General features: G+C 34.3%; 6 protein-coding genes, 1 long non-coding RNA gene and 1 pseudogene across 7 annotated transcripts; 5 read left to right on the top strand and 3 right to left on the bottom strand.

Moving 5' to 3' along the window:
* Positions 1-847: 847 nt before the first annotated feature.
* Positions 848-1,429, bottom strand: LOC133174638 (uncharacterized). The gene has a single exon (XM_061309736.1). The coding sequence runs from the start codon at positions 1,427-1,429 to the stop codon at positions 848-850; it is 582 nt and encodes a 193-aa protein (XP_061165720.1).
* A 2,757-nt stretch (positions 1,430-4,186) lies between these two features.
* On the top strand, positions 4,187-7,844 carry LOC133174637 (uncharacterized; annotated as a pseudogene).
* A 2,735-nt stretch (positions 7,845-10,579) lies between these two features.
* On the bottom strand, positions 10,580-14,777 carry LOC133174689 (uncharacterized). The gene is made up of 4 exons (XR_009719173.1): positions 14,732-14,777; positions 12,957-13,027; positions 11,085-11,249; positions 10,580-10,636 (listed from the first exon to the last, which is right to left on the bottom strand). It is a non-coding gene; the product is annotated as an uncharacterized LOC133174689 (long non-coding RNA).
* A 12,034-nt stretch (positions 14,778-26,811) lies between these two features.
* On the top strand, positions 26,812-40,272 carry LOC133174635 (parathyroid hormone/parathyroid hormone-related peptide receptor-like). The gene is made up of 14 exons (XM_061309735.1): positions 26,812-26,835; positions 27,478-27,571; positions 29,455-29,565; positions 30,220-30,338; positions 31,437-31,537; positions 32,012-32,177; positions 32,983-33,145; positions 33,505-33,565; positions 37,396-37,477; positions 38,245-38,330; positions 39,043-39,093; positions 39,189-39,315; positions 39,895-39,936; positions 40,167-40,272. The coding sequence occupies exons 1-14, from the start codon at positions 26,812-26,814 to the stop codon at positions 40,266-40,268; spliced, it is 1,329 nt and encodes a 442-aa protein (XP_061165719.1). The 3' UTR covers positions 40,269-40,272.
* A 4,694-nt stretch (positions 40,273-44,966) lies between these two features.
* On the top strand, positions 44,967-46,813 carry LOC133174426 (uncharacterized). The gene has a single exon (XM_061309548.1). The coding sequence runs from the start codon at positions 44,967-44,969 to the stop codon at positions 46,677-46,679; it is 1,713 nt and encodes a 570-aa protein (XP_061165532.1). The 3' UTR covers positions 46,680-46,813.
* Positions 46,814-47,708: 895 nt separating this feature from the next.
* Positions 47,709-51,688, top strand: LOC133174634 (complement C1q tumor necrosis factor-related protein 3-like). The gene is made up of 2 exons (XM_061309734.1): positions 47,709-47,844; positions 51,276-51,688. The coding sequence occupies exons 1-2, from the start codon at positions 47,709-47,711 to the stop codon at positions 51,686-51,688; spliced, it is 549 nt and encodes a 182-aa protein (XP_061165718.1).
* A 5,737-nt stretch (positions 51,689-57,425) lies between these two features.
* Positions 57,426-58,263, top strand: LOC133174674 (cerebellin-1-like). The gene is made up of 2 exons (XM_061309764.1): positions 57,426-57,573; positions 57,813-58,263. The coding sequence occupies exons 1-2, from the start codon at positions 57,438-57,440 to the stop codon at positions 58,223-58,225; spliced, it is 549 nt and encodes a 182-aa protein (XP_061165748.1). The 5' UTR covers positions 57,426-57,437; the 3' UTR covers positions 58,226-58,263.
* An 8,122-nt stretch (positions 58,264-66,385) lies between these two features.
* Positions 66,386-68,018, bottom strand: LOC133174672 (serum amyloid A-5 protein-like). The gene is made up of 3 exons (XM_061309761.1): positions 67,812-68,018; positions 66,751-66,861; positions 66,386-66,621 (listed from the first exon to the last, which is right to left on the bottom strand). The coding sequence occupies exons 1-3, from the start codon at positions 68,015-68,017 to the stop codon at positions 66,477-66,479; spliced, it is 462 nt and encodes a 153-aa protein (XP_061165745.1). The 5' UTR covers position 68,018; the 3' UTR covers positions 66,386-66,476.
* Between the last annotated feature and the right edge of the window lie 4,071 nt (positions 68,019-72,089).

Genomic DNA, 72,089 nt, shown 5'->3' with positions numbered 1-72,089 from the left:
AAATATTTGGTAAAACTCCGGAGCTTCTGGGCCCTCACCAGCAGGCACGTAGTATCAGGGGAGCCTCCCCCCTACTTATTCCCAAAACCTAACCTTTTACTATTGAAATTGTACATTGAAAGGGTTGGACCCCCCCCCCCCCCTGTTTTTGCACCATTGTTAAATCATGGTAATTTGGTAATGTATTAATAAAAATTTGGTTTGTGAAAGATGGATACCCCCCCCCCCCCCTCAACAAACACACACACACACACACACACACAAGAAATAGGACTTCGAATTTTGACAAACTTCCTTTTTCGTCTTTGCTTGACAAAATTTTTAAAGTCGTAATTTTTTCCTGGCTGGCAAAAACTATATTACGTGCCTGACCAGAGCCCTTAAACACTGGGTGGGTGGGGGCTCAAGACCCCCCCCCCACCCACCCAACCCCCTGCCGTTCTCTGCGTACACATCATTTCTATTCTGGCTACGCGCCTGACTTCATATGGGGTTTTGCAAATTGTAGGAAGCAACTTTAGTATACTGGACAAAATTGTGGAAGTTACCGGTTTACGTCCATCAACATGCACATTCTTTCGGCCCAAACCTACGAGGATTTTTCTGAGTAAGAATGATTGTGTTGAATCAGGAAGATTGTGAAGTTTACAAAAATAAGATATCTCAGAAATGTAAGACTTAACTGTGTTTGGGGAATACTGCTTATATGATAGGTAGAAAACAAAATCCACTAATTTATTTTAATGGGGAGGCCAGTCTTCTGTTCCAAAATAAAGCTTGCGAAAATCATTGAAAACGTTTAATGCAGTGTTACACAACTTCTTAGAACTGTCAGAGATAAAATAGCTTAACAGCTCTCGAGCTCTATGTCGTAGATCGCCTGCAGAAATGACTGGGGAATTAATGTTGGGTGGTCCTCCGCCTCTGGGAAGCTGGCCCGGAAACGTGACCACTGCTGTCGAGAGAGAGAATCGGCTTTGATACTATGCAGGCCTATGATATGTGTCGCCTTCAACTGAATGTTATACACTAACCCCCGAAGAACCAAATTCCTAAGCAAACGCATGACCCTTTTTGATTTGAATGTCTTAGAATTAAGAATAGATACAAGGGCCTGGTTATCGGTGTGAAGAATAACTTTCTTGCCAGCCAATTTTCCACCCCAGATGTCAAAAGCCATAACTATTGGTACTAACTCTAAGAATGTAATGTCTTTAATGATCTCTAACCATTTCCACTGTGCTGGCCATTGCATGCATGCCCATTGCTTACATGTACCTAAAATAGCACCACAACCTAACTCAATATTTTCTGCACTATCAGTAAATAACTCCAAGTCAAAATCATTTGTCCAATCCACAATTCTGTAAGAAGTGACTCCATTGAAATATTCTAAAAACAGTAACCAAGTTTTAATATCTGCCCTCATTTCTAAACTGACCCTGCGCTTGTGATATGGTTTTGATAGACAGAACATTCTATCCTTAAAATGATATTGTCCTACGGACCCGGTTTAACGATAGAATTCGTTCCTTGTATTGGCAATGTTGCAAAATAAACACGGGCGATAACTCGAACTCTCTGCATTTTCTATGAACAACCCAGAGAGTTTCGAATGTCAACATGGCATTAAATTTGAAGAGAGGAAAAAACGTTGAGAAAATGAGTTGAATTTTCGTATTTATATGGATTATTTTTTAGGTTAAAAGGCATAAACAACCTCAAAAAGGTTTGTTATTATTAATTTGGTAGTTATTTTCAGTTTAACTCCTTTTGTATTCTTCAAAATCATTTCGGAGTGGATCCACTCCGATTTGCTACATTGCAAGTATATGGGACGTATTCTAAGGGCTTAATTTGCAAGCATGTCTAATGCGTCATCAAATGACGAGTAATTAACCGAGCAATGCTCCTTAATAATAAAATCATTGACGCTAGACCCAGATGGGTAAGACAAGTGATGAATCAATCTGTAAGAACCCCCCTTCTTCTGTACCATACCCACTGGGGAGAACCTAAGATTCGGCAGAGGGGCTGATCAAATGAACCTGCAACTCTGCCTGACATGATCTCATTAATAACTAACTGAATGGCGTCAAACTGTAAACCAGACATGGATTTAAGATTATTACAATCAGTGGCCACTCGAGGCCCTTCATAACACAACCTAATTCCAAATGTAAATCCCTGCAAGAGTTCTAAGGCCACCAAGCCAAGTGGGTAATTTGCCAATAATTCACTTAATTTGGGCACATTATAGGGTTTGCTGCAATATTACTGAGGTCTAGCTGACTGGGTATAAGGGGCTCTAATAGCTGAACTTGGTTCTGTGAGTCTCCTGGGTAGCTGAGGCCGCCATGTTGCTTGCAGACCACTAGACCTAAAATTTAAACTAGAGCCTGAGGATGTCTTGTGTTTAACGTAGGGATGGTTTTGTGAACGTATCATGCATTCGTGTTTGTATTGACATGCGAGTTTATTACACAGGCCCTTGTATTTAAATTCATAACACTTAAGAAGGGAGGCCTGAGGCGAGGAAATCTGGGAGCACTGTACATGTACAAGAGCCATAGCTCCTGGTCAACTACAGCAAATGGGAGGGATGGGTTAGCCTCCTTCTTCAGCCTAAACTGAATATCATAGTCACGCCACCCGAGTGTATTTACCTTACTTGCCCCCAACCTAATAGTATGAATATATTTAAATACCTGCTCTCGGGATGGGCTGAGGTATATACGGGTTGGGCATACACCACCTTTTGGTCCGTTAACCCCCACTTGGTGGTCGATTACCTGAATGATATACATGTATTACTAACCAAATGGTAATCTTTTTTCTTCGCGCCAATATTACAAAAAAAAAAAAAAAAAAAAAACAAGAGGCACATGGGCCACAACTCTCACCTGCGTAACTTTGGCCTTGCTGTTTTTCACCTGATCCCCCCTTGTAGTACTTATCGTGGCCCTGCCCTACCCCCGGGGATCATGATTCAAACAATTTAGAATCTACACTACCCCAGAATGCTTCTACATAAGTTTCAGCTTTTCTGGCCCAGTGGTTCTCGAGAAGAAGATTTTTAAAGATTTTTACTACATATTTCAATGCAAAACTTGGATTCCCTATTGTGACCCCGCCCTACCCCCCGGGGGTCATAATTTGAACAATTTAGAATCTACACTACTCCAGGATGCTTCCACATAAGTTTCAGCTTTTCTGGCCCAGTGGTTCTTGAGAAGATTTTTTAATGACCCAACCCAATTTTTGTCTTTTCTTGATTATCTCCCCTTTGAAGGGGACTTGGCCCTTAACCCAAGGATGCTTTGTTCCAAGTTTGGTTAAAATTGGCCCAGTGGTTCTTGAGAAGTTGAAAATGTGAAAAGTTTACAGATGGACGGACGGACAACGGGTGATCAGAAAAGCTCACTTGAGCTTTCAGCTCAGAGCTAATAAAGGAAAGGCGCAGTTGCACGGACATCGGGAGATGTTCTCCTACTAGCACCCAGACTATAAAAGGCGAATCGAGCAACATTTCATGCGTAAAAATCGAGAGAAGTGGAGAAGAACACATCAACCAAGTAAGTAAAACTGTTGTTCAGTCTATTGGGTTCTAATAACAACATACCTCTTAAACGCTGCAAAATTTTTACTTGGGATCTTTGTTTCACTTTCATAGTTTGCTAAACAAAGCGCCTTATTGACCGTGATCGTCTCGAACTAATCAAAAATCCCGTTATAATTAATTGCAACAGCAAAAACGTTTGTACGGCGGATCTATAGTGTAAAAAATATAGAAAAATTTTGCATTTATGTTGAACTCCTTGTAAATATGGATTTAACAGTTTGTATGAAATATAATTAAAGATATATATATTTATACTGACTTGTTGTTTATTTAGAGATGCCATTTCAAAAGAAATGTAGCATCAAAAATCATGCAACATTTTCCAAAGACTCGGAGGAAAAAAGTATTTTCAAAGTGCAGGGGAAAAGTGAAGGTAGAAGTTATAGAAAAATAAAAGGAGGAGGGAGAACTCAGTTTAATGGCAATTTACATTTGCGAAGGATGCGTTAAGTATACAGAGGTATGTTTTTAATAATCGAAAAGGGGGGTGTAAATATATATATGTTGTATGATTTTTTTTTAATTTGAAGATCAAAAGAAAGACTACGATGTCTTTCCTCTGCTATGTCTCAGGCAAGATTAATTCCTAAACTGAAGAAACCAACCATTGTGGCAGAATTAATTCAAAAGATTGAGAGCGGGGAAATTGATGACAGTGATTTAGATTTGATCATGACTGCAATTGGTTTGTTTGTTTGTTTAACTTTTTTAAAGACGTTTACTTCTTTACTTGACTCTCAGGACCATTGAGTTCTTGCGGGCATGTAGAACTGTAGCATCGAGAAGGGGGGTTAGATGGTTTTAATTTTTTGACGACAACTTTTAATACATTAACAAGGTGGAATTTAACTATACAACTATACTGCAATAAAAAAGGGGAAAACTATATTCAATGAAGATTTTCATACTCAATTAAGAGTGAAGCAATATGATGGGAAAACGGGGGGGGGGGGGGCTTCCCTCAATATTACGTATTTTTTGTACATTCAGTGAAAAAAATACGGTGATAGAAAACATGTATTTCACTAATTTTTCAGGTAGAAACCAATCCAAAAAAATGTATGATGATAGTGTAGTTGCAGGTACGCTGCACCAGAGCGATGAAACATTAAAACATTTCGATCCATCAAGTAAGATCCATTTACAACCCTATGAACACATTTTAATGTATTGACCATATTTTTTTTCCATCAGGAACCAGAGATAAAACAAAGGATACCAAAGGAAGGTTCAGTAAAATGTTTTCCTTTTTTTCTTGTTAAGAACCTCTTTGTTTTCTTTTCTAAGGCTACATGAATGAGAGGAACGGCCCTTTACTTGCGTTTTTTAAAGGGATGATAGGTGGAAATGGAGAATGCCATCATCATTGCTAATGCAGTAGAAACCATTTATTTCCTACAAAAGAGAACATTTATTGGACCACTTTCTTTCGCCAAGGCTCTTCTAATCTGCTCTAAGACAGGTGCAGTTTAAAATCTGAAATAAGATGATGTATATTAAGTACAATGCATACACTTAATGAAACACATTTTATTTACATTAATTTGTCATTTTTCTTCATCAATTCCTTAATACGTTTGATTTCCATTACGTTTGATTTCCATTACTGGAACTAGTCGCCCGCGTGGCGCAGTGGTTAGAGCGTCTGCTCTAGAGTCGCGAAGTAAGGAGTTGATCCTTACGTCGCGGGTTCGAATCCCACTGTGGGACGTGGAGACCGGTCCTTCGGATGAGACCGTATAAACTGAGGTCCCGTGTCGCAGTAGGTGCTGGCACGAAAAAGATCCCTCACTGCTCAATGGCCGTAAGTGCCGAGGATAGGACAAAATTTGCAGGTCTCCACCGGCAAGTGATGGCGTCTCCATATGAGTGAAAAATTCTGTAGAGGGACGTTAAACAACATACAAACAAGCAAACAAACAATGATATTTTTCTTATTGAGATTTTTAAACTATTTTTTTTTCAGATACACATTTATCTCTAGCAGGCATGTAGGAGAGCCAGCTGAAGTAATTGCTGTGGAACCAATTTTTGAAAACCCATGTCCAGATGAAGCAGTGGAGAAGGTTATTACTTTATTCTTAAGTATTCAAATTAAAAAATACATTTTTGATATGTCAAAGCAGCGGTTTTCATTAATTTTAAGGTACTGGGTCATCTACTGGAGGAGGCGGGTGTTGGAGATTCGAGACAGTGGACTGCTGCAGGGTGCAAGGCTCCCCTACGTCCTTGCCTCCCGCATTATAGAGGAGATACATGTATATATTTGTCCCACCTGCCGTCGGCAGTTTGAGAGGGACGAGTTCCTGTCTCATATGGATGACAGCAAACATGCTGATGATCTGGAGCATGGCAGAAAATACAGGAATGCTCTGATGCTAACAGGTGTAAATTTATTTTGAATTTCAATTTTCCATAAAATGAAAAGAGAAAAAACATGCATTATGTGAAACATAACAATTTTTCCCATTTTGCAGGTCACGGTCATTTCGAGATTAATATGACCAAAGCTTTGTTTAAGCTTTTATGGGATGTTTGTTTGGCAGAGCTTGCCAAAATGTTGGGCTTTAGAAGTCTAAAGACCCTTGCTTTATGCCAGTCTGCCCACGGTATATACTTCTGTTTTCGTATGAAAATGAGTTTATAACAATTTGTGTAGATGAAACATACACTTTTGATTATTAACATTTTTTCCACTCCCATTCTTCTTCTTAATAAAACGTTAAATCGTTTTGCAGATCACCATAAAATTTAAGCTGGCAAATGTTAGAAATTTTTCTGTTTGCCATGCCTGCAGAAATGCTTCTTCCTTATGTGCGACAGTCAAAAGAACGTGGGCAGATCCCGTCAGTTCAAGGTTTTCTTGACTACCAAAGGACCCCTAATGAAAAATTAATGCTTAAAATTGTCTTTGATTTCAGCCTTGCCCTTCATGTATTTCGAGCAGGCGTCAGACGTAACAACAGTGAGGTAATTCTTGCCAGCAGGTCAAAATTCTCACCGTTGTTCTTTGGTCTGAATATGCCATTCTACATGGAGGCATATATAAGGGACTCCATGATTCGTGTGCAATGTCCATCAGCAGAACATGATTTCATTGCAGAAAATGAGTCCTACACTGTGAGTGGGAACGAGAGTAAGGGTGAAGGGGGCAACTTTGATCTGGAAAACCTGAACAGAAAAAGTAAGAGCTTCATGCCACCAGACCTCCCCACTGATGAGAAATGGTTAACCATTTGCAGAAATATTGAAAAATTAGACCTGGGAATTTAAAACAAAATTGCTGAAATTATTTTATATGATAATACTGTAATCTTTTTCATTTTTAAAAAAATATCATGTCATTTTGATTTCCAGATCAGACTTAACAGACTAACAGAAAAAGACACGGAATACATATACACTTATGACATTACAGAGGAAATCACAGTATTCAGACATATCATTAGGGAACGCCAATACTTGCAGTAACATTCACTCACCACATTAACAAATAAGCCATTAGACAGCAGTTTTTAACATTTCTAAGAACACGCACAAAACAACAAAGATTCACATTACACACACATTACAACACACAAACTTTCATCCACACAGAAGCACACACCCATTTTCAGTTTGCCAGAACACAGAGAGAAACACACAAACATTGCAAACAAGACGAAAGATGAGATTACTGCACACATCGAGACACAGTTGGACATCCTAAAATCAAAGACCCTGAACCAAAAATGGAAAAAGATGAAAACAGGCAAAAAAAGCTCTTTTATTGGAACTTGTAAAAGAACTCCACGAATTACAGGAGAATCAAAGCGAATCCAGAATCAGATTAAAGGTATTGAATATGTAGATGTACAACTATTGACATTTTTTGAAAATCAAAATTTTATGTTGGAGAATTTATTTTTTCAAACCTGAATGTTCTGGACAGTAAAATTCAATGTTTTTGAGAGCTGTTTTCCTATACGCCGTAACCCCCATGCACCATGCATGCCTCCAATAACGGCAATCTTTTATCTCATACCCTACCCACAATTTGCTCTCCGATTGTGCCTTTCCGCATATGCAACAACATGACTCGTCTATGCCTCCCTAAAGGGTTGACTCTGTTGTCTGGACACCAACTTCTAAAGTGGATGGACAAAAAGAAGAAGTTGATGGCTGTGAGGAGATAGTTGTGGACGAGGAAGCGGATGATGTAGAGGAGGATGATGGAAGCTGATACTGTAGGCTCCTAAATATACATATATAGGATTTAAATCCAACGATTGATAAATATATTAAATTAAAAATACTTCAATTGCGTATATTTCATATATTTTATATTTTTTTCAGACTTCTACCTTCTTGACGTTTGGGCTGTTATACTCATAAAAAGCTCCAGATGGTGCCTTGATGGTTAAGGACACTTCTGCCGATGTTGCAGTGTACAGATCTTGGACCTATGTGATTGTCTAATTTTTATATACAAATATGTCTTCATATTATTATAAATTATGAATCTTCTTATTTCAATGTACATCGTAAAGTTTAATTATTTTTAATTTATTACTATTTGAATTTTGAGCGTTGTGATAACTCTAATACATTTCAACTGAATTATTTGTCGTTTGATTTATATTGATGAAAAAAAAATCAAAAAAGAAAAAGAAAAAACAAAACAAAACAAACAAAAAAACCAAACCAAAACAAAACAAAACAAACAAAAAGTTAAAAAAAAAAAAAAAAAAAAAAAAGAACAAACAAACAACCAAAAAAAATGATTGAAACTGTTTGGAAATTTTGATCAAGATCTCCCTGCATTTTAGAAATAGAAAAGAAAAAGCTATAAAATTGCTATCCTTAATTGAAATAGAGGACAATTAAGGTAAGGTTTGCGATTACAGGGAGATAACTCTCATGAATCACTTAAGCGTTTGAAACCGGTGAAATTTAAACCAGCGATACTAAGCATTCAATGGCTAATGAATTTCGTCTGTCAAACACCATGACATGAACATGATGGGAACAAACAAAGGACATTTGCAGTAGAGAATCGTATAACAATTTAAAGTGCAGGAATCTCAGAAGAATTTAGCGGACAAATGTAAGACGTTTAGCGTGATGCACGATTGATGACGCAATAAAAGAGGACTAGTAAGTTTATTTTCAGTACGGAACTGCGCAAGTTGTACAGTTATTCAAGTCAGGAGGAGCAAAGAATCAGATATATTGTAAATCTCTTAAACACATTAAATGACATCACGAATGAAAGAAAGAATAGATGTGGGAGCATCCTGTTACACTCTGCATGGTGTATGCAGTATGAGTATGCACTCCGAACAGGGAAGAGAAGTCGCTGAGGATTTGACAGTTTGATATAGTTGCATCAGACAGGTAATTATTTAACTGTTAATTTTAAGTATTCGTACTTCATAATCGCTTATTACAACTACGAATTACGGAAAGTTGTCAATGACCTAAACGGACATAAACAGTAATGAATGAAGGGTGCATGATCAGGATGCATGATAATCCGAGATTCCTCTGACTGTAAACCCTGCTTTTATCTGTTTATATTGTGACATGTGCAGCGAATCTCGGATTAGGTGCATGTGACTAAAATCCTGCAATGCAGAAAAAGTTGTCATGCAATTTTTTTTTTTAAATATTTCTCTCAATTTTTTCAATAGAATCGGAAAAGCATTTTCATTATTTTTTTTTATGAAACTGTTTGAATTATTGATTGACACATTATTTTTCACTGAAAATTAGTTCTCATAGAAAAAAAAAATTGGAGCCCAAATCCATTTAAGAAAAATATCAATACTGAATGCAGTAAACAAATGCTCTAAATCATTTAGTCAAAACACAGGTTGGAATTATGACATAATACAGTTGAGCTTTTTTAAAGTACAGCTTGTATTTATTTTTTCCTCACCAAGTGATACATTAGTATAATGTGGATCAGGCCCATAGGCATCTTCGCTAGCCAAGGGTTTCTGATCCAAAATCCACTCTACAGTAGATTTCGGATCGGAAACCCTTGCTAGCGAAGATGGCCCATAGGAAGCACTGGGTGAAATAAGCAGTTTCCCATCATGGGAAACTATATGGAAACCACACGGAAACCTCACGTTTACATCATGTTTCCTAGTGGTTTCCGCAGCGGATGCCAGGTTATTCCATCAAGTTTCCGTACCACGGAAACTACTACGCTCCGATTCCATAAGGTATCCCAAACCACGGAAACCTCAGGAAACCTGAAGTTTCCCGAGCCTCCATGTAGTTTCCCATAATGGGAAACCTGAAGATTCCACTGGTTTCCATAATTAGGAAACTATGTGGAATCGGAGCGTAGTGGTTTCCATGGAATGGAAACTCGATGGAATCCTCAGATTTCCCATGAACGGAAACTAGAGGAAACCTCGTGATTCCGCAAGTTTCCATGACTCAGGAAACTATATGGAATTGGAGCGTAGTGGTTTCCGTGTGATGGAAACTTGGTGGAATTATCTGGTGTCTCATAAAAGGAAATTACTGGGAAACTTCAAGATTCCCTTATTTTTCTGAGACGGGAAGCAATGTGTAATTGTGGTGTAATAGTTTCCATACCATGGAAACTACAGGGTAGGTTGAGGATTTCAATTTCGAAAAATGATTGACAAGCAACTGGAAGCTCAAGGATCCCTGTATTTTCCATGGTAAATCTTTCTTGTCTAGAATGTGAAAAGAGAACAGCAGGTTTAAATCAAAATAAATATTATTAATTTCCTTGGTAAACTGTGTTTTCTTTTCAAAATCTATCAAGAAAATGTATAAAAAGGAAAAAGCATTATCAAATCATATGTTTAATTATTCATTTGGTGTGCAAAAACATTATTTGAAAATGATATCAAAATAAATAAAATCATATATCTTGGTACACAATGAAGTAGTCTTTCACATCTAAGTCCATTCAAAAAAACTTCATTAAATACTCTATACTTCTTTCAACATCAGCTTCCTTTGTATTTTCTTCACATCATCTGCGATCTGCAATATATTTTCATATAAATTATTATTTGATGTAAGAATCGTATGCTTGAATATTATTTAGAAATCTTACAAGATCACTCAATGTTCTTTAATGTACCAATATCAGGGATTATAATTAGTTTCAGTCTTTAAATTTAATGACATGAAATCCGAATAATGAACATTACATAATAAGGTTTAAAGCCAGAATATTAAAGCAGGTATGATTGAGAATGTGACCATCTCGTACATGTAGAACACTGCTTTTAGTTGAGTGAATTGGAGAAATGTGCTCTGGACAAGGATATTACAAATCTTTTTTTTTTTCATATTGACATTTGACCTAGAAATTTTGTTAAAGATCACTAAAAACCCTTCATCCCATGGCACACAAGCCAGATCATACCAAGGGAGAAAAATTATGCTATGGACAAGGACTTTAAATATAGTGTGTTTTGATACTGACCTTTGACCTTGATAATTGGTCCAAGGTCACTTTTTACCCTCCATCCACAGGCACTCTATGAGTTAAATTTGAGTGAGATTGGGCTAAGAGGAGAAAAAATATACTCAGGACAAGTGATATCAGATGGACAGACAGATCATCTCATGGCATCTGCAGAACAGGACCCTAAAAAACAATGCACATACATGTTAAGCTATATCCATACAAGTCAATATGAATTCATCATATGTTGCATTGCATACACATGTTTTAATCATGTTTAATACCTTATGAATAATTTCATGTTGCATGTACACTCAGTTTACATACAAATAATCTAAATTTCATCAAAAACGACCAACATATCAGCCATTCAAGATTTAGCTAATCAACATTCAATACAAGTTCTATATGCTATACCATATGTACAGACACATACTAGTATTATTTACCTTCATTCTAAATCTTGTTTTATGTCATTGAAAATTAAGGCGATAGCCATTACCGGTAGCCAATTTTTACCCCCAATTTACATACATGCATGTTGTAATGTTTGTTCAAAACTTCTCATTTATAAATATTACCTTATAGTATATTAAGTTAACATATACCTACAGTTAAAGCTTCAAAGTGTTTCATTGAATATTTTAGAAATTACAGTCATCAAAATACTGACCAGCCAGAAACCAGTAAATTTTTATTTTTCATTTTTGTCTTGTTTCATTTAACATATTTCAATGTTAGAAAGTTTTAGTAAGTTATAATATTTACTACTTTAACATAGCCATATGGCTGAACTTTGGCATCTCTAATACCATAGATATGTTGAAGTAATTTGGAAGTATTCTTTAAATATTTTACTCCTGATATCTCGAATCCTCAAATACATGTACCACAAAATAATTTTAATTTAAATTTGAACCTTGACAAAAGGACTCTTAAACAAATATTCATTATTCTTAAAATAAAGTCTACAGGATACAAAATTATAAGTTGCTCAACAATGATCATATCAATAATATCTGAAAGAGTTGATCATTTCCTCTTGGGGTGAAAAGGGGGGGGGGGGGGGGAGGGGGCTTCCTCTGTACAATTTAAAATATCCTTACTTTGTGTCAACCTTGGCTAAAATTAATGGTTCTTGAGGAGAGGTTGAAAATGTGAAAAGCTCACTGATGAATCGACAGTTTGATGGATAAAAGACAAAACAAAAGGTGATCAGAAAAGTTCACTCGAGTTTTTAGCTCGGGTGAACTAAAATCCTCACTGCATGGTGTATATTATGCTAGATATCATCCAGACAGAAAATTGAAGTGAAGTGAAAAAGACTCCAAGCCATACAATATCATAAGGCCAAACAAAAAAATAAGTTTGTTTACTGTTACATGCTGAAATAAAATAGGGTTGGTAGGTAGGATTTTTTTTTATTTTATTGAATTTTTTTATACACAAATTCACATGAATTGGTTGAAATACAAAACAGCTTTACTTCTGTTTGGGCTTGCCATATAGGCGATAGACAATATCTTTCTTGCCAACTGCCTTACAGCTACCACACAATGAAAAAAACTTTCTTGTATTCCTTCTTTAACTCCATGTTGCACTAACTATTTCTAGTACTTTCGATTCAAACGCTTGACCGATTAAGATGCATGTAAAAGTTAAACTGACGATTGAGTGACTTATGGATTTTTACAATGAAAAAAAATTTGGGTTGGCTATTAGATATTGGGGGGAGGGGGGGCGTAAACAAACATTTTTTTTTTATTATGCCTAACCTGTTGTAGTTTGCAGCTGGTAGTTCAACATTCCAATTAAAATTGGAATCAAGTTCTTTTCTTTTAATGCAATTGTCATACATGCCTATTTATGATTGAATTAATTACCACTTACCACATGATCACATCTTGATTCATCATACATCTTTAGTTACTGGTTCTCCTTTAATGTCAATTTTCTTCTCTCTGAAAGAATATATTATGTACAATTACTACACTGTATTGCATTCTGATTTCACTTATAAGACCAACAATAAACAAGAGTTCTAGGGGCCACATTGCTCACCTGAGCACTTTGGGTAGGAAAAAGCATAAATCAGTTCAGTATTTAAAAGTTTATATATAAAAGTGGTTCAGAGGGAAGGGGGGGGGGGGGGGTATGAATTCTACACTTTCGAAGGATGCTTTTGAATTAATATGATACATATTAGCATTGCTGTTCTTAAGAAGAAAATTTTTATTGATATATTCCTTTTCTTCCTTTTTACAGTGAAGATGATGAAGGAGTAGATCTTATATTTGGGGTGGGGGTGGGGGGGTGGGGGGTTACAGAGACACTAACGAACAAGCACAGACATATAAACATTGCCTGAGTTTTTCAATTGCATGGTCTTCAAAAACTTATTGATGGTATAAGTATCAAAAGTTTTAATTATAACCAGGGGCAAAAATTTGAGATAACTGTAAAAGTGCTTTCTCTGTTATGTCCTTTCTAAACTCCCCCCCCCCCCCTTTTTTCTACACTGCATTTTTCGCTGATTTTCCTTCATTGTTTACTTCTCCATGTGCTCCAGTGCTAAAAATAGCGCCACGCAATGTTTCATAAAACGGGAGGTAACTCTATAACCTATACTTGGTGATTGGAGTTCGTGTGCATTTTGTCAGAAAGATAACAAATTAATATTTAAAAAACGGAGCAAGAGGAATTTGAAAATTAAATACAAGGGGATAGGAAATTACATGTGTACAGGAAAATTAACTCTAAAGATATTGATAATCAGCTGATTGACTCTCAATTGTCACACTTCACGGTATACAGGTACATTGCCGATCAATGACTGTGTTTGTTTAGCACAGTTCGCTTTCTCTCGAGGTGCATGCCAGTCGTAGTATAAACACAATTAACTACTCAGTTCATTAAAAATAAAGTGTCAATACTGAATGCAAGAAAAATTTAATCATGGCGGTCGTTCATTTTAACCATGGCGCAGCTTGTTTAACCATGGCGCACATAAATTTAACCATGGTGGGCCGCCATGGTAAAACCCCTTGTGGAGAACAAAAATTTCAAACAAATGAGGATTCACTTATTTTTACAATTAGACTTCTATGATGTTGTGACCACCATCAATAACTGATGATTGTTACTCAGATGATTCATTTGCACTACTTGAAATACTATCAAAAATGATCAATATTTGTACATCTTGTAGACTTATTATTTTTAACATTTTCAGTAAATCTCTCAGCAGGTCACACATGAGAAATTTGTCTTTTGAACAGTAAACTATTTCAATTTAAAATCTATCACTTGATTGTTAAACAGTTGTTATATTATTATAGACAGTACTTTTAAAACCAATACATTTTCCCTATACATATCATCATTATGCATATGAATAAGGGTTGTGCTATGACTTTGTAAGATGTATATGTACTCTAGTTACAGACAATCTATTTAAATTGTTCTTATGATTCTTCATAATTTCTAATTTTATCTGCCAAATAAAGGCGGCTTACAATAGTCAGAACTCTCTCTTTTAACTGTTTAAATTTCCATCGATGATGATGTCCTTCGTGAATAATCTGATAAGTTGAGATTGCGGACACTTTTTGTTTAAATATTGATGACTTAATCGTAATTTAGTAGGAGAAATAATTCATTTTTACCTTGTCGTTACATCATAAAAAGTTCCAGAAGTCCAATAGTACAACAAGTTGCATTCCGAGAACACATGTATTCAAACCGGATATAACTTTGTCTGTATTAACAAAGAAACCATATTCGGTACAAACATTATTATCCGATTTAACAACGAAAAAAAATTTCATACACTATTCATTTATTTATAGAGAGAGAGAACTATTATAGTAATTAAGCATTCATTTTCATTAAAAAAAAATCTACAAAGGCGAAACGTTAACATACAACATACAGCATGGAAAAAGACAAATGTGGTGCCATAGGGCCTAACTATACAAAGTCTACTGATCTATACATCAATGATTGAACGTAAAACACTAAATATTGTATAATTCAAGTTTCTCTTTCCGTTTTTTCAATGTGTAAACTAACATATTCAAAACTTTGATACCAAACTTTTCAAAATGGCGTCAAAACGAATGTGGTCTTCGATGGGAAAGATTTGTTCTGCCCAATATTAGTATTATTTACCGTAAAAAGTATATAAAAATATACGTACACTAGTCCTTGGTTGTTGATCATTGCATTTTTCTTAGTTTTAAAGACACTGGGTGGCGAAAACATCGTTAACTTTTCACATTTGCACCTTACACCCGAGTCCATCTCCGTCTTGCTCAACTCCAAAAATATGGCGCCTCGTGAAAATTGACCAATGAAATTAAAGCCTCTGCAGAGCGATGCATTATGGGAAACGGAACCTGTTTACGTTAATTATGTTTGAGGGTAATAAAAGTTTTTATATATAATATAATTTCCCTATTACGATGATTATGAGTTCATATCCTTAGTGAAGTTCTTCACTAATCAAAGAAAGGGGGTGTTCCTCAATAAATTTGCTGATAATTAGTATACTTTAGAAAACAAAGCGGTTTTCTGAGGGTGACCAGAGACATTTCATGTTTCTGGTGTGACCCCTCAAATTATTTGACTTGGGGGGGGGGGGGGGGTACGTGGTGCCCATCCAAACAGAAAATGTCCGGTTATCCCTTTATATGTATACATGTATACATGTTTTAAAATTTGAAGCGTCAGGAAATGAATATTAGTTGAGGACCGTAGGAAATAGGGAAGGGGGGGGGGCATAGTGGACATGCCATACGTCCCTAAACATATTTTTTGCAGTATAGAAAACAAAGCTTATTTTCTGTTGCGCCCCTCAAAATAAACGTTTGATGACTCTTTATCAGCTGTTTATTATTTTGTGACAAGAATGTTGTCCTTTGAAGTCTGCCGTAAATTTCGATATTTGGCATGCAAATGAACTACATGACATGTATACAGAACAGTATTTTATTTTTAGTGATGATGGAAAAGTTCGGTGTCAAAAATTGCTAGTTAGTAGAAGGAATCAGGGTATGTTAGACTAGTATACACTTGTGAAAATCAAGACAAAAAAATTTAATTACCAGCAAGGACGATTCCAAAATAATAAAGATTTGATGATTTTTTTTCTTCTTGTTCGGCTTTAGATACTTTTTTGAACCCCCTCCTTTTTTGATTTCGATTTTAGCCTGATATCAATAATAATCAGTGGACGAAATTGCTGGACTTTTTTCTATTTGCTATATTTTACTTCAAACATCTTTGCCTTTAGTTAAGATAATTCTCAACGTTATAATGTATCAGAATTTTTCACATTAAATCTGAAAATTGATTTATAAAAAAAAAAAGGAGAGTAAACACAAGGTGAAAAAACGAACCAATATCTAAGCAAAGATAGGGAAAACAGTATTTTAATTTGGAAAACACCGGTCCGTAGAATGTGGGGGGGGGGGGGGCAGGGGGTGATGAAAGTAAATGGTTATGCTCTTCTTCTTCTTCTTCTTTTTTGGCTTGTCAGATTTTTATGGAAGCCCCCCCCCCCCCCCACTTTTGAAACTGTTGCTACTGACCTGAAACACATAATTAAAATAAGCTCAGAATTATTGTAGGTAACCTACAATCATGTCCATTGCGTTCAGAATTTTAGTCGTGACTGGTAACAATTTGTCAATATTTGATCATCTAATTTGTTGGAAAATAATGCCCGGTGTATACTCGTTGATGTGCAGGGCTGTATATATATACGTGGCTTTAACCAATCAGCCAGTACCGCCCTGTATCTTTCATATATAACTTTTTTCTGGTAATTTCTGGTAAGGTTTGCTAGTTAAGAACTTTCTGGTAAAGTTTGTGCCCCAAACTGAAATTATACAGGCCTGTGGTTTGAGTAGACAGTTTTAAGTGCAGTTTTTTTTTTTAAATAAGTAATGGTACATGTAGGGGTATAAAAATCAAGAAATGGACGGCAAATATATAAAGAAATCTTTGTACATGTAGAAGTATTGACAATCGCCACATCAGTATATTATACCTAAATATCGAAAGAAACTATTTTCTCTCCATTTTTTGAAGGAGGGAGGGGGCTTAAATTTGAAAGGAGTAACCTTCTGTTTAACATAATACACGATTTAAAAATATTAAGTTTTCGCTAAGCATCTACGTGTAAAACAATTAATAAATTATTGCTTTTTTTTCTTCAATGAATTGCCTTAGCACGCAGTTCTTCAGATGTTGTTCTTAAGGAAAAGAAAATCATGTTGTATAAATTTAGAGCCAGCATTGGTCTTTGTGTACAAAATGGCTAAATTAAATATACGTGCATGTATGCATTTAAGACCAACATTATTGCAATTCCCTGCGAAAAATAAAGACATTTACTACATCAGGGTCTGTGTACAGATATAAATAAAAAAAATAAGTTATTTAGTTAACATTCATTAATTTTGTATATGAATATTATTCTGCTGTATTAACAATGTCTCTGTAGAGGACTATATACGAATTTCACACAAAACATTAGTAATTTAGTTCTTATGTTGTATAATAGATCTATCTGCATCCTTTCTCATAAACAATTTGCGAATTAAGCAGGCAACAAAGTTGATAATTAATAATTCTTTCTATGTTTTCAATATTCAAAGTTTACATTGATGTCAAACAAGGACGATTTGTTATTTACCGATTAAGAAATTTTATTTCATTTATCTATGCACTTACAAATTTGTTTGAAAAAGAATTATGATTTAACACATAACGAGAATTTAGATTTATTCTAGACCGATAGAAAAGTATATATAATTTTTAAACGGTTAGGAAATTTTGTTTTTAATCAGAAATGAAAAATTAAAATACAATTCTTTTTTTTTCTTCTCTCATTGAACATCTTAAAATTAATGTAGCTTATTTTATCAATATTCTGTGGTCTTATTGACAATTTAAATTATTATTTTTTTAAATCAAATCATCACCTAAACTTAAACTGAGTTTGTGGAGACTATGTGTATGTACATGCTTGACCACAGCCCATTGTTCCCCTTAGGTAGAAAACCCTCTCAAATCACATAGAATATACAAAAAAAATACACAGTCGCAGGTGTCTTCGCGACACGTGTCTCCACCTGTGGCACGTGAGAACAGGTGCCCGCGATTACAAGGGTTAGCGCAATGATTGAATTTTATCTGAATAGTTTACACTGATTTTTCTAAAATTAAAAGTTGTATTAAATCTTCTCTTACTACTAATTCCAATTCACGTGTCTTTATGAGTTTTACCGAGACTAAAATGTTAAAAAAAAAAATTATTTGTCACAGAATGTTCAATTTTATTACACAGAATTACACAAACAGGTTTTTTTTTTTATTATTCTTTTGATACACGTTTCCAAAATGTCTATTATCGGGAAAATAGGTGTAAACCACAGCATACGTGTTTTCCATATCTGGAAAACATGCAGGAAACTACAGGTTGATTGCTTCCATATCGGGAATATACGTGGAAACCACTACTGCATGTTTCCACGGTTTCCCATATTGGGAAACTTACGGGAAACCACAGGTTGATTGTTTCCATATCGGGAATCTACGTGGAAACCACTATGTGGTTTCCATAAAATGGAAACTATATGGAAACTACTGATGTCACGATTCCCTTATGTTTCCATCGGGTTTCCAAATTTGGGAAACCTGGCTTTTCATCCTGTGAAGCAATTTCAGCTTCGGGGGGGGGGGGGGGGGAACAAAACCCAAACATTTTCAGCTTGGGGGGCACTACCAATAATATTAAAATTCCTTGAAAAGCCAAAAAAAAAAAAAAAAGGGTCATCGGACGTTATTATTGAGGGGGCACAAGCATATAGTAGCTATGTTTTCTATATATCGGCAAAATTACTGGGGGCGGGGGTACACCTCCATCCCCCACCGGCAAAATTATTGGGGGCACACCCCGGCCCCAGCCCCCCACCGGTTCCTACGGCCATGTAGATAGTTTTAATTTAGATTGAATGGTTTTAATGAGGGCCTGGGAATACTTTCTCTGACTGAAGTTCTATTTTTATTAGTATCTCATTTTTTAAATAAAAAGAGATCCATATTATGCATGACTATTTATGAATAATCTTAGGGTGTGTTTTAGAAAATTCACTCATCAAGCTTATATAATTGCATTCATCTAATTCAATCTGTAGAAATGTATACATTTATTTTTATAATAGTTGTACCATTATTAGTTATAAAGTGAGTATGTTGGAAATTCATTCATTTCATCTTTTTTTCATTCCTTTATTAATTGAAAATGAACACACAATTTCAGATTATGGATCATTAATTGGAAAAGAATCAGAAAAAGTACTTCAGCTCTTGCTTAGAAGATCTGTGTCATCTATTATAGTAAAGACCATTATATTCCAGCTCATGAATGTTCAAGAAAGTTGGTTGGATTGAGCAAAGGTATGGAACCAGATATGCCAATACCAGTGGCCCAGAATTTGGAGGAGACTGGTTACCCAATAAATGTTATCCATGGAAACAATGATTCCACAACAACATTCTATTACAATCCTTTTTCCTTATATTTAAAAAAAAATAAGAGTCTTGAGATGATTACAGTGCATTGCTTCTCACTCTTTGAACTTGTATTCACTAAAATAAATGTATGAATCAGATGTATTAATTCAACATGACATATGTCTGCTTAACAAGTTTCTATGTAGCATTCAAAAAGTGTTTGTAAAATTTCATGTAAATTGTTGTAGCAAAATATCCATAGATAATGGACAGAATATATATCTGTGTCATTATGGCATTGTTATTTTTTCCTGTTCTTGTCCAATATTCATGTCAGTGTAATAACTTTGCAAATTTTACAATTTGACTGATATTGGAAGTATTTGCACTGTAAACTCATTAAAATATGAATTTGTAACTTGAAATCCAGTGTAATTGTTTTCTTACATACAGCTGCATTTATCCAGAATCTTGGACTGATCAAAGTCGCCCTCATGGTGCAGTGGTTAGAGCGTTTGCTCTAGAATCACAGAGGAAGGAGTTGATCCTTGCATTGTGGGTTGGAATCCCACTGTGGAGACCGGTCCTTCGGATGAGAACATATAATCCGAAGTCCCGATCGCAGTATTTCCTGACACAGAAAAGATCCCTCACTGATCAAAGGCCGTAAGTGTCGAGTACAGTCTAGATTTGCAGCCCTCCACTAGCAAGTGGTGGCGTCTCAATATGAGTGAAAAAGTGTTAAACAAACAAACGAACAGACTAATAAAATGATTGATATGTACATGTAGATATATGTTACTGCTGTTTAGATAGCAGCTACCTGGATACAATGAGTGCAACATTTCACTCAAATGATAGCATGTAAAGCCTCACCAGTTATAGATGAGTAAAGGCATTAACTAAGGATGCCTAGAAATTAATACATGTAGTTGAAATCTTTTGGAATGATTACATGTAAATCAACATGAGATCCAAAAGCTTTTATTGGTTTACTTAAACTTGTTTTCCAGCAGCAGCATATTAAGAAACCATGATGAACAAATACATGTACATGTATACACACCTCAAGCACGTTAAAAATACATGTATTTCTAAAAGGTGTTGAAACATAATTCCATTGATTATTTCATCAATAATATTGTAAACTTTTAAGGTGCTTTAAGAAGGAACTGTATACCAAGAGTCTTTCCATGAACTGATTATTTAGTAACATAGAGGGAGTGTTATTGTGGTCAATTTTTTTGCCAAAAAACAATTTCATATAAAATTTAGTATGACGAGTACACTTTCTCAAAATCGTATCAATGTTTACTTTAAAATTCAGAAAAGTCTGATTTTTATGTACAAAACCCCTTATAAAGCCTTTGTTTCCATGGAAACGGTATTGGGGATATTCATATTTTTTTAGTTCATTGTAATGAAAATAATCCAATTAACAATTTCTTGGATTTTCGTGGAATCGGTAGATATAGATAATGGTGATTTTTAATTGTTTGTTGCCATGGCAACGGTTTCACTTTATTATGGAAAATTGAAAAAACCTCATTTTTACCCATATTTTTACATTTTAAATAACAGAAATAAAAATTTAAGATTAATTAAGCATAAAATATTGTAACTCATGTCATTTTAGTTATTTTAATATGATAATATATAAAATAAATCAATTTTTTCAATGAATATAATTAAACATGTAAAACGTCAAATACCTCAAATTTGGCGTCTTTTACTCAAAAAACGGGACGGGCAATATCTTTTAAAATCATGTTAAATGATGAAGCTATTCTTCCCAAACAAATTGGTGTATGACATATGTACAATTAAAAATAAATAAAATTTGGAGGGAGTCGCAAACCTTACCTTAAACATAAGGGGGAGGGGGATCAAACGAATGTTTACTGAGCATGACATTGCATGTGTACACACCTTTTCAAGAAGGGTCTTTTCCTCTGTTGAATGAACGCACCACTTTTTTTTCTTTTCGGTAAAAACTTTGGTGGGGTTCCTTTCGTTTTTTTATTTCCTTCAATATGCTCACCTTACCCCCTCTAGAAACTTTTTTTCTACAGTATGCAAAATTAAGATACATTACTATTGCTGTAAATTTTTAGTTATTATTATCACGAACGTATCGCCGTAGAAAATTGGAGCTTTTGACCAATATTAAAATAGATCAAGAGATTTCATTGGCTGCAATTGTTTATGAATAACCCGGAAGATGGGGGAAAAAAGTAGATAGGTTGGAAAAGGAGCCCATGTGAACATGAAGCATTTGGAATCGTTTTTAAAGTAACAAGAAATTAACAATGCAAAAATGTTCCTGAGAGTGGGTGTTTGCTCGGTATAGGTAAACTTTGCATACTTTTGCGCATAAATTTCCGCATGCAATTATTGAAAAAATAAGTTTTTTTGATTATAAACCACATTACTTACCACTCAGTCATCTTCATGCGCCTTGTTTATATACTGACGTGATTCGAAAAGCACGGAATTTAACTCTCATTTTGTTAGTAAACAATGTATACGATTTGGTTGATTGACCACCAATTGTGAGTTTAAGTACCAGATGGTGGTGTGTGCCCAACCTGATATATGGATTTAAAATGAGAAAAGCATCTGTCCACACTTGAATGTCGTTAATTACCCTTGCTTTAGTTTTTGGGACCAAGGTGAAGTTACCCTCTTTCATAGAAAAATATTTTGTCTCGTCATTTGGGTCAACCCCATGTGAATTTTCGACCAACAGGCCCAAATTGATGTAGTCGCCATTTACAATTTAAAGTTTTAATCTATTTGGCACTCTGTAGCCTAAATCGTTATCATAATTTGGTGTTAATGCAAAGTAACTATCATTTATAATGTCAGGTTCTGTACCTGCACTCTGTTCCTGTGTGATATTGGTAGCTTGCAGTGGCTCTGTAGGCATGGGGGTCTGCTGGATCTGGTCTCATTCTGCTTGCTACTCAGAATATCTGCGACCGCTTGCGACACTTGTTGCAGCTGTTCGTTAGATAATGACATATTATAGCTTCTGGTTGACCTTGAGCGGGAGGAGTCCCATCATTCCGCTTGGTACGCCTGCTTGGCAAGGGCGTTGGGTCACGCTTCCTTTTTGGCATTATCGTTAGGTGCTCTTTATGCATAGGCGTCGGAACGGGGGGGGGGGGGGCTTAGCCCCCCCCCTCCACTTTTTTTTCAAAGATAGGCATAATATAAGCATTGAAAATTGGGGCTTACCTTTTTTCGTTGGTTTAGCCCCCCCCCCCCCCACTTTCAATTAGCCACCCCGCTTCAGACGCCTAGGTTATGAAATACACAAATGTAAATGTTAAAATTTGACTGACCAAAGAAGAAAACAGTTTGTATTTAGGAAACAATTAATGGAATTTATACTTATATATATGACCATGTGTGCCTAGGCGAACGGAAAATATTGAATCCAATCAAAATCAGAGAATTATTCAAACCATCGACCGTGTTCAAAAAGATAAGTAGCGAGCGAACACAATCTACGACGCTCCACAAGATTAAGACAATAAAAAGAAATTTTACAAAGGACAATGGTGCACGTGAAAAAAAAAATATCAACGCCTAAAAAAAAACACGTTTTACCTCTTGAAATCAACAGTGGCTGTCAGACCCCACTCAGTGAAATTTTGCAGAAACTTAATTTTTTGCGCTTCACGTCACGGGTTTTGGTGCTTAGGTTTGACTAATAACCCCAAAACCCCGAGGTTAGGATGATGCTAATACCAGGGCGGGACCCGAAGGATAACCCCGAACGACAAAATACCATGTATTGAGAAAAAAAACCCAAGCCTAGTGACGTTTTGATAAATGGATTTAACTTTGAGTGGTTAAATCACATTAATGCTGTTTTTTTTCAATGATTTAGCAACCATCAAAGTACAATATTCATCTCGCCCTTCGGGCTCTGTGAATATTGTATTCCTCGAAAAATTAATCATTGTATTGACCTCAGAAACAGCAATAACTTTATAGTATTTCCTAAAACAGTCTGTAAATATATGCATGTATTATCGGTTAAGGATAAATATACATTGAAAATTCAGATAATAATTTCGATAGATGAGAAGGTTTATTATGTACATTGAATAAAGGTACAAATGTCAATATATGAATGATTTAAAAAAAAAAAAAATAAATAAATAAAATACTGTGTCAAGAATCTTGAATTCATCTCAAAGTAGTTTTATGCTATGTTTGTAATACTCATCAAATAGAAGACGAATTCCATTTCATTCGTCAATACCCTAGATATCTAAATTTAAGAAAAAATATATAAATGAATATCATTACAAATCGCCAGGTACATTTAAATTAATCCAATTGTTGGATACAAACCGCATATCTACCTTGGTTGGTTAAGGGAAATATATCCATTACGCTGTAATATTACGTATCGAAGATCTATCGTGTTAACCTAATTTCTATCTGTGTAAGGTTTATATTTTCAGATGTCTGTACATTAAAACAGCATCGCTATATATTGTATTATAACTTTGAATTATGTATCGTACTGCTTTATTCAATATATTATTGTATTGTATACTATAAATGAGTGGAACTATGGGACTGAGGAACACTTGACCAGGGGTTTCACACCCCCCCCCCACCCCCCCCCAATTTATGCTCATTGAGAGTCTTAAATTTTGTAATATATGTTATTATATGTTATTTTTGTAAACTGATGGGCTGTATTGCCCAAAGTTATATATTCTGAATAAACTTAATATACAAATTTACAGAGTTACAGGATTAAAAAGCAGATATTATAATTGTCATTTGTTGCAAAAATTGTCAAATGAGGCATGGGATGAATTATGTTATTGAATGTTTGTTATGACAAAGGTGTCAGTAGCGGAGAATTAAATGCTAAGTTCACTGCTATTATTTACATCAGTTTCATTGTGCTGTCCATGAGTGAAGCATATGAAAAACTAATCCTTGGACTTTACCTTTTTTTTAAAATTCCAGATATCATGAGACAATTTCTAGATTAGCAGTAAATTTACTTTTTAAAGCAAAGCAGACTTTAGTTTATTTCCTATCAAGGGCTAATAGGGAGGGGAGAAAGCATTACAATTGTAGATAAAGATGAAGACAGTGATAAATTATTAGATAAAACAAAATTTCAGGACTTTTTTTTTTGTATGGACAGAACAAGTTGTGTTTTAAAATGTAACATTATGTAATTAAAGAAGTAATTTCTAAGCGAATTAATAAATATAAAAGGTAAGGTTATGACTTTGAAAATTATTTTTAAAAAAACTGGCAATATCGACTTGAATTTTGTCTACCCATTTACGTAAAAGAAATACACAATGAATCAAAATAAAAAGGTGTATGTTTGACTCTATGAATACACAATAAAGTCCAGGCTAGAAAAAAATGAGTAAAATAAAAGCAACCTTCGTTAGATCCTCTTTGTACTTTCAGAATATTTGATTCGATGTAAATACACCTTTTACTTCTTTTTTTTTTTTTTTTTTTTAAAAGGGGATAGCAGAAATTTATTCTTTCCAATATTTCGTCTACCTGATCACGGCGGTTGTGACCGATCGACAGTGGATGCTTACTTCTTCTAGACACCTTATCCCACCTCTGGAATTTCAAAGGTTCCATGTTTTATGCCCTGTTCAGAGATTTGTATTATTTGAAAGGTGTTTTTTTTTTTTTTTTTTTTTTTTTTTTTTTTTTTTTTTTGTAGGTCAATTCTTTAGTTTTACCTTTTTCATTTCAATGTTCTTATTTTATTCCATTCATTCCAATCCATTCAAAATTCTAACAAATATATTGAAGCTGTTGGAAAAAACTTCGATTGGTTGGTTGATTAGATGTTTTACTTTCCATTCGAAAATTTTTCGCTCATATAGAGACGTCACCATTTACCGGTGAAAGGCTTCAAATTTAGACCTATACTCGGCACTAAGAGTCATTTAGCAGTGAGGGATATTTGTAGTGCCAAAGCCTGCCGTGACACGGGGTCTCCGTTTTTAAGGTTTCCCTCGATTGACCCGCAACTTTTACTTCAAAGTTCCAAGCGCTTGGCGAAGGAAGAGTTGTTACCTATTTTTTATCGACCTAGGTCAGTTGACGCCGGGGTTTGAACCCAAGACCTTCATGGATGAAGCTACCGTGACGGAGGGAAAACTTTGAAATTTATCAACCAAAACACGCATTCATATAAGTGTGCAAAAATATTATAAACAGGATAGAGACACTTTTGATTTCTTTTGGAATATAGAGTATTTATAGTTGAGAAATTGCAAGGTATGCAAGAAATCGAAGATATTTTAGAATGTAACGATACAGAAAAAAATCAGATCAACACATAGGGCTCACGTCGGATGAGACCGGTCGACAGGGGATGTTTACTCCTCTTAGGCACCTGATCTCACCTCTTGAATTTCCGGGGGTCTATGTACTATGCCTTGTTCACAGATTTGTATTGATTGTAGGATTTTAGATATCGATCACTGTTCTTTATTTTCACTTCATATTTGCTAATGATATTGTTTTCTTCTAAAACAACATCTATGATATGAGTTGAAGAGATTTCGTATGAAGATAGTAGTGCGATAATTTTAAGATTTCATAAAATAAACTCTACTTCATACAGATAATTATTTTTATATGCATCTACATGTATGTTGTTTGTTCAAAAAACACCTTGAAATATTTTCTGGTTTAATTCAAGAACATTCTGAATAATTTTCTTTATGGGATGAGTCACGTGCATATTTGCAGTGGCTATCTTTATGACCATAATAATGTGCGATGTTTCATTAGACAATGCACTTTATCAGCATTTTATTAGTCCTAGCAGCTACATGTAACATGGGTACCGATTTATGCTGGGAGTGAACCGGGGAGGGGGGGGGGGAATGAATGAGCCTCATGGCTTGGAGAAGGTTCTAACTTACTAGTATTAACAATTTTTTTGCAGTTTACCATTGTTCCCTCCATACAAAGCCGGGGGAGACAGTACCTTAAAAGGTCAGGATTTTGACAGTGGCATGACTGTCATAACAAATAGCTTAACACCAACGGTTGCAACCGATCGTTATTATATTTTGACAATTTTGTCACCCAATGCTGTAATATTCATGGTTATAAAATGGGCCCTAATCATACAAACACAATTAATTTGAAAACTATTGGATATATAGGTGTGTTCAATATAAGTGTGCTCAATATGTCCTCTATCATGGAGAGAAAGGTAAGATAATTATGATTTGTTTCCAAACCCTCTGATATCTTAACATATACCTAAGTTTATGCGTATTAATGGTTTTAAAATCAAAGGTATTCCACATCATAAAGAAAGATGCGTTCTTTTTCAATAAATTTTTAAAAAAAATGGTTAGGAAAATTGTGAAACGATAGCGCTGGCATTATTGACCTTTATTTTGTCTTATTTTATTAACATTAAAAATAATATACAATGAGTCATAATAAGAAAGAATAATAATAATAACAATATAATAACAATGCGTCATTATAAGAAAGATGTACATGTATGTTTGGCCATCGATATTTATAATTCAGGTTAAAAGAGAAACAAGTACAAAAAAATTCTAGTTCGTTATTCTGTGTATTTTCAGAGTCTTGATTCGATGTAAATATACCTGTAATTTTTTTTACTTTTGAAAAAGTGGACGGGAAGAGTCATATTCCATCCAGTTTTAATATTCATGTTTAATTATCTCATTTTTCATTCAAAATACTTAGTTACATATTCTTTTAAATATATTTAAATTTAAAAAAAAATATTTTGAAGTTACTCAACAGAAAAATGGAATCGTATAAGAGTAAAAAAAAAAGCAATGAATATAAATAGAGACACCATTTATTTCTTTAGGAATATAGAGTATCGTTAGTTGAACAATTACAAGGTATGAAAGAAGCAGAAGATATTTGTAATGCAACAATACAAAAACACGGCCCAACTACAGGTAAGATTATTTATCTTACATCTTATTACGAATTTGGAAAGATTTTTGCCGTATTTTGTTCTGTGTGCACGATTTCTCTTTTCAACGGGTTTGAGTGAGATTTTAAAAAGGAAAAGTTTTAAGTTACGGAAGATTTTGATATTTGCAGATCCATCAAAAAATAAGAATTAAAATTTAACTTTTTTAGTTTTCCATACTAGCCATCTGTTTTCAATATATCTTACAAATCTGTACCTCCGAAGAATATTTTTTTTGGGAGAAAATATACTTTGAAATATCAACCAGATATGATTTTAATTCATAAAACATATTTATTCATAAATTTAGAAACTAGTTGAATGAATATTACAATTATAACATCTTATATCTCAATGGACTTCATATTCTTATAAATATAATTTAAAGTGAAGTCATGTATACAACACACAATTTTGTCAAACACTACAAAACGGATATCTGGTTTTATAAAATGAGTCCCAGACATATGAAATAAATTTTAAAATAAACGTGACTTTAAAAACAAGTCTGTGAAGTATTCGAGGTGTCTCAGTTGAAAACATAACTGAAGAATAATACGAGGGGTGATCAGAAAGTTCGCCAACTAATTGAATTACTTCCATAAAAGAAATAAAGTTAGTTTTCAGTGTTTACTATTTTTTAAAAATAGTCCTCTCCGATTTTAATGCACATATGCCACCGTTCTGCCCATGCGCAAATCACGTGATCCAGGCGATCACGTGACATGCTACGTAGCGTTCTGTTTACAGAAGCTAAAAGATTTTTCCGAGTCTTATATTTCTTACCATGCAATTTATTTTTTATAACAAGAACAGTCCCTTTGTCAGAAATATCCAAATCTCGGCAATAGGATGGGTGGATAAGTATATCCTTTACCAGAATGAGCATGGTGACCATCAAAACCCGAGTCCTCTGTCTTGGGAGCGTCATTTTTTCAATGTGGATAAAATAAAGGCGTTTTCTATTTATCATGTCTGATATGTTTAGAGTCTAAAGTAAACGATATTTTAGGGATTTGATAATTATTTGATTGTTAAAATATTCAACCATTTTTCTAACTGTCATATACCGATCTTTCGTAACAAATTGCTCAACTACGGACACATCTCTTCCACAGCTTGCTTTCACTGGGCAACAGAACAAACATCATTTTTAACCATCTCCCTTCCTTCACCAAAACAATAAATCCAATGAATGATTGAATTTCTGGCAAGTCTTTTGTCTTCATAAACCTTGTACAAATTATTAAAAGCTACAGATAAGGAATTTCCAAGATGTACGTCAAATTTTACAGCCGTTCGTTGCTCGAGTACGACTGAGTCAACCATTTCTTGTCACAAGTTATCTACATATTGATGTCATTTTCACATTTTTCACATTCACAAACATGAAGTAAAACATTACATATCACCTGCTATGTAAAGAACGTTTGTATGACTATATGTGTGCCAAATTTCATTCTGATCTGAATTGCAGTTTTGTAAATTTAGAGATAGTTCCCGAACTTTTTGATCACCGCTCGTAAATGTCTGCTGACAAATAACTCAAAATTTTTATAGTTTTATGATACATGTACTTTTTTCATATTTCGATTTTTATGTATTAGAATTCATTTATTCTTATAATTTTTTTCCTTGTGGACTTCAGTTTATTATTATTAATATAAATATCTTTCTTCTCGTTTTTTTTTTTAAACATTTTGTTTATTTCAGTATTTCACTGTAGTACTAATACTAATACAATATTGGGAAAAAAATCATCAAGTTTCAAATGAAATACATTTTTAAACTTTATCCTTATGTATTTACATAATGAAAAAGACAAGATTGATGTGGATAAATTAAGTTGACTTCTTTTCATCACAGACCTACTATGTCCTCCTGTGTGGGATCATATAATGTGTTGGAGGTCTGCAAAAGCAGGGACAACCGTGTCAGCTCCGTGCCCTAGTTATATAGACAGATTCCTCGTCAATGGTTAGCACAGATTTAAATACTAATGTTCTACTAAATTATATAGCGTATTTGTATCCATTGATCAATGATAAGAATCAGAATTACTAATTTTTAAATGCAAATGTTCTACATCTTATAATTATCCGTGTGTCAAAGATCAGGTCCAAAGACCATAAGCTAAATACAGACTTGTAAAAGTAAAATTTTCGATTTTGAATATTTCATTTTTATTTAATCATTATATTGGGGAAAAAATGTAATATTCAAATGTAAACACGTGATGATTTCAGAATTAAACTAATTTGAATTTGACTTTAAAAGCCTGATCTCAGTTTATGATCCTGGAAAACCAGAGATACTTGAAGTTCGACAAATATATAATAGAGAATCCCAATCTTTTAGCTGTGTATCGGTAATTACGACCTACAGGCACATTTTAATAACTCACTTTCGCCAAAGCTTAAGTAAGACCCCTTAAAAATTCAGATTCTTGTAATTTACTCCAAGCTGATTTAAAGCAAAATCAAAATAGATACTAGACAAGTTTATATAGCCATTTCTCATTTCTATGGTTTCAGATAAATGTAGATTTTTCCTAAGAATAATAAAAATAAAATTATCATTCTGTGCATTATAGGGGTAAAATTGCGAAATAAAATAATCTGTTCATTTTAGGTGTTGCGAAAAGGACATGCACGATTGATGGTACGTGGTACATAAATCCACATACGAACAGCACATGGACAAACTTCACTTATTGTATGGAAAGTGAAAATAGTCGAAACTTATTAAAAGTACGTTCATGTATTATGTACTGGATACTTTCAAGAAAATCACGCATTATATTTTTTGTTTAGCCCACGAAGAAATCTCTATGATAATGGGGCCGATGATCAGTACAACATTTCTTACCTTAATCTGAATTCTCTCCACGCCAGAAGATGCATAAGGACGTAACGCTCTCTTTCCATTGCTCTTCATCACTAGCTGCTGGTAGTATTTCAGCTTGGCCAACCAGCTGCATTCCAAATAAGCTTCATTACTATACAGTCATTAATTGATACATGCTATACATACTTTTGCAAATGAAGTGCATAGATAATGAATAGAAATTATGCTGAATAGTCGATTTAAACAACACAAATTGTAAGTAGAGCCAAAACAGACCTCTGAAAACAGGTTGGATCAATAGCCATAGAGGAGTAAGCATCCCCTATCGACCGATCAAACCCACCGTGTGCTCTCGCCATACGATAAACGGGGCTAAAAATCCGTAGATCAGTGAAACAAAGTAACTTTGTTAACAGTTTATAGTTTTATGAATTATGCATGCAAAAATTATTCCGAACGATTTTTCTTCAAAAGGGATTTGATAACCACGGTAGCTAAGTCGGTAGAGCGCTCGCTCCGTGATAGAAAGGTAATGTGTTCGAATCACGGCCGCGACTGACCTATAAGTTGATAAAAAATAGGTAGCAACTGTTCCTTCGCCAAGCACTCGGCACTTTGAAGTGAAAGTTGCGGGTCCTTCGGGTGAGACCTTAAAACCAAGGTCCCGTGTCACAGTAGGCCTTGGCACGATAAAGAACCCTCACTGCTCAATGGCCCTAAGTGCCGAGTAAAGGTCTAAATTTGAAGCCATTCACCGGTATATGGTGACGTCTCTATACGAGTGAAAAATTATTCTCGAACGGGACGTAAAACAACATACAACCGATCTATAGGGATTTGAAATCGAGAGAGAGAGAGAGAGCTCTAGACTTTAAAAATTACATGTATCGGTATTTGTAAGCTTTGTTAAAGATGACAATGCATAATATCTATTATGATTTCTATTCTGTTGCATGCTTTCAAATTTATTAAAAATTAATGTTCACGTTATTTCTTTTCAGAAAAATCTAAATCATATACAGACTATTTCTTTGGCAGGCTATACGCTTTCTATCGTATCCCTTATTATTGCGGTGATCATGCTTCTAAGACACAGACACAGGTGAATATTCAAGTAATTAAGGCCACTAGCCTCAATTCATGAAAATAGATCCAAAGTAAAATTTAATTAATATTTAAGTAAAATAAATGACTTTAGCAAATAATATTTTATTCAAATTTCTGACTCAAGTCCTTAAAAGTGAATAAAACATATGGATTTATAAGGGTAAGGTGAAAATCTAGAATATCATAGAAATAAATGATATTCAATGCTGTGTACCTTGATATGGAACTTATTTAACGCATGGGACAGCAGTCTTAAAATATATTTTGTTGAATGCAAAGCACTGTGAAAATATCCTTTTTGATATATTCTCTGTGAAAATATCATTTGAATTCAATGGTTAAATTACAATATTTAACAGTTGAAAAATATAATAAACATACATGTTTACATTTAAATATTGTTTATTGAATAATAAGAAATGCAATATATTTAAATAACTAAGATATAATAAAACAATTCATATTTCAGCATAGGCTCTAATCGACCGCGGTCGAAGATAACCACTCTACATTTAAACTTGTTCATCGCTTACGGCCTAAGATACATCACATCACTTTTGATGGAACACGTATTTTCCAGCAGCACCATTAAACAACAGGCAGGGGAGATCACTGAATTGCAGATTCAAAACTCGGTCAGTAATGACAAGGACACTATATCATTAATATGGTTTTTATATGACATGCGTTGTGCATGTTACAGGTTTATACGAAACCAAACAACGAGAAATACTTGTTGGTAGGTTTGTTAGTAGGGATGTCAGTTAACTGTAGATATGGATTAATAATTAGGAAAAAAGTGTGCACAATTGCAAAAATGAAAAAAGGTGAAAATAACTAACAGTAATCGCACTACGAATCCTGAACCGGTCAAAAACAAGAATCCCTAGAAACACCAGGGGATCAGGTGCTTACGAAGAGTAAGCAGTCACGGTCACCGATCATACCCGCCAGGAGACTTCTGTACTTATGGGGTAAACGGAGCAATTCGTAGTCAAAATGGTAAAGAACCAATTGCCTAACAATTGTTGGGAATATCAGTCAAAATATGTGTTCAAACAAGGTCATTATATCAACCATGGAATTTGATTTATTTAACTGACTGGTTGAACTGACTTTAAAAGAGAGATGGTTGAAACCCCTGTAACATCAACGTATTTGTCAGTAGCCTGTCTCGGTGTAAAAAATTGATCGTACTCAGGGCATGTTCTTCAGTGTCAAATCAGTTGGAAGACATCAACGTCATCTGCAGGTGATCGTGAATATGTGGAATATTACTACATAGTTAGGGACATTTGACCATGGAAAAGGTGGTTATCCTGTTTGTCGTATAGTAAGATGTTATTTGGCCATTATGATCATCTGTCTGTCTCTCTCTCTCTCTCTCTCTGGGAGGTAGTATTTGTAAGATAAGTATTACGTGTAAATATGTATTTGTAGCATTGGGGGTGTAAGCTGACCATGACGTCTTTTGTGTACACTCTACTAGCCAGCACTGTGTGGCTTAGTGTTGATGCTTCTGTCCTCGTGTGGATGATCTGTTGCAACCCGTTGTATTTTCAAAAACGAAACAACATTTTCCCTCATCTTTTAATAGGATGGGGTAAGAAAAGACGTGACATCACCTTTGCTCATTGTTTTTATTTATGCATATTTCTATATCTCTTCATATCTTAAAAAACAATGTATTTCAATATCATAGCTTTTCTGGCTTTTATTTAATATTATCTTCAAATGTCTTTAACATAAATAAATTTCATACATACATGGTTTACGTTTAGAAATGAATTACATTTTGCATTATGTACCTATTTCTTTTTACGTAGTTGTTTAATAAACTAAAAAAATATTGTAGGGTGTACTATTTATTGATATATTTTTTGCTTTGATTGGAAGGACAATATCTGTCAGAAACACTTTTTCTTGCACTAGTGTTATACTTGATTATTAATTCATTTGTAGGTGGACCTTTGTTTATTGTCATACCTTGGGTTAGTCTGCGGAGTCTCTTAGATGATGAAATGTGAGCCTTTTTTTTTTTTAAATATTCTTCTTTTCTTTGTTTCAAGTAAGATGCTCTTTTCATCGGCATTTCAACATTCAATAATGAGATCCACCGAAAAAGTGATTAAAAGTGTTTTGTTTCTATCGAATTATATGCACGCCAAAGTCTTACCTCATCTTTTTTCTCGACAAAGACTTGACGGAATATATTTTTTATTTCACTTTTTTTGCACACCTGTATGGTGCTGGCTTTTAAAACACAGCAAACGGTTATTTTTCGTGTTAACTTACAGAACTTTTTATATTCTTCTTGAACATTATATTTCCTCAGATCGAATGCTACGTTTATTTGTCATTTGTTTGTTGTTCGTTTTCATTAATGTATTCATGAAGTTGAAATCTCATTTTGCTGACATGTAAATCAGAAATATTTACATCAACTGAATATATTCTTTATATCTTTTGAAAACCGATTGTCGTTAACAATTAATTAACTATAAACAAGTTAGAATTTAAGGGGTATTTAACGCCCATCTTTTTGAAAAAAGTGTTTTCTTCCATCAATGTCAGAAGGGAACCAATTTTACAATGTATTACGTATTTTCACCTACATCATTGAAATAGTATTTAGGCATAAACAATAATATATATTATTCTTTATTTATGCAGGGGTCAACGGATGTAATCATTGCAGAAAAATACATATTCCGCGTAAACGGGTTATGTATTTCTTTCTGCAACGTGGCAACCGTTATCCCTGTATTAACTTACAAAGTAAGCACTTTATTGCTTAGATGAATGCAGATGGATCTTAATGCCAAAAAATAATAATAATAATAATAATAATAAAATTGCTTGCGCCTTTTTTTAGTCATAACCATCAGTCTCAAATCCATAGAATTTATATTATTTTTTCTGTTATCATTTAGTTCTAGTGCGTGTAGATATAATGTTGGTACACGAGTTAGTTATTTAGAAACATATCGATAAATACCACATTAGAATTCATTTTCGTACACAACTCACAACCGCAATAATTTCTCACAACTGCTCGAATAATTTTTGTATTATGCAACAAAGAAAGAGCAATTGTGTTTTGTGTTCAGGAATTTACTTTCAAATCAAAATTAAGAAACTTTAGTAAATTAGTCTACATGTGCGCATAGTTGTTAAATAGACAGAATTTGATGAAGAAAAATTTCAATATTTCATTAGGTCCTTCGGATGAGACCTTATTATAACAAGAGGCCCAAGGGCCTTAACGGTCACCTGAGTATAATACAACAATTTAGAGAATCCATAGAGTATAAAATGAACTGAAAAGTGAAGCTTTGTTGCCCAAAAGCAAGAAAAATAGGGTGATCAGGTTCAACAAAATAATTAGTCTAGTGTTCATTAACAGTTCATAAATTAGGTTCTAATCTGTTCCCCATTTATCACTATCACCATACAGTATATTAACAAACTATCAATGCTTCTGTACTATTTTAATTCCTTGTTGAAATCTCTTACATTGGACTCTCTTGGTCTTTGATGAACATTGAATAAGACAAGTTATTTTTGTCTCATTTTTATTTATCTATTACTTACAAGTCTACCTGATCATTAAAACTATGAAAGTACTTTTTGCATTATACAATAAAAAATCTTGCAAAATTCTCTTATTCTATTAACCTTTCAAGTACATTATTTACAGTGACTAATTATCAAAAGTAAATGGCAAAGGGGAATAACTCCCCTCAGTAGAATACAAATTAATAGAGCCCTGGCCAGGACCAGAACACTTGACAAAATGGCCCAGATGTTCAAAAATATTTATTAAAACTTTTACTCTTTTTGCCTCTGATATGCCCAGGTGCAGAGAAGATTTTCAAAGAAATAATGCAGTTTTTACTACAGATTCACTACATTATCAATAGAGCCCCCCCCCCACCTCCCATCCCCACCGAGAAACACCAGAGTCTCTCACCCTGGGACCAGAAGTTTATTCATCATACATGTAAGTAATCACTTTGTTTATCTGATTAACACTAAGGAGCAGACAGGATTATTTAACAGAATTAATGCATTTTCACTACATTATCAAGAGCCCCACCCTTACACCAGCACATCTGACCCAGGGGTCATGCAATTCACTACTCTGGAAGAAGTAATCATGCTCATCATAACTATACACTTAGCTTCTTTGCTTTTTAACCAGAAGCAGAAAAGAATATTTTCAGAGAAATTTTGCTTTTTCACTATATAATCAATAGAGCCCCCCCCCCCCTTTTCACCAGAACCCTTGACCCTGGGGCCATGAAATTCACAATTTTGGAAGGGGCATACTTGCGTATCATAACAATGTACTAATAGTTTGTTTAAATAATACCCAGGCGCAGAGAAGAAGATTTTTAAAGAAATAATTCACCTTCACTATAGGATATATATGGCCCCGCCCTAGCACCAGAACCCCTGATCCAGGGTCCATGAAATTCACAATTTTGGAAGAGGCATCCTTGCTTATCATAACTATGTATTTAATTTGTTTAAATAATACCCAGGAGTAGAGAAGATTTTTAAAGCATTAATGCATTTTCACTATATGATTTATATAGCCCAGCCCTAGCACCAGAACTCTTGACCCTGCGGCCATGAATTTCACAATTTTGGTAGAGTCACCCTTGCTTATCATAACTATGTATTCAATTTGTTTCAATAATACCCAGGAGTAGAGAAGAAGATTTTCAAAGAAATAATGCACTTTCACTATATGATTTATATAGCCCCGCCCTAACACCAGAACCCCTGCCCCTGGGGCTATGAATTTCACAATTTTGGTAGAGTCACTCTTGTTTATCATAACTATGTATTCAATTTGTTTAAATGATACCCAGGAGTAGAGAAGAAGATTTTCAAAGAAATAATGCACTTTCACTATATGACCTATATAGCCCAGCCCTAGCACCAGAACCCCTGACCCTGGGGCCATGAATTTCACAATTTTGGTAGAGTCACTCTTGCTTATCATAACTATGTATTCAATTTGTTTCAATAATACCCAGGAGTAGAGAAGAAGATTTTCAAAGAAATAATGCACTTTCACTATATGATTTATATAGCCCCGCCCTAACACCAGAACCCCTGACCCTGGGGCCATGAATTTCACAATTTTTGTAAAGTCACTCTTGCTTATCATAAATATGTATTCAATTTTGTTCAATAATACCCAGGGGTAGAGAAGAAGATTTTCAAAGAAATAATGCACTTTCACTATATGATCTATATTGCCCTGCCCTAGCACCAGAACCCCTGACCCTGGGGCCATGAATTTCACAATTTTGGTAGAGGGCTCAATGCTTATTACAATCATGTCAACAGTTTGACTGCTTGATGTCCAGGAGTAAAGAAGAAGATTTTTAAAGATTGCATTAATTTTGGTGGTTTTAGCCCCACCCCTCAGGCCCCAGGGGGGCAGAGACCATGAAATTCACAATTTTTGTCCCCCTTCACCCATAGATGCTATATGCCAAAATTGGCTGAAATTGGTTGAGCGGTTTCAGAGAAGAAGCTGAAAATGTTTAAATGTTAACGCACGACGGACGACGCACGACGACGGACAAAAACGGATAGCAATAGGTCACCTGAGTGACTCAGGTGACCTAAAAACCGAGGCCCCGTGTCACAGTAGGCCTTGGCACGATAAAGATCTCTCACTGCTCAAAGGCCCTGAGTGCCGAATATAGATCTAAATTTGAAGCCCTTCACCGGTATATGGTGACATGTCTATATGAGTGAAAAAATTCTCGATTGGGACGTAAAACAACATACAATCAATTAATATTTCATTTTTTTCATTTATTTTTACAGGTGTTGGATGACGATCGATATAAACAACTATGAGTCTTGGGAGGCATGGTTGTTCTTAGGCCCCGTACTTATTATTAATTCGGTGAGAAAATACTTTGTCAACTGATAAATTTAAGTTGTTTTTAAGAAGCTTTAAAAACTTCTATTTATGGACTTTGAAAAATCATATTTATCTCATTTGCTGTTAACATAAGGTATCTGACATTTGTCGCCAATAGAAATATTCAAAGACAAGTATAAGCGAACAGTATACATTTATTGACTGGGTTCGAGGGCAACAGCGTTTTTTCGGACTCAAAAACCAAACTGTTTGCATGAAGCCGTTAGGCCGAAGGCACACCGTTTGGGTTCGAGGGGTCGACAAAACGCATTTTGTCCGAGAATCCAGTCAATAAATGTTTTGTTAAACCTTTTATTTATTTATTTGTTTTGTTTTGTTTTTTGTTTGTTTGTTTGTTTTTTGTTTTTTTTTTTGTTATACATACATCTTTTGCTGGCTTCCATAATAACGAAATAACGACTGCAAATAAGATTTAGCTGATCCCGTCCTCAGTGTGACATGAGCGGTCAGAGGTCCAATATCTCACTCTGCGGTCAAACATCGATTTTTTAATGGCCGCTCAGTAAAGCATTAGAATTTTTTGAATTTTTTAGTATGAATTTATATAGGAACTAATTTTTAAAGTATAACAATGTTCATTGTTGTAAAGTATTTCATTAGAATCCCGTAACTTACTCTAACTGCATAGGTAAAGAACTCTTCATTGAATAGTGTTTAGAGCTAACTTTGAATATAGAAATGTAAATGTCCGGAAGATCTTTTATTAATTCAAATCAAAATATTTTTAGGTAAACATCGTTTATTTATTCCTGATAGGCAGGTTTGTCAGAAAGAACCACATGATGAAGAAAACTAGCAGCAACTCCACAGAACTGTAAGTATTTATGATGAAAATATATAGAAATGAAGCCAGTATATTAAATTAACAATGCAAATCCTTCAAGAATACTTAAAGAGAGAGAGAGAGCAGATAAAATGGTGATGATTTTTTAAATGTTGATAGGAAATGTCATCCAGTTTCTTAGCTATTTCTTAAAGAAATATTTCATTTTAAAGTATCCTAGCAACACAATATACTTAACTTATATTAAAGCCGATTTCATACCTTTTTGAAAACATTAAATATTTAGGGCACAATAAAGCCCAAACCGTACCTTCTCCTTACAAGAGATCGGGTTTATCTCGTCTTCTTCGATCACCTATTTAATGAAAAATAATCACAAATAATTTATATTACCTCAATTGCACAGTAACAAATGTACACTGAAATAGATTTCAAGATTTTACATGATCTATAAAAGAATTTCACTGAATCTAGCTTAAGAATAATATTTATGAGAAAAATGTACAAAACTATATTACAAATGTGCTGAGAAATACGAATTAAATATTAATCTGCACGTATATATAAGGATTATCTGTTAATGTATTTCCTCAAATGATAATTGCTTATTCTCGTAGGAGATGCCGAAGTCACTGGACTGGACTCGCTCCCTTATCTTTTCATTGATAAATTTTATTTCTTGACTTAGTGAATGCAAGTTTAAAACAATGTTATAACTGATTATATATTGATATATTCGAAGATTCAGAAGACATTACAGTAGGCCAAAAGAACACACCATTACCACAATACTGTAAGTTTTTAAGTTCTCCTTTGCGATTACATCACAGAAAGCAAAACCAGTAATAGTTACGATAAAAGGCTTGTAAAATGTCATATTCTTTACAGAAACACAGCGAGGCTTGTCTGTATCCTCATTCCTTTACTTGGAGTCCCTGATATTATCCTCACAATTTTGTCATTTTGGCCAAATATCCACTACTTGTACGCTGATATGATTTTCAGTTCGTTCCAGGTCAGTTACTTTATGATATATGAATTTGCACTTTGTTGCACTTTATTTGTGTTGCCTTTATCTCAGGTGTTACTATTCCTAGGGACATGTTCCCGCCTCTGGAATTTCCAGAGGTGCGTGATTTATGCCCTGTTAACAGATTTTGTATTGTTTGAAGGTTTTTTAGATTGACCAAGATTCGTTATCTTCACTTTTTCATGCTACCTGTTCAAGTGTCTAATTGCAAAGCACCAATGATATTATAGTTATGGTTGTATCATCGATGTATCTTATAACCTTTAGGTAACATTCGTTTTCAAATCAATGAACTTATACCATAATTCAAACTATGTCTTTACCATGTCTTGTTAAATACAAATAGAGTATACATTAAAACTGTCATTCAAATTGCTGTTTTCAAAGTTTAATAGGTCTTCTAAAAGACACAAATGGCAACAAAGCATTAACTGACAGAAACAAAAGAATGTATTCAAATGGGAGACAAATCAAAGATACTTCTAGTTTAAACAAATGTATTGCAAATGATCCTTTTTGATTTTAAAAGTGTCAATTGACCATTATCTTAATATTATTTTTCAGGGTTTTATGTTAGCCGTTAGTCTATGTTTATCGGAAAGAAAGGTATGGATTTTTCTGTTGTATACTAAAGCAGATTGTAATAAAGCCACTCGCTCATTATTCCTAAGAATAGCATAGAACAAAATTTCTGTTTAATACTTAAAATACCTTTTCATGATTTGATAAAAGTAAAAATCGTTTTGAATTCACTTTTCATATACATAATGTATATGCTAAATCGAAAAAAAAAGATCAATATTGTTATTAATTTGTTTTCATTATTCATATTACAGGCTGTCCAAGATTTTAGAAGCATTGCTTTACCTTGCAGAAAATTAACAAGGAGGGTGTCCAGAACATCCTCTACTGGGGAAAACACGAGCGTTAATACTTAAAAAATAAGATATCATTTTTAGAGTTTTATTGGGGTATGACATGAAGTCGGTCACGTGGGATCAAATTTTATAACGCCCGAAGGTATTGTTTTAATAAGTAGATGCTAGCAGATGAAACACTCTTAAAAATACCTTTAAAAAAAACTGCTAAAATGTTTGCTATTACAGGGGGAAATGATATAAAGTACGAGGCCCATGGACCACAAAGCTCACTTAAATAATTTTAGCCCTTCTGATCTTAAGATTTTCAAAAGATTTCTCTCCTTTATATATATTTCATTGAAAAAAATTGTGACACCATATTATAACCTCATCCTAACTTTAAGGGTATTTGAATCAACAAAACGTACGGATGCTACAATATCAGTATGACTAAATTGTGGCCCTGCATTTAATTCTTTTCATGTATACACGCATTTTGTAAAATTTGAACATAATTTAAGCCAACTCTAATCCAGGGTCTATAATTGGAAAAAAATGAATCCACTCAACTTGGAAATGTCTGCAAATTAATGGTTCTATTATAGTTCTTGAGAGGATTTTTTTAATTTTGTTTCTTATATAGTCCAATGTTAAACTTTGATCTGTGCTGTGGCTTTGTCCTACCCCTGGGCAGGATTAGAACAATTTAGAATCTACACAATGTATGGAAACGTTTGAAAACTTGGTGAAAAGAAGACAAAGCTTACATACTAGTAATAAAATGTCTTAATTGTTGAACATAATGTGTCAAAAACGTATTGTCTAATTGTTGCTATAAATAATTATATTTAGCGAGGGGTTGCCATGAAAACAATAAATAATGCAACAATCTCATTTTTGTTCTTCTCACTGTTAATATTTTGAAAAAGAAGACTGGAAATCACATAAACCATGATCATATCAATGTTTTATTGCTCATGCACGTGTCATATAAGCAAACTTTCGTCAGAAAGACAAGTCAAAGATGGACAAAGATGGATCTCTGTTTCCATATCAGATACAAAATAAAGAAATTTATATATTTGTACATTGATACTTGTCTGACTCGACATGTACGTAGACATAAATTTTGTGAGTCAATAGGGTCTCGGATTGCATATAGTTTTAAGAATGTCGGAAATAAAAATGTGGGAATACAAATAAAGGTAGAAATTCACGGTGAAACGGATAGAACAGGTGTCGGATTAGACAGTGTCTACTATAAAAACAACAGACACTAGTATGTTTTGTATACTTCTTTAAAAAAACCTTATTTTTCGTCCTTGCCTTAGTTTGTTATGGTCAGTCACAATAATCGTAGACGTGATTTGTGTAGTACATGCAAATTATACCTATATACTAGAACTGACAACTAGAAAACGTATCTCTACTTACATAATTACATTGTGCGAGTACTTTTTATAAGATTATAACTGCAATAGTTTCAATATATACGCCAACTTATAAAAGTGCAAAGTATGAGAGACTGGCTATAACAAATTCACAACAGGAAACTCTTGAGTGTCTTTAATATATAATTCAGCCTAAACGGACGTTTAGAATCTTCCCTGTATGTGTTCCAAAATATAGAAGGGTTTACAGTTAAAACGACTAAAGTTAGGGTATATGATATTTTAGAAAAATGCTGAGGAAAACATGGAGGCATGTAAATGAACCTTATTTTCAAAAGTAACCATCTCTTTTGGTGAAGCAAAGGTAAGATTAAAGTTAAAGCCACTTTTATTTTAATTAAATAGTTATACAATGAATTTAAATTGAAATGTCTTTATATTTTTTCCTTGCTGGGTTTCCTTAACAACAGTAAGAATTTTATAAAATATATAACTTTTCCTTCGTTTTAAAAAAATCAATTATCAGCAGATTCTATATTTTAATCTTCGTTAGAAAAGCAAATGGAAGCAACATTATGCACCATATTTTAATGTTTTCTTTACCTTTTTATTATCTTAAAGCCATGAAAATTGAACAAAGATCGGGAAGTATATTACGTTTTCTTCATATCTTTGGTCCGTCCGATTTTATTTTGTCTTGATTTCAAAGCATATTTTGTCAGGTGGCACAGGTACCAGTATCTTGTCACTTTATATATATATGGCGTACTTTGACGTATGGTCACATGAACAAAGTATGTTGAAAAATATAATTATTCCAATCCTCGTTGGTGGAAAGTGTAAAATCTGTTTCAAGGCTTTGTAAAAATGTAAAGTGGGTCGTAAAGTCTGTACATAAGAATACAATATAAACATTTCAAATTGCTTCTTGTGAGTTCCATAATTATGAATTCCATTTGAGAAGTTGCTGTTTCAGATGTCTTATGCCAAGATATACAACTGTAGCTTGTTAAATAATAAAAGAAAATAGGCGTTAGAAATGCCTTGCTTTAATTCCATAATATTCAGACTCAATTTTTGAACATTAATTTTATACAATGTTTTTATTTTTTTTTTAAATAAAAATGTCATTTTATGGGCAAAAAGGAAGGGAAATTTTTACATCTAGAATGTTTCCCTCTGAAATATGAATATTAAATTTTCCCTCATCATCACACACTGCATATACTGATTAAGAGTGATAAATAAAATAAAATTTGAATCAAACAAGGTATTGCATGCCTTTTCAATTTACAGTTATGTATTTTTTGAATATCAAAAAGAAGGAAAATTTCCATTTTCATCTCTTTACCATTCTGTAAAAAGGAAAAAAAATTACTTTGTTTTTGGTTCTGGGTTTTAGAAAGATTTTGTTTTTTTCAAAATTTTATCCTACGCAAAGGTTAAGGAATGTAATCAACTGATGACATTTTAGAATGTTTCCTTATCTCAACTCTTAAAATGATAATAAATCAAATTTAAATGCGAGAGGATAAAGAAAGGAACACATTCCTAAATGCAAATTAACATAAAAAAAATAAAATTTCCTTTTTTTTATTACATGAAGTTCATTTTACTTAAACATTCCCAACCTTTACATCTATCTAAAAAGGATCAGAAGATTTTCCTTATCACCCTAAAAATTTACTATAATTAACTATAGGTTACTATAGTTAACAATAGTAAATACTTTGATTTACTATGGAACTTTTGTGAGATTTCGATGCTTAAAACCTCTTAAATTTAATACCAACGAGGTAAAATTTGGAAATAAAATGTGAATATACAAGCAATACTTCTATTTAATATCAAGAAAGTGCGGGTATGAATTTGAGAACATAAACTATAACAACCTGAAATCCATTGTAAAAATAATTTGATTTACTATAGTAAAAACTTCGATTTACTATAGTAAACAATAGTTACTGTAGTAAAGTATAGTTAACTATAGAATTTTTTTGTTAGGAAATTTACAAAGATCACAATAAAACCCAATTATAATAATTTTTACTTTCGATCACATGGGGTAAAAATCTCAAAATCTGTCCTATACCAGCCACACTGTGGCATTTTTATGCATATTGCTAGGATATAAGGATAAAATTTCCGGAAAATTTTTCCTTCTACTTTCTATGGTAATTTCTATAAATATAGTAAAACCAGATGTATCGACATTTCTATGCCGACGACAGAATGACGTCATTTACAATGTCATGATTATTATGGGTAGAAACCCTATTCAAGTTAAGTAAATTGTTGTCTTGCTATTGTCACCACATTGTTATGGGTGCACAGGAGTTTGATAATTTCAAAATTCTTCATGTGGACGCCTCAAAATGTTTTAAACCATGTGTGATTTTGGCGTTGACTTTTTTCTAGGTCGGGTCCTTCGGATGAGATCTTAAAAATCAAGGCCCCCTTGTCACGGTAGGCGTTGACACGATAATTAACCCTCACTGCTCAATGGCCCTGAGTGCCAAGTAAAGGTTTAAATTTGAAGACCTTCACCGGTATATTTTGACGTCCCTATTATATGAGTGAAAAATTCTTGAACGGTACGTACAACAGCATACAATGAATCAATCCTCTAGGTCTGTTCAATCTTGCTGTGTGCGATCGCCATAAACGGAATTGTTTGTTTGTTTAACATCCTTTTCGAGAAATTTTCACTCACACTGAGGTCGCCCGCGTGGCGCTGTGGTTAGAACATTCGCTCTAGAGTCGCGGAGTAAGGAGTTGATCCTTACGTCGCGGGTTCGAATCCCACTGTGGGACATGGAGACTGGTCTTTCGGATGAGACCGTATAAACCGAGGTCCCGTGTCGCAGTAGGTGCTGGCACGAAAAAGATCCCTCACTGCTCAATGGCCCTGAGTGCCGAGTATAGGTCAAAAATTTCAGTGTAGCTCTCCACCGGCAACTGGTGGCGTTTCCATATGAATGAAAAATTCTCGAGAGTGACGTTACACAATTAACAAACAAACAAACACTCATATTGAGACGCCTCCACTTACCTGTGGAGGGCTGCAAATTTGGGCGTATACTCGGCTCTCAGGGCCATTGAGGGAACTTTTTCGTGCCAGTACCTAATGTGACACGGGACCTCGGTTTATAAGGTCTCATTCAAAGGACTGATCTCCACGTCCCACAGTGGGATTCGAATCCGCGACGTCAGGGTCAACTCCTTACTTTGCAAGTTTAGAGCAAACCACTGTTCCATGCTGGCGACTTAACATAATTGAAGAGTGTTTATAGTGAAATAAATGATACTAACCGCGGATTTCATAATGTTATAGCTACTTTTTAAAAAAGTAAAGGTACATTTGCATGTTTTCTGCATGTTTCAGATGCTTTCTCCGTTGAAAATACCAGGAACAGCTCAGCACTATCTAGAATGTCAATCTGAAGAATGTAAAAGAAACTGTGAATTTTATTGTAACACTTGCCATTTACAATTATGTAAGCAATGCAGAGACGAACATCTAAGGGCTCAAGAAAATAAAAACCACGATGTTGTCATTTACCAAGAACGCACACGAAAACCTCCTCTCCAGAAATGCGAGATCCATCCAACCAAAGATACTGATATGTTATGTGAAGAATGCCAAGTATCGCTATGTTCCAAATGTGCCACATCCCAGGATCACAAAGGTCACAGCTTCACTGACCTTGAGAAAATTCATGCTGAAAATTTAGCACTTTGGCAAGTGGAAATTGACAAAATCTGCGAATATTTTATCCCCACGTCACAAAGTTTGCAAAATGAAGTAAGAGATGATGCAAAGGAAATAAAGAAGATCATGAATAACATGAGAGAATCATTAATTGTAGATGCTGATTCACTTAGGAGCTTTGTGGATGCAGTTGTTACCAGGAACATGAAGCAGATAGACCAGATCGAAAACTCGTTGTTAAAAGATATAGAAACCCAGGAAGATACATTCACTAATTACATCACTTATCTCAATGACCTTGTCAAAGAATTCAACTGGTACTTAACGAACAGGAAAAAATTGTCAGAGGTCATGAAAATTCAATCAATTCCATGTGTGACAAAACCGGTCACACCGGCATATATTCCCCGGAAATGCAATATAGAAGATGTTGCAAAATTACTTGGTGAAATAAGGTTCCCTGAAACAAAGACAGAAACTAGAAAAATAAAGCCAATGAAAATGGCATCAAGCACAGAGCAAAGCACAATAGAATACCTAATAAATAATGATAAGTGTAAACAAGCAGACAAGAAACAAACAATATCTCCATCTTCCTCCATCATAAAAATAAGGAAGTTTAATATACATGGTGCTTATGGTGCACTTCATCTCTCACTGAATAAATCAAATCGAATTTGGGTCAATGATTGGGATGGAAACCTTGTTCAAATAGATCTACATGGGAATCAGCTACAGAAAATAAAAACAAGTCCAAGATCTGAGGGCTTCCACACAGTTACAGTGGACGAGGATCTAATCTTCACGGACACAGTCAAAAAAGCCATCAGAAGAATGACACAGAATAACAAAAGCACTTCATTCATTAAAACAGGAGACTGGAAACCAGTCAGTATATACTCCTCCCACATCAACGGGGATATACTGGTGGGAATGGTAAAAGATAAAGAGGCTAGAATTACCAGGTACGACAAGACAGGAAAAGAAATTCAGAACATTCAGTGGGATAGCAATGCACAGGAACTGTTTAGTTCTCCATACTTTATAACAGAAAACCTGAATGGAGATATTTGTACTTCAGACTTCAGTAAGCAGAGGGTTGTGGTTGTGGATGAAGCAGGAAAGCTTAGATTTTCTTACAATGGAAACCAAGAGTCGGTGTTCTTTCCCAAAGGAATTTGTACGGATGTCCTCAGCCATATCCTAGTGTGTGACTATTACAGTGATTCTGTTCACCTCATTGATCAGGACGGTCAGTTTTTGTCTTTACTCATAACGAGACGCGATGGGATAAAGTCCCCGTGCAGTTTGTGTGTAGATGATGAAAACAACCTTTATGTGGGAAAACTCACCAAAGGCATAACAGTGTACAAGTATCTCCAGTGATTTTAATCTAATTAGTGATACAATGAAATGGTTTAATTTTTATTATGCAAGGTGTTCTTTGAAATACTTCATCAACATTTTAAATGCAAACGAACAAATGCTTCTTTACACTTTCTTAAGTGCAAATGAAGTTTTTAAAATTCTATAGGTAGTTTTATAGTTACCTAAATCTAATAAATGGTACAAAAGCTTGGCCTTTCTAAGTAAAGTTAGATTTTTCGCTCTCTGTTTTCATTCTGTCGACAGAAAAAAAAAAAACAAAAGAGAGAGATGATTTACACTGGGGCTCGGCATCCTATATGCGTATAAAGGCATGAAGCTTTGTAGTTCATGTACCTCAGGAATTTTCAAAAATTAAATTCATATCTTATTTCACATTATTTTTCTGATGACTTTCCACATATTTTTGTCATTCAATGATCATTTTTGGAGAAAAAAAAATTCACTATTTTTTTCTTCAATCACATCACAATTGAATATTCTTACTCGTCCCACGGTAGTTCATGAGAACATGAACTTTTTCTAATTTGCAAAGAATCTGAAATAAAAAAATATTTGGAATATATATATATATATATATATATATATATATATATATATATATATATATATATATATATATATATATATATATATATAAATAAGGACAAGAGATCATATTTCAGATAAATGTTGGGAAAATTTGGAAAATACGTATATAAAAAAGTGCTTATGAAATATGAAAGATTTTTGTCTAATATAATTGATTACATCCAAAAAGTGATACTATACTATAAGTATGAATACCAATTGTTGTGTTGTGTTGGAACTATACGCGAACAGCGCGTGGTTCATGAAATGAAGCTGAACATTAAAATGAAAGGAATAGTGTTAATTTCTGTATGGTGAACATTTATCTGAAATATGATCTCTCGTCCTTTATCAAATCACGACATTGTTGATCACGAAACATGTGACATGTTTTTATAAATCTAGGGGAAAACTGGTAATTCTGTGTATTCTGTTTAAAAGTTATACAACCTGTTCAACATGCTAAAATCGTTGTCATTCTTCTTTCTATCTCTCTGTTTTGCTTATGGCAATGAGTCATGTGGTCGGAAGGAGATGGAAGACACAATATGCAGCCTCTGTGGACAAAGAAGTGGAAGTCAAACAACAGGATCTGGTACTTTCTACATGTACTCTTATGTCTTATAAGAAAACTGTTTTTATTCATTATTTACATCTCTTAACATCTTGTGATCTTACTTGTTATTATGTTGCTTATTTAAGCTTACTTACATCATTTATTTTTCAATGCCTAATATACAGGGCTGCGCATTAATATCGATATTCCGGTATATTGCGATTCGTTAACAAAAGATATCGTATTGCCATACGTTTTTCCAGTACCGATATACCGGCGAAATGATTGGGCTTTAGATTTATGAAGTAAAATATGAAATTTAAGATGTCAGAAACGTTTTCAATCGTGCCAAACAGTACTAAACTGTAAAGGTTTCTGTTGTATGGTTGTATTTCGTTGCCAAACTGTAGTGAAATCAAATTGAACTTTTTTGTTACAACGTATTTATAAATGTTTTATACACTCTGCTATAAAATTTCTACGTGGAAAAGTGACCCCCGGTCAATATTCTACTGCAAGTAGAGTCATTTTTCGACCATAGAAAACCCTTCCAGGCCGGTAATTCTACTACTCCACACACGTTGAAAAATGACCCCCATAGAATTCTGACCCCCTACTTTTTAACTATGTTATATAATACAAGTAAAAACTTGATTAATCCAGATGTATAATCCGAAGTCTTGCTTAATACGATGTTAACTTTAAGTACATTTCAGTAAATTAAGATCATGGGAAAGTATTGCGTTATTACATTGCGTTATTACATTTTGCGTCGAGATCAACGCAAAATGTAATAACGCAAAATGTAATAACACGATTTTTGGATTAATACATTTTGCGTTTTACATTTTGCATCGAGATTAAGCAAAATGCAACAACGCAAAATGTAATAACACACTTACATTTTGTAAAAGTCAGTCAGGTTGAGAATAATTTTCAAGTGAGCAGTGGATGAAGAAAATAGATAAAAAAATTAAACAAAAGGAAAAATAAACATATACTAATTCTTTCATTAGATCTGATTTTATCATATATTGATTTCATTAGCCATTTAAAATCAGTTGATAACCAAATCATAGGTATTGCAAATAAGTATTTGTGTTGGGGGGGGGGGGTATTTCGTTGATCAGTGTATCAGTTTGCTTTTGCTGTTTGATAGGCACATGCCTGAAATTTAGAAAAGAAATCTATTTATTTTTACTGGAAGGTGTAAATATAGCGGGAAGGGGGTTTCTTGACAATTAAGATTTCATACTATTTTACAAGTCATGTGCATCATGAGCAAAAATAAAATTCTCTCTCTCTCTCTCTTCAACAATAAAACGGATAGTTCCTACATGTGCATAAAAATACAAGGATCAACATACGAGTAACCCCTTCCCACCACTTCACCTCGCTAGACACAAACACATGCACTTCTAATTTGCTAACCAATGTACACATGCACGTCGTGCATGCATATCAAGAGCTTTTAATGGACCCATGGTTAATCTTTGGTAATTAAGAATGTCAGAGATGGATATATAATACAGACTGATTTATAAATAGACATGCCAATCAAAGTTTAAGTATTCAACAAAAATGTTAGAAACACCATTAAAAATAAACAATTGGATTTAGTAATGTCCGTAAAAGCCGTAACGTTAAACTTTGTCTCATGGTCATAGATACATGTATGTGTGTCTATTTATTGAAGCGAATTTCTACGTCGAAAAGTGACCCCCGGTCAATATTCTACTGCAAGTAGAGTCATTTTTCGACCATAGACTTTTTCATAATCCAACATTCTGTTTTATCTATTGGTAATTTTTTTTATATGTAACTAGAAAGGGGAAAGACGATACTACCTTATTTAAACTTTTGTCAATTCTTGGTATACCAAACACCTCTTTTTTTAAGCAATCAATTTTTTTTATGTAAAAAGCCTCATTGTGTTAAAGACTTTGTTGATATTAAGAAAAGACAAAAGACATTGGTAAAGATTTTGAGCTAATCACTTTTTGTGCCCCTGATATCGAAGGTCAGAGGCATGTTGATTTAGTTCTGTGTCGTTTTAATTTTTCACAAATTTAATCTTTCCTATATTTTTATGAGAAAGTTTGAGACTTTATTCATAGAAAATCAAAGGTATTTACGAGATCGAATTTTCTTATCAATCTTCCATTTTTTCACGCAAATTTATTTGGGTAGGATTCCATTAATCTATCTTATAACTTCTAAAGAAAGAAAGGAAGACTATATTTTTTATTTGTTTCATATTATTTTCCCAGAATAAAATCAAAGAGGATTACAATTATGGAAGCTATACATTTTTTATTTATATGTGTCTCTTTCTTACACCGGCTAAGAAAATGATATTGATTTTTTAAATAATTACACTGTGAAAAACAAATCAAAGAATGTACGACCATGTATTCTTGCTCTAATAGTGATAGAACATCATTATAGCCTTGTTAGGCTTTCCCTTAAAGGGGATAAAACAGCTTGTATTATTAATGTAAAGTATAGTATAACCTTTTAATTTTGTCATTTAAACTTCAACGCTTTAAGAAATGAACACTTTATATCATAAGGCTGCTTGATTTAACCCCTGTGAATTTGCCTAACAAGAATTTTCCTACCAAAACCATTCAGTTTTTTTTTCTTGTATCAAAAAATGACACGGGGTCATTATTCTACAGGGTCATTTTTCTACAATCCACATGGAGAAAAATGACCCTAAGGCCATAATTTCTACAAAAAGTAGGTCATTTTTCTACGTAGAATATTGACCAGGGGGACAAATTTCTACGTAGACAAATGATCCCGGATCAATATTTTACGGGGTTCACTTTTCGTCAAATTCTCAAATTCACTTTCAGTTTTAAAACAAATTGAAATATTTTACTGAAGTCCCTTGGACACTTCACAGACAATTGTCTTCGACTCCTTAGTTTTTTTTTTTAAAGCATATTATTATTATATTATATTTTCTGAAAGAGGATCGCTAAATTTATCACTGCTTGAGAGATGTAATCTTTTATTGTAAACTTAGTGACGTCAGCTGCTCTCGAGAGTTTTCATTTAACCAAAACGATAAGTATTGCGGGAAAATGCACGAGACCTCTAAAGAGAAAGCATACAGGGAAATATGAACTTTTATGGCCCTGTCACGTGACTGTCTGGAAGCAATCAAATAACGTGTTGTATAGAATAATTATAATGAGGTATAATAATTTGTTTTAAATCTCAACGGTATAAATTGAATGTGTTGAACACGTGCACCAGTTCTGATGTCGCTGTAAAATTACGTCGATCTTTTTCTTTTTTTTTTTTAACTTTACAATGAATTTATGGTCAGGTGACGAACCCTTTTAAATACAAGTACGCCTTGTTCAAAAAGTGTTATATATTGGAAAACATTTGCATACGTAAATATATTTGACTATAAATGACAATAAATTGTGGATTAATACTGTTTTTTTCTTCAGGTAAACAAATTGCATTTTATGCGTATATGTCCAATAACGTTCAGATCAAGACATTATCCAAGCACAAAATATTTGTTTACGATCGTGTTGAGACAAACATTGGAAACGGATATGACGCCAAATCCGGAAAGTTCATAGCTCCAGAAAGCGGGGTTTACGTCATACACTCAACTACTGTTTCGTACGATAGATCCTACAGCATCATAGAGATAGTGCAAAATGACGTAATTAAAGACATAGCGCTTGCTGATTCCTACAGTCATGGGGATAGAGACTCCTCCTCTACATTAACCATTTTGAATTTAAAGAAAGGAGATGTTGTGAATGCCAGAGTCGGTCCGACGTATGGAGGACATTACCTAGAGAGCAACATATATGCACGAATGAGTTTTTCCGGATTTAAACTTATGTAAAATAAATAGTCTGGAAATAAATTGGTGTAATTGAAAATGACCATTTAATTAATCTGAATCAATGTACAAGTTACTAAAAACGAAATACGAGGGATGTTCAATAAATTATGTCCTAAACTCTATGACATACAACATAAAGACCATTTGACATTAACCATGGCTTTCTCTCATGATTGAATCTTTAATAAACTGATAACTGTTTATGTGACCACGTTTCATTGTGAGAAGCTGGAAAACAAGGATTATTCGAGACACTACATTAAAAATGTATGATAAAGAATCAGTAAACAAGAGTGAAGTTAGAAGCTTCATTAAAGCTGATGTAAATCTTGGTAAGAATCCCAAAGAAATATTGACTGAAATATGTGATGTTTACAGCAACCATTGTTTGTTTTATAGACATATGAGCAGGTGAATTTCAATGATCCAAAATGATAAAAATAGGACTAGCAACAACTGTTGTAATGTTTGCAAAAATTCAACAAATTATTACTGATGATGTTTGATTGACTTTAAGACGCAAAGCAAATTTTGTAAGCATATTTTGGGGGGTATTTCACACTGTTTTAAAGAAACATTTGGCACTAAAAAGCTAAGTTCTCAATGGTTACCCTATGTTTTGACAAATGAGTGAAAACGGCAGCGTGTAAAAATATCCAAACAATTTTAAAAAATGAAAAATTGTAGTTATCCACGTTTGTCCGAAATTCTAACAGGTAATGAAACCTGATTCCATTGCTCTTAACCCCAAAGAAAAATTTACAGCAAGACGCACTTGATAAAAAAAAAGCAAGGTCTTGGAAGGGCAAAGAATTGCCAGAGCACAAGGAAAGTTTTATATGCCATTTTCTTCAATAGTAGTGGTCTTGTTGTTCAGATTCTTATTCGGAAAGGCGGTTCAATTTCTGAACGAGTATAGAAAGCACAATTGTCGCAAAAAATTCAAAAGGTTAATGAAAGGAAGGAACCAGAATAAGGAATCTGCTATATTAACTTTCTTCATGACAACGCTCCGACCCACACATCATGAATAGTAAAGGAGGTTTTTTTTTAGATAAACAGAAATTTAATGTTTTGTCACACGAACAGTATTTGCCATATCTTTCACCTTTCGAGTTGGTTTTTTTTTTCCAAACTTGAAAAAAAAAAACGCCTTTCAGAAAGAAGAAGCAAGTTCAGAAAATCATAGGATATGTTATATTCCAGTATACGAAGGGTATACTCAAAAATGTGTTTTAAAAAACAATTAGGAATTGGATAAAAAAAAGTTACAGTCATGTGTTTCAATTAAAGGAGAGTATTTAAGGAAAGTCATCAAGACAAAATCATTGAAAAGTGTTTTTTTTTTCTTTCCGAACACCGAGGTTATAATTTATTGAACAGCCCTCGTACATTATACCTTTAAAAAATTTTCAAAATTGTCAATACAGGCATTGTAAGACATATGCTGAGTTCTGCAATTTGCACCAACGGTATTCTATATACAAAGAATAAGACCATTATAAACCGATTCGCTGGATGATCAATTAAGTGAAATGTATATGTTAAAAAATGCTGGGTTCTGAGTGGCAAATCTAGAGCTCTATAGTGATTCATATACAGGAAAGAGGATGGAATCAAGAGAAAAAGATCTTGCAGAAATGCCTGGTCTGTAAAACCCAAGTGCAGACTTTCTTTTTCATTTAGCATATGCATATTGCATCTTAAATAGTAACTGAAAATATATAATTGCTACAGGCCTTGTAAATGGCCAAAATTAAATTATTCAGTTGTGCCATAGGGCTTTTTTCAAACCGGATTCTAACTTCATTTCCTTAAATCAAAACAGAATCATTATAGGCTCAAATCATTCATTCAGATATTTCTCTTCGTACGAAGGCATAGTTCCTATACCGGAAGTACACATATATAGAAAAAGAGGAAAGTATTATTCTGAATTTCTCTCTTGTACTCATGGACTATCAATAACCGTCAAAACTGGAATAAATGACGTCCAATATTACATGTACAAGTGACTGTAGAGTCTGTTTGTTATAAAATCTGCTTGAGTATCGTCCATATGTTTGGTAACGTCGAAAACTCACTCAATAGAAACAATCTGATTCTAATGTTGAAAGCCTGGTCAGATTGATTTGATTGATATGTGGCGGTAAGACGGGTTCGATCGCCGATGGCTAGATAGCTTAGTTGGTAAAGCACCTGACTGGAGATTCAGGGGGCCCGGATTCGAATTCCGGTCTGACTCGTCCCATTTTCTCCTTTCCCGTTAAATCTGGTGCCGTGCCATGCCCTGGAAGGGACAGGTGAAAGACCTGCCAGGGAAGAGCCTGGGTTTGTGTCTTCGGGGACCGAAGACCTTTAAGGAGGGAAGAATGTGGCGTTCAGACGGGTCGATCGCCAGTGGCCAGATAGCTCAGTTGGTAGAGCACCTGACTGAAGATTCAGGGGGCCCAGATTCCAATCCCGGTCTGGTCCCTCACGTTTTTCTCCCTCCCGTTACACTTATATCTAGAGTGTTAGCTCAGTGCTCGATTTTTATGAATATCGTAAACAATATATGACGTCACGTGCGTGCAAACGCATAAGTAAAATTCATTTGGGGGGATGTGATTCATGAGGTTTTGAACTGATTTTCAATACCTTTTTCCTGGTGTTGAATTAAATATCAATATTATTTGTTTCAAAGGAATATTTTTGGATTCTTTAGCTTTGTTAAAACCGAGTAACTTTTTATTGTTCACTTTCTAGAACGTGGTCTTATAAAAAAAGTTTATTTATTAAATGTGCCCTGATTTTGATATATTGAAGCTTTTCTCATACACATTGCCACAGACAGAATATACTTAAAAGAGACATGAGTGTCCAATGGAAGGCCAAATAGAAGAAATAAAAGTTAGAATTGCTGAGCCTTTAACATGTACAAATGTAGCTATGGAGCAGAAATCACCTGTGTATCTAAAAACAGTAACAAAACCTATGAAGCTTATTCTTGTAGTTAAATTTTTCATATCCCACATTTTGTGTTTGTTGTCATGTTTATTATTATGGAATAAAAATCGACTAATAAAGGAGAACAATTAGTACATCGAAATTCCAACAGATTGTTAGAAGACCTGGACTCCAAAGACTACATAGATTTTGTCAATGAGGAACTCAAGCATCCCTTTAATATCAAATCAGAGTATCCGAATAATTTTCAACAAATGTTCGTAGATGACCAATCAGAAGATGAGAATTTCCTAGTTCCATTTTCATTGAAGAAGCTGTTGGCTATAATACCAGTATACGAAGGGCATTTTCTTTCACTTATCGTGATGAATAACTATAAAGTGTTCAAAGAGTTTGAAAATAACCCTTCGATATGATGTTACTGATTGGAAAAAAAATTGTGATTTGAATTTTCAAAAAGTTGTTTGGGAAACTGACTAAAAGTTTTCCAATGCTTAATTCCTGTCCAAAGCTAGTTTTTTTTTTTATTTTCCTACAGCAATGCATCTAATGATTTCCCTGATTGATTTTTGTTTGTGTATTGTTGTTTAACCTCCCTCTTGAGAATCTATACTCAGCACTTAGGGCCATTGAGCAGTGAAGGATCTTTTTCGTGCCAGCACCTACTGCGACACGGGACCTCGGTTTATACGGTCTGATTGAAGCTGTAAAGCAATTGGTAAAATTCCCATGAGCTGAGAAAAGTTTCTTCCTCTGAAACTTATATCCCTGAAACGTCTCTACAGTTTCATTAAATAGAATCAGCAAAACAAATTATAATGCTACTTATGTAATGTGCCTTGAAGACACAGTTAAACTCCATAGGCCTTACAGCATGTTTGGATTTGGATGTTTGCTTGTTCACAACACAATCAAATTTACCAAAGCAAAACTGTCAATAACTGGTTAGCTCTTTCCATAACCAAACAGCTAAAACTAATGGAAACAACTAAAGAAAATCAAGTCTTTTAAATCATTATAGTACTTCCAACTTAACTGGCAGTTAAACTGCTTTATGACATCAATAGTTACACAAAAAGTGCATATTGTACAGGTTTTTATCTTATTGGCAATTGAAAAGTTCGAACTTCCTATGAATAATGAAAAGATATGTAAATTATTTACAGTGTAATGAATACAGGTACTTGAAATTAAATTTGAATTATCATTCATCATGTTAAGTTTCGAAGGGGTGGGATGTATGTTTATGAAAATAGTTGCAAAGTTTCGTATTTTTATTTTTGAAAACCTCCAAAAGTAATGGTAATGCATTACTTTGCTAAAGTAATGGTAATGTAATGCATTATTTAAGAAATTGAAGTAATGGTAATTTAATGTCCAAATTCTTAAAGAAATGGTAATGTAATACATTTCTTTACAATATAATTTGCCCCAAGACTGATTGCAGGGATATTCTTCCAATTATCAATTGTTTGTTTCTTACTATATTTTTGACAGGTAATCATATATAACCCCATAAAGTTTAAGTACCAACCCAATAGGTAAAATATGCAGCTTAGCTAAAAGCAGGCCATAATTCTACACAAATTAACTTCCTCTGCATTTCGTTAATCAGGTGATCTCAGTGTTCGTTGCATATGTCAACGTTTCTGACATAGCATGCTCTCTAGGCCCATAGTATTGTAACCTTAGCTAAAAGCCCTGCAGGGTGAAACTTTGTTTAAATGACTGACTGTTTATTTGGTTGTGGTAGCCTAGTGGAAGGGCGTTTGATTCGTGATCGGGAGATACCGGGTTTGATTCGATTTGTGGTCCGTCAAAGCCCGTTTAACTTTATCATATTGTGATATCAATCTCTCAAATACGATTTACTTTTAAACTCATTTACGAAGAAGGAGCCTTCTAAAATTTACTAAAATTTAGAGTTACAATGTATTAGAGTACTTTTGATAAACACATCAAGCTTTCCCTAGTGGAAGATGGGGAGCATCAAACATGGCTTTTTAAGCTTTCACTAACAAACTTATATCTATTTACTAATGAAAGTGTAACCAATCTTGTTAAATTGGTCTTATATATTACTTCAATCTGGTCAATTCTCAACTGCATATAGAAAGCAAAACGGGCTTTGACTGATCACTTGTCGATTGCTGCTCGTTACAAATGCCGTACTCGTATTCAATCATTTAGATTGATTAGTAATATCTGTGATGTTGCTTGGTTGTTTCATATGCTAAGTAAGATTGATTTCATTGACATCAAACATCCAATCCATGCGCGGATCTAGAGGGAAGGTCGGGTGGGGGTCCGGAACCCCCTGGAATTTGCGTTTTTAAAAATCATATAATATTTCTGCTGAAGCAAATAAAGAATAACTTTGCCCCCCCCCCCCCCCAGAAAACGTGGACACAACTACACCCACAAAATAGGTTTTTCACGTTTCGGATATGGATTTTACTCTTTTTATGATTTTTTTTTAATTGTCAAGAAATTTCTGGGTTGGAAATTATTTGACTTGGGTGGAGCCCCTCCCCCCTTAAAAAAATCCTGGATCCGCGCCTGCAATCGATGAGTAATATGGCAATAAGTTAAAAATTATATTTTTTTACTTACAGGCGAACTGACAAGCTGTTATTGAAAACATTTATTTTAAATACGATCTCTCATTTTTCATCAAATCACGACATTGTTCATCACGCAACATGCGGCATGTTTTTATAGATATGATTTATAAGGGGAAGGAAAAAACTAGGAGTTCTGTTCATTCCGCTGTACGCTGCAGAAGGATTATACATTCAATATGCTTAAAGCATTGTCTTTCTTCCTTGTATTTTTCTGTGTTGCTAATGGCAATGAGTCTTGTGACCGGAAGGAGATGGAACACTTAATATGTAGTCTCTGTGGACAAAAGAAAGGAAGTGAACTATCTACATCCGGTAACTTATATCTTCAAAGAAAAAAATTATGTTTATAATTTACATTATAAAAAATCTTCTGATTGTGATCAGGGTATATTTATTAAATATATGCTAGCTTATGTTAATTTCTTCCTCGATTTTTGTTAATTTTTTTTCTTGTAATGTTATTCGACAAAAATATTTTTGTAACTCAGGTGTACAATTCAACAAAACTGACGGTAAATTTTGGATTAATACTGCTACCTTTAATTTCTCAGGTACACAAATTGCGTTTTATGCATATATGTCCAGTAATATAAAGATCAAAACGTTATCCAAACAAAAAATATTTGTTTATGATCGTGTTGAAACAAACATTGGAAACGGATATGACGCTAGATCTGGAAAGTTCATCGCTCCTGAGAACGGGGTTTACGTCATACACACAACGACTGTTGCGTACGATAGATCTTACAGCATTATAGAAATAGTACAAAATGGCGTTATTAAGGACATAGGATTGGCTGACGCCTTTGATCACGCTGACAGAGCCTCTTCCTCAACATTAACCATTTTGAATTTGAAGAAAGGAGATGTTGTGAATACCAGAGTTGGTCCACACTATGGAGGAAATTATCTAGAGAGCATTACGTGGGCCAGAATGAGTTTCTCTGGATTTAAACTCATGTAAAATAAATAGTCTGAAAATAAATTTGAATACAATTATTACATGTATGTTACTTTTGATTCAATGCTTTATCACAAAAAGTCGCAAAAAGAGATATCTAAATGAAACAAAAAGTCGGTTATTGAAGTCAAGTCAATACAGGCATAATACAGCAATGACGATTATTGTGCAGAGTTCCGAAAACTGACTTGCGTTATTCTGTATATGGTGGTTTTATTAATGTCTAACAATGTAGCGGCCTACGGCACAATATTTCTTCCAAATATTTCACTTACTGAGACAGGCATGAAATGGAACACGTATCTGTCAGACAACTCTGTTTCTACAATCATCGTTGGCCATTGCGATTTCCGCCATTTTTTAAACCGCTAAAACATTTATCGCGGCACTTCTTAACTTCTCGGACGCAAATACGATTGACATACTGTAATATACATGTATATCATACTCTGACATCTTAACCACTACATGTATACTTTTAAACAAAAGATGAATGACGTTTTATAACGCAATTTTTCTGTAATATATTGTTTCTAATTTGTAAATCAATCAAGAGAACGATTTTGAGAAGAAATTCCAAAACAACATATCGAAACCTGCCGGTGTTACATGAATGAAAAGATTGTCAGAACAGCAATAACAGAGAGAAGGCAATGGGAAGACATGGTGCATCTGCATAATGCATCTGGGAACGTCAATACATGTTCCAACATATGAATATCTATAAAGAAACATGGGATTCACAAGATGGATGTATGAAAAACTAGACTGATCTTGTCATGATAAGTCAGAGATTTAAAAAAAAAAACAAGACCTCAGTTATGTAAGAGTTAACCGAGGAGCATACGAAAACCCAGATCACTTTCTAGTACTTGGCGAATTGAAAATAAGTCTAGCAAACTCAGGAAGAGGGGGGATAAGCGCATTGAGTACAATGTTGAAAAACACGAATCGAAGAAAAATCCAACTAGAGAATCGAATTCAAAGTCTAGAAACCACGGAAGAACTCGATGAATAAATAAAATACAGGCAAAGACATTTTTTTAAACACAAGTGTTGAAATCTTAGCAAAAATGTATGAAAAAATTGATGTCACTAAAAAATTGGCAGGAAGCTAAGGAAGTAGAGCAATTCAAGGATGCAAAAACAAGATTGCAGAGACGTAACCTCAAAACTACATGTAAATAACAGGAGCTAGACGAAGACGTTGATCATAACTGCAAGCAAGAAAAAAGACTTTTTTTTTATTAATGAGTTTCACAGGATGAACCTACACAATTCTGTCAACTGAATGGCCACTGAAAAGTCTGGAAAGGTCACTGAATGGCAGAGCTCTGCCATTCAGTCACAATTCAGTGGACTTTCAGTCACCTTTCAGTTAACTGAATGGCAGAGTTCCATCCTGTGTTTGTTTAGGAAGCTGAGCTGGCAGCCCATAAAGGAGATTTGAAGACATATAACATCACTGAAACTCTGGGAAGCCAACCCTGTCAAAAAGAAAAGAAATATTGGTATAGCTAGATCTAGAGGAACAACTAAATAGATGGAGCAAACACATCCAAGTAATGCTAAACAGACCAAACTCTAGAATACCAATAACAATTTACCTAAGGAAGGACCTGAATGCAAAAATAGATGGAAGAAGTGAGAAGGAAGGCATGGACAACAGCTAAAAGTTTTAATTTTTTAAAATATGGAAAAAAAACAGCAGAAATTGACGAAATACTAACTGAGGCATTAAGGACAAGAAAAAGGGGAATATATGTATAGACTGTTAAACAAACTATGAGAAGGATGAGAAAATCCCTAATTAGTGGAAGAAGGGACTGATTGTCAAACTACATATACCAAAAAAGGGGAAGTGTAATCTCTGCAAAAAAAAAAAAAAACAAAAACAAAAAAAAAAAAACAAGCAAGATTCTAGACAGTTTTTTTTTTTTTTTTAAATAGAATAAAAGAGGTAATCGACAAGGTATTAAGAGATTTAGATCGATCAGAATCTGCACAAACCAAAAACTGCATTCTTATCATTTCTTGTAAAAACTTGATTTAAACAAGGTTGTCCCATATTACCAAAAATATTCCTGAAAGTTATCGGCTGGGTAACGAGACAACCCTTTAAAAAAGTGCAAAATGAATTCAGCCCCTCCCTTCGGTGATAGAATATACGACCTAAACTTATTAAAAGACCCTTCACGTCTATCTCACACTTTCACAGACATGAGAGACAATACAAAACAAATGAAACAGGGGAAAGTGAGGCTAAATGTCAATTCCTGGAAAATAAAGTTAATGAGACTCATGGCCATGAATGGGGGATATGTAACATTTAAAGAAATGATATAGAAGAGGTCAGCCAATTTTCCTTTCTTGGTAGTATCATAAACAAACAGGGGAATGACGTAAACATTTAAGCTAAAATAAGCAAATGAATACATGCTTTCGCAATGCTAAAACAACATAGAAGTCTACAGCAACGTCAGAGAAGGCCAAAATAATTTTTTTAACATTAACATGAAGTCCGCCTTTCTTGACATCCTAACCTTTAGCAGGGTTCCCTTGATGGGATTTCTCCTCTCAGGGACCGCTCTTTATGAGTATATCAACAGATCTGTCTTGAAAGCAGAGCATACATGCATGTATGGAATTCGCAATCTTTACCTTCACCCTTAAAGTGATATTTGAAAGAAGGGAATTGGCTCGCACAGGGGGACATCTTTGGCACCAATGGCAGTCTCATGCAAAGAAATACTTGATTATATGTAGAAAAACTTGTTAGAGTAACTGCAAAGATTCAGGAAGAAATTACCTTGCAGTGCTCTATGCAGCTGTGCTGCTCTGAAGATTAGGTCTAATGAGTGCTATAAAACATAACAACCCGTACTTTGGCACATGCTTACTTCATATATACATAAAATAACACTTTAATCGTATGTTGAACCAAATATTGATTGAACATACCAAAGATTATTATTAAATTGTTTGAGAAAAAAAAATTGAAATGCTGAATAAGCAATATAAGAAATAACACCATTTTGAAAATCATGGCCGCGATTTCGAAAATGGTTGAAACTTGAATGACCAACAATATTTCCTATTTAGGTATTAGAAAATTGGAGCTTGTCTCACTAAGTGAAATATTTCTTTTTAACTATCTGCTCCACTACAATTTGGTCTTTTTGACACAAAATACAGTCTGGTGATTGGTATGTAGTGGATAAACTACCTTAAAGTTGTCTTATTCTTTCATTAGTAGAATGTTAGAGGTATTTGCAAAACACTGTAGGTATTTCACTGTTCGTGATGTTCTGACGCTTTCCAGGTCGACAAGTTTAAATACTACGTCACATTGTTACCAGACCAAAGAAGTAACCGAGATCCATTCTCTCCCATGCTAAAGTCGGTCAACCTTTTACACATCGCCGACGACTAACAGTTCATAAAAAGGGACAGACAGTCCGCCGTCCTTTTATCGAATATTAACTGCATAATAAAATGTCCTTTTTATGCAATTTTAGTCCGTAATGAATTCAAATTAGGTCGTTTATTTTATTGAATTATTCCATATCAAATTTCACTTTTTTCATATTTGCGTATAAAAAGTAGTGCATGATTATATGCGTATCAAACCAGTTCATGCTTTCTGAAATTGTAGCAATTTATTACAAATTACTGCTGAATATGGAGCCCAGTAAGTACTATCTACACATATATTTGAGAGAGATAGTAAAGAGGGAGGAGGGACGTGCACATTTACGTTCAAATTTTATCGATTGAAGTTCAATACATTTTTAAGCTGTTATACATTTTGTATTCACATATAGTATTATTAACACCGAACGGCAGAATGTAAAGCCTATATTTAATTACACATACACCTCTTGATTCTGAGAGGTGGGCTGGCAGATTTTGAAAATAAATAAGCTGTCCTTGAAAATATTGAAAAAAAAATAATCTGTCGTCGAACCGGCAAGAAAATAAATAATATGTCCTTTACTAGTCCTACTAACCCTCGCATCCCCCTCCCCCACGAAATAGAGTTTCCGCTTTTTATTCTTTTGCTTGGCATTTTTTTTTTCAGAGTAGAAGAAAATAGGAAAATAAATAATTTGTCCTTGACTGATATAATGATATGAAAATAAATAAGCTGACTCGAAAAGTTTTGCCAGCCCCCCCCCCCCATTCAAAATCAAATGATTATGCCCTAATTGGACTGAAAAGGTACATTTGTACTGTATGCATGCGTGTTCTAGGGGTTCCTTTGGCCGGCCTATATTCCTTTTTCCCTGAGGTGTAAATCGAAGCGCAACCATTGGCTGCAAATTGGGATTGGGTGGCATGCTTAGAACATGATAAAGTCATCGCCAGCGTCTTGTTTGGGTGGTCTGTGATATTGTTTGCATCGCCGTTTTATTCAGCAGTTCTTCATCAGAAACGGTGTTAGGCTAGAAGATCTTAAAAATATGTATGGGATTTGGTTTGGAAGACTTCGAGTTTTCTCTCAATTGCCAAAGAGGGGTTTTTCAGCATTCTAATCCATACAGGAGAACACTGAGGATATTGCTGTTGAAGATCCTGACTTTGGTGTGGATGTTTGACGTTAAGTCCTGTGGATCTCCAAATTGGATACAACACTGCAAAAGCTTGGTTTGCCTTGCTGATCCAGGTGGTGTTGATTTCCTTGTCGCAGTCGCCCATTGTGATACTTTACTTCCCACGTATTTGAACTCCTCAATGTCCACTGGTGGCTTACTTGATCAGTACTGGATGTATGTTAGTAGTGTTTACTCATAAGACCTTTGTCCTTTTGACGTTGACCTTCAATCCGATTTTGTCAGTTATGGCACTGAGGTGCTCTGTCTTCTGCTGGATATCTTGTGTCTGTTAGATAGAAAGTCAAGTATATTCCACGTCCTCTGAATTGAGGTCAGTGTCCATTTCAATCCTTCTTTTCTCCCTTGTTTGACGTTCCTCATGACCCTGTCGATTGCGAAGGAGAATAACACAGGCGACAGAATACATCCTCCTTTCACTCCGGTGTTCACTGCAAATGTGGATGTTATGTATCACTCGGCATTCAAAATTCTCATAGAGGGACTGGATGATGCGAACCACTTTCTGTGGAATGCTGTAGTGGCGCAGGATCTTCCAAAGAGGCTCACGGTGTAGGCTGTCGAAAGCCTTCTCACAATCGACAAATACAGCAAAGAGTGTGCTGTTTCACTCACATGACTGCCCCAGTATCTGCCTTAGTACGAATATATAGTCGATACAGGATTTTCCCTTTCTGAATCCGGCCTACTTCTGGCATAGTATGTCTTCTACGGCAGCTGTGATGCGCTATTGTATGACGCAGCTGAAAACCTTGCTGGTGAGAGAGCGCGAGAAAATGGATACAGTGCTAATATTTTTTAACAGCATAAGTTTTTATGAATGGGAATTGTGCTATTTGCAGTTGTATATATCGGCTCTCTGCCGGGTTCGGCCAAAGCGACATCACTTACATATTAAGCCGTTTGTCACGTGTCAGATTTAAAATTAGAAAATATATGTAATGTTGCAAAGATCGTAAAAGTTCAACAATATACGGGTATCTTTTAGCTATAAAATTTGTTCTTTTTTCTTTGAGACAAATTCCTTAACATGAAAAGTGCTGGGAGCAACTTCCTCATGCTCGGAAATTGTGTAAAATTTAGCTGTCTTTCTATAAACTCCCGGAACAAATGTAATACACATTGAAATAATGTTAAATTAAAACAACATTGCACACCCAGCTCCCAGCACTTTTCAAAATAGTAGATATAATAGCTCATGTGTTTAAAAACTCAGAATTTATAGCGAAGCGGACATAATTGAAGTTTTGATATTTTGGAGGGGCTAAAACTCATGTCCATGTCATGATCGGGGAAAACGAAAAAATCCATAGACAATTCAGTATGTAAAGAATGGCCTAACTAATAGTATGAAAAATGTCAGTCAGCATTTGACTTATCATGGATTTATTTGCTGACAAGGTGAATGTATCGACCATAAAACTTATAAAACAGCAAAATAATGACTTCAAACGAAATAACGTTTCTTTCGCATGTCATGCTTGTCTCCTATTAAATGAATCAAAAATGACAAAAATTAAATAGATTTTTTTTTTAACGATTGTTTAACGAAATATTTTTTTTTATAGATGCAAGCTATTGAACATAAATGGTATCATATTCCTTGACCGTCGTTGGGCGAGACATGTTTTGTTGTGAATTATGAGTGTGTAACAAATCGGAATAATCCACTTGTCGGTAAAACAGGAATATGAAATATGAAGGAAAACTTACCGAATTCACTGCTTCAGTGTTACTTGCCATATACGATAAGTTAAATGTACAATGTAATAAATAAACATTCTAAAATCAGGCTATAAGAACATACTTTTTAAGTTTCATTGAAGCTACCACACCCATTCAATAGAACATACATTCCAAAGAAAATGCACGAAGATCATGACGAAGATAATGTATCGTGTCCCGCCTTTCATACTAGATAAATGGACTAATGCAGTTGTATAGAAGTGCAGAAAAAGATTACACAGACATGTCTGTATTTGGAATTGCATGGAATAAAAAGTTGAATGCAAAACGAATAAAAGAAATAGATATATCAATAATTATCATAATTATAATAATATATCAATAATTTTCATCATTATCAGATTATTTCATTTGTAACAGTTATTGTCAAAACTCAAGTAACAAATTCCGATGTGAATCTGCTTGCACAAAATTTGGCTGGCTAGCTTTCATCCTGTAATTCCGCACTATGAAAAAAAAACATTTAAACTGCCTGAAGCTCGTTACGTCAGACAATGAGAGCAAAGTAAAAATCGATGATGGCTGCTGCATTGTGCTGGTGTAGTGGTTTCCATATTAAATTTTCACGCAGGCGATCTGATTTTAATCTTTACTTCGTCCGAATTTTTTTTCATTATTTAGCTTAAATTCACGTTTTCATCTTTAGAAATTGGCTTTTTTTTCTGTGTGAATTCTGCGCTATTTTAATTTTTTCATATGAATAAAAAATCTTTGAAATCCTGATATTTCTTTAAAGTTCCCTGATGTATTTTAAGTGTAGTAAAGAGAACATTTAAATTTAAATTCACATGCAAAGAATATCACATAAAAGGTTGGCTATTCGGACGGAAGACCTCTCGTTGCTTGTATCAAGTATATAGTGGATTTATTAAATCAAACTGATTATAAATAAATAAATAAATAAAATAAAATAGGATCAGATGGACACTTTTTTTCCGAACTTACCATTGGAAACGAAAACAAAGGGAATTTCATTTTTGATTCTGTTCCTCGAAAAGTATTTAATTGATTATTTAATATTAATGTAAATATCTCCCCCAAGTTTTTTTTTTTTTTTTTGGGGGGGGGGGTTAAAGCCATGCATGGAAAAGAATAACCAGTGTCTAAATAAAAAAAGTTCTATAACAGTGCACTTGAGGAATATGTTATAATAAAGCTGGAAATGCTGTATTTTTTTTTATTTTGCCCGATTTTCAACTGAAATTTTTTTTAACTGCTTTGAGGATATTTTTTTGGAATGAGTTCACTAAAAAAAATTTTAGGTGTGAATTGCTTTTGAAAATAAATTTAACCTAATTAAAGTTTTGACATATTAGCAACAAAAATGTATTGTCATAGACTTTAATAATATTTGTAATTCACTTGTTAAATGCAGGTTCAAGAATTTTGTTTTTTCAATACTCAGTTTTAATTTCATACTTCATTTCAAAATACTACAAAGATTTTGTTTGTTTGTATGTTGTTTAACGTCCCTCTCGAGACTTTTCACTCATATGGAGACGCCACCACTTGCCGGTGGAGAGCTGCAAATTTTGTCCTATACTCGGCACTTACGGCCATTGCGCAGTGAGGGATCTTTTTCGTGCCAGCACCTACTGAGACACGGGACCTCGGTTTATACGGTCTCATCCGAAGGACCGGTCTCCACGTCCCACAGTGGGATTCGAACCCACGACGTAAGGATCAACTCCTTACTTCGCGACTCTAAAGCAGACGCTCTAACCACTGCACAACGCGGGCGACTACTAGAATTTAAATTGTGTTTTATCCACCTGAAATGTCTCCTTGGAAATGAAAAACAAGGTTATGATCCACATTTATTCCAGAAATTATAATAACAATTTACATATTCATCAAAATTCAGTGTCTGGTGTTGTGAGGATTCTTTTGAGTTTTTATCTATATTTATCTGGTAGACCTTTGGGTCGATATTTGTTTGGGTCACCTCCATTCCGTCCCCATTCGTTCGCTTCTTGGTCCTTAGCCGTGTCTTCTGGTCCTTCTCCACTCAAGCTGCTCTGATAGAGTTCCCTAAAATCACTAAGTATAAAGAAACGCGAAAATGATTAAAATAGTTAATGAATTAATAAGGACTTAGTTAATTGTAAGTCGAATAAATGGCCCTGATTATTGTATTATCATACTGCTTATATGTCTTTTATTGCTAACCTGAGGACCTTTGCTGCCAATGCACCCCCAGGACCTCTTTTGGCGGCGTCATAGTTACCACGTGCATGGAAGTACTTGTCTGCGTTCTTAACGTTAGCTTCTCTCATGTCTCTGTAAGAACGTAAACAACACAAATCTGTGAAAGGGACATAAAACACGGACCACTGGAAATTCCTGAGATGGGATCAGATGAGGAGTAAGTATCCCCTGTCGACCGGTCACACCCGCCGTAAGATCTATGTATTTATCAGGTAAGCGGAATCACCGGTAGTCAAATTAGTATAAAACAATAGCTAAACAATTGGTATGAAATATGTCGGTTAAAATACGACCCAATGATAAGTTGTACTTATTAAAAAGGTCATTATAACGACCGTGGAATTTTAAAAAATGCTGATTTCAAAAGTTTTTTTTTGAAATCCCTCTAACATCAACTTAATTCTTAGTAGCCTGTCTCGGTTCAAAAATTCATCGTACTTAAAGCATGCTCTTGAGTATCGAATAAGTTGGGAGATATACATAACATGTGTAGGTGATTGTGGAATACGAGGGTTGATCAAAAAGTTCGCAAACTATCTCTATATTTACAAATCCACAATTCAGATCAGAATGAAATTAGGCGCACATATAGTCACATACATGTTTGTGAGTTTTCTTCTTCTCATGAAGAAGTTTTTGAATAAATTCTGCATCAAAGGAATATTAAAACAGGTCAGCTAATAAAGGAGCACAATTAATTCCCACGGGTTTCCAATAGATCTAACTGGAATATTACATATATCAACTAAAGTCATGCTTAGTTTTAATAAAAATATAACTCCGGATTTTGGGGGGAAAAATACATTCGCAAACGTAAATACATGTACATCCCTAAGACTTCGGTCAGAAAATCGGGAAATATTTTATAGTCTGGAAGTTCTCTAATGAGCACAGTATGCTCTTTCCGTAATGCATCCCTGAGAGGTCCCACACTCATTTTTTCTAGTAGTTTCAATCGATAATCATGAGTACGCAAATAAATTCTACTAACATTACTAAAACAAATTTCGTTTTACACTTACAAGTATGCTCTTCCCATGTCTATGGCTCCTCCAAAAGCATCCTTAACGAAGTCGATCGCCTCTTCTACCTTCTCTTTGACCTTGTTGTCTGTTTCTGTGGGGTACTGGTGGTCTTCCTTTTCTTGACTGATCCACCAACCTTTTACTACAGCATGCTTTGTCAAAATGAGTGCCATCGAAACCACGACCAGAGTGATTGTCCTCATTATGAAACTGATAAAATAGGCACGTCACTTTTTAAATCAAACTGCAATACAGTCTTTTGTCTTTACAGTGTCATTTGCCGTGTCATTGTGTCTTCATACTAGTATTCAAAAATCAAAGCAAGGTAGCAAAAAACAAGATACATGTAGTACATGCTCTTGTTCTACTAAAATATTATTTACACCAAAAAGCAAGATTAGCATTCTTTAGGTACACATAACATAAAATATATTGATTAATCAAAATACATACACGTACATGTATATCCTTGCAAAACTCGCCAATATACTTACATTTTCAGCAGATCTTCTCAAAATAAGTTCAAGACTATAAACAATGGTTTATATAACCAGCTGTTAAGTGTTCTGTACGATTATTCCAAAGCAGAACGCAAGTGGCTTCCTGCTTCTTTTTCGATAATGTATTTATGATTATTCCAAAGTAGAACGCAAGTGGCTTCCTGCTTCTTTTTCGATAATGTATTTATGATTATTCCAAAGTAGAACGCAAGTGGCTTCCTGCTTCTTTTTCGATAATGTATTTATAATTATTCCAAAGTGGAACGCAAGTGGCTTCCTGCTTCTTTTTCGATAATGTATTTATGATTATTCCAAAGTAGAACGCAAGTGGCTTCCTGCTTTTTTCGATAATGTATTTAGGATCATTCGAAAGTAGAACGCAAATGGCTTCCTACTTCTTTTTCGATGATGTACTTATATATTTAGACAATTTTTCTTCCTATTTTGCACATTATTAGTAGCTCCAGGAGAAAACGTATCTGATCCAGAGACTTGCACAGAATAAAAAAGGTATATGAGATTTATAAAGGAAAAAACCTATTTGGCTACTCATAACTTCTGGAATCGTACTCGACAATTAGAAGTCCATCTGGCAACGCTCTTTCAATTAATTGTACGCAGAAAATAAATTGGGCAGATTTGAACTTAATTTTGAAGAATATTCTATGTAGATGTCATTTGCGTTGCTCCAAATTTGAATACACTTGGGCACATAAGTCACGCAGGTGATCTATTGCTATATCTGATATCGGCCGTCGTTGTCCGTCGTGTGTTACCTTTTTCTCAGGGACGACTGAGCCAATTTTAACCAATTTTCGTATCTGCGTCAATTAAATATTTTCAACAGATCTACGTTTTGTTTATTTGTTGTTGCATTGACGTAGAAGTGGGCATTAGGAAAAGAGTATATGTATTAGCATTAGCTAGAATTAATTCAATATCAAAGGGAATTAATCTTGGATCATGTTGAATATTTGGGGAATTAATCTTGGATCATGTTGAATGTTTGGGGAATTAATCTTGGATCATGTTGAATATCTGGGGAATTTATCTTGGATCGTGTTGAATATTTGGAGAATTAATTTTGGATCATGTTGAATATTTGGATATCAAAATGATACTGAGATTGTATACAACGTATATTATATGCTGATTTTATGCTACATGTATTATCTAAAAAGGTTAAATAGGAGTAGGGAAACATGGAAAGAATAATACATTTTCTATTATGACATCATTACAAAATTCCAAATTAATCCAGTGATATCTTATAAGTCATAGAGTTGTAAAATAACATTTTCACACTAAAGAGGCCAAAGAGCTGCGAACGATGGTATTGTTTAGTCGCCATGCTTCAAGTCATTTTTTCATTTTTCTCCTCAAAAGTCCTTATACTTGAATGGCATTATTTTATGTTTATGAATAGTTACATTTTCATAACTTGTCATGAATTTTGAATTATTTGGGAGAACATAGAGAAAAGCTTCTGTGACTGTGGCTAAATAGTAATAAATGCAAAACGAACGATTTTTGTTTTCAAAACATGCCCCCCCCCCCCCAGTAAAGCACAAAAAAGAAGAAGCTTTTTCAAGATATTGCAAATTTTATTCAGGAAATTCAAATCAAAGTGTAATTGTTTTAGGGGGAGGAGATAGATTTACAGTCCAAAGAACAAGAGGCACGAAGTATCAAAATCCGCCCTGTCACGAAAATGGATGAAACTTTCTCAGATAATACGCAAGAATGTGTAGATTATAAAACAATTTTTTTGGCGATACCTTTTCCCGTTTTCTTTTTACAGGTGTTTAAATCTGGTATTGTTTTTCAATAAAAACCCATAACGTCATGACGTTGACGTTTTATATACTGTGATTTTATGACGTTAACGTTATTTATATGAACATAATGTATTCCGTCATAGAAAAGAATTCACCAAAATGGGCCCTACTTGAAAAATTATGGAAAATTTATCATAAATTTTGTTTTCCAGGAATAGGAAAAATAGTCTTTGCTTTGATATCTTAATTTTTTTTTTTTTTTTTTTTTTTTTTTTTTGTGATTCACAAATATTATGATTTTATTGAATTTCTTTTTTTTATACAAAATATGACGCCGTGACACTATACAGATTAATACGTGATAAAGGATGTATTACTTCCTAAACTAATATATAGGATTAATTGATTGTTGTTTTCTGTTCCTTTTGAGCATTTTTTCACTCATATAGAGACATCATCATATACCGGTGAAGGTCTTCAAATTTAGACCTTTACTCGGCACTCATGGCCATTGAGCTGTGAGGGTTCTTCATCACGAAAACGCCTACCGTGAAACAGGACCTCAGATTTTAAGGTCTCATTTCACTACTTGGTGAAGGAGCAGTCACTTTCTATGTTTACTGACATGTACTTTTGACGCGGCGTCAGGAACAAGAATCAAACTTGGTACCTCAGATCCCGATCACAAGCGAGCACCCTACCACAATCGCTAAATACAGGAGGGTAAAAATTACAAGCATTTATTTCCCAATATAAAGTGGTATTTTATTAATTAAATATAAATGTTAATAATAAAGGTTAAAGTCTAAGCTCCTTCTTCAACAACTTTTTACTATATTGTGTTTAGCAGTTCATACTTTTGTTACGCTCCTTAACAAAGTTTATTAAGCAATGAAGTTCGAATTCAAATAGAAATTTCTACTGCTTCATGAATGAAAATGATTGATAATAAAATTGTTTATCATTATCATGTGCAAATTTTTTGCTTCTAAATGTATAAATGTAATCTGCATATGCGTGACAATTCATTAACAATATTAATCTTCCTACAGTGTATCTAAAACATTACCTTCCTCTAATAGGCATTCTTGCTTGCTTTAGAAATATATGTACCCTTTGATTCTTGATTCTTAGTCATCTTCTGCTATGCAATACAACATGATTCACTTTCAGCACAGAATTACTTCGCGGGGGGGGGGGGGGGGGAAGGGGGGGGGTTCTAGCTAGTGACTCACAATGAAAACTTTTGAATGGATATTATTTCAGAATGATGGAACACTCTCTTTCTCACACATATACCCCCCTCCCTCTCTCTCCTGTATGTACTTTTCTTTTTAATTCAGGAATGGATCTATTTTTATTTTTTATAAAATTAGTCAAATCTGGAAATGTTCAATTTATTTATTTATTACAATCAATGAAATGTATTCCATGTTTAGAGAAATATTATCATGGCGTCATACTGACTACATGCATAGAGTAGCATATAACTGCCCCTGACACTGACATAACAATCAAACATGATATTTAATTTTCCATGATCATCAGAATCAGAAAAAAATATTCTACACGTGGAGAGTCTTATTAATACACCTGATTTAATACTCAAACAGGAGGTAATGCATAATAATAATGAAAAAAATGTTCTTCATGTAGAACAGTCTATTACCACACAAAACTTAACACTCACAAAGGAGTTTATACATAAAAATTGTTTAGGTATATACCAGGTAATAGTCTACATGTGAAATGGCCTATTACCACATCTGACATGACACTCACACAGAATATAATACATTAAAAATTGTGAAGAATATAATAGTCAACATGTGGAGTGGCCTATTACCTCAACCAATATAACATTCACACATAAGAAAATTGTAAAGGTGTTTCTGATACAATGTGATGTCTCATATGAATCCTTTAAAGGTCAGGCCAGTTTAAAATATGCAATTCTTATTGTCAAAATCAAGCCAGTAGTTCTTAGATCCAGCACA

This window comes from Saccostrea echinata, unplaced genomic scaffold, assembly GCF_033153115.1.
Source record: "Saccostrea echinata isolate AGI-Se365-2 ecotype Australia unplaced genomic scaffold, CSIRO_AGI_Sech_v1 ptg000058l, whole genome shotgun sequence".
Classification (NCBI taxonomy): domain Eukaryota; kingdom Metazoa; phylum Mollusca; class Bivalvia; order Ostreida; family Ostreidae; genus Saccostrea; species Saccostrea echinata.
The sequence above is the reverse complement of the archived record's forward strand: the minus strand, read 5'-3'. Positions and strand labels throughout refer to the sequence as shown.

Bases quoted from the DNA above. Each gene is read 5' to 3' on its own strand.
- LOC133174638 (XM_061309736.1), bottom strand. From the start codon at position 1,429: ATGAGGGCAGATATTAAAACTTGGTTACTGTTTTTAGAATATTTCAAT.
- LOC133174426 (XM_061309548.1), top strand. From the start codon at position 44,967: ATGCTTTCTCCGTTGAAAATACCAGGAACAGCTCAGCACTATCTAGAA.
- LOC133174635 (XM_061309735.1), top strand. From the start codon at position 26,812: ATGTCCTCTATCATGGAGAGAAAG. The intron at 30,339-31,436 runs GTACGTTCATGT...ATTTCTTTTCAG, and splicing joins ATAGTCGAAACTTATTAAAA to AAAAATCTAAATCATATACA. The intron at 37,478-38,244 runs GTGAGAAAATAC...AAATATTTTTAG, and splicing joins CCGTACTTATTATTAATTCG to GTAAACATCGTTTATTTATT.
- LOC133174672 (XM_061309761.1), bottom strand. From the start codon at position 68,017: ATGAGGACAATCACTCTGGTCGTGGTTTCGATGGCACTCATTTTGACA. The intron at 66,862-67,811 runs GTAAGTGTAAAA...ACGTTCTTACAG, and splicing joins GACATGGGAAGAGCATACTT to AGACATGAGAGAAGCTAACG. The intron at 66,622-66,750 runs GTTAGCAATAAA...CTTTATACTTAG, and splicing joins TTGGCAGCAAAGGTCCTCAG to TGATTTTAGGGAACTCTATC.
- LOC133174674 (XM_061309764.1), top strand. From the start codon at position 57,438: ATGCTTAAAGCATTGTCTTTCTTCCTTGTATTTTTCTGTGTTGCTAAT. The intron at 57,574-57,812 runs GTAACTTATATC...TTAATTTCTCAG, and splicing joins AAGTGAACTATCTACATCCG to GTACACAAATTGCGTTTTAT.
- LOC133174634 (XM_061309734.1), top strand. From the start codon at position 47,709: ATGCTAAAATCGTTGTCATTCTTCTTTCTATCTCTCTGTTTTGCTTAT. The intron at 47,845-51,275 runs GTACTTTCTACA...TTTTTTCTTCAG, and splicing joins AAGTCAAACAACAGGATCTG to GTAAACAAATTGCATTTTAT.